The following is a 72,089-nucleotide window of genomic DNA, read 5'->3' as shown; positions in this document are numbered from 1 at the left end:
ATAATTTCAGTGACTTTACTTTCATTATTGAAAAGATATTTAAAATTCCTAACTCATTTTTGGTGTCAAGTTCTTACTGTTGGGTAGCTCCATTAACTTCCAAAAACTAGCTCCCGTTATTCATTGTCGATAATTAAATCAAACTCAAGCCTGCAGTAAGATGCACAATTTAGGATATCTGGAATATTTCTTTAAAGCAGTGAGTAACAGCTGGCTTGGCCTAGTGTATCTAGTAGCTGAAAGGAACAAAAAGTCTGTCTTCTGTTTGCAGCTTGACTATTTGCCTGTAGTTGAACCTTAGGCAATTTATTGCACTATGCAGTGCCTCAATTTCCTTGTCTGCAAAATGGACGTAATTTTAGAAATTCTTTGGAATCCCTAAGCAGAAAGCCTGTATGAGAGAGACACCAATCTCACAAAGTTCTTTGTTGCTTTGCATCTCCCAAATTGCTGTCCTAGCGGAGTTAAATCCCCACTGGAAATTCATGCTACCATTTGGATATTCTTGGAAGGATTAGAAACAGTATTTTTCTTTTCCAGAAGGGAAAATATTACTACTAAAACAAGCAGAAGGTTCTGTCCATATGTCCATCACAACCCTGGAATTTATCTAAGAGTCTATACCTACACTTTTGAACTGCAGAAATGGCTCAACCTTTCTTAAATCTCTAGCTCACTTAAAATTTGAGCTCCAGGCCTTGAATTCCAGCCTTCTAGAATATCTGACAAGTAAGCAAAAGCAGAGGCTTACCTACTCCATGTTGTGCCATGAAGATGCAAAAGGTTGTCAGGAGTCAAATCCCAAACAGGAGTGTTTCCTGGTCAGGCTGTGTGTATGCACGAGCAGTTCCAGAATCCAAACTTCAAATCCCATTATTTCACTGGCTGCCTCAGGCCCAAATGCCCTGATCTTATACACATAATCCACGCTCCTGCCTTCACTTTGCAGACGTCTGCCAGAGTTCGACTGATTTCTTACATCTAATTTTATACCCATTCATGGTTACTTTCTTGTTTGCTTCTTCAAGGCCAAATACAAATCACAAAATGGGCTTTTATGAAGAGATTCTTAAAGATCCTGGTGGCAAACAACAGGTCATTGTTTATTCTCCCACCCTGGCACGTAAATCAGCAGAACTAACCACTTGCTGCCCTTATCAACACCCTGACGTGTCTATTTAGGAACATCAGTATCTTCACCTCACAGCTTATCTATGTGAATACAATACAGAAAATAATGTAAAGCATGGAACAAGAAGTAGGAGCAAATACGCAGTTTATGAAAATTCTGATAAAATTCACCAGAAGTAATTGGTGGCAGGAGACAGAAAAGATGACTGAGCACCATAGCTGAGCAGACTTCTTCCTAGCAAAGAGTGGACTGTCGGGAGTCAGCACAGCACCATGCTCATGTATAGCTATGTAATTGCAGTTAGCACTGCTGTGGAGTCAGGCTTAAACACGACAGGCTGTGTGATGTGCCCACAAGTTTTAGCTTGCTCACAAACAGAAAGTAAATTCTAGAGCTGTATATCTTGCCCTTGCACAGAGACAGCAAAGGGCTCACTTCAGAGGAGGAATTAGGCACAGGCACTTGAAAACAGATCTTTCTTGAGTCAGATTCCAAACTTTGATAAAATTCAATAATTGCCTTGTGAAAGTCCTGCCTTTGATGAGTTTCAGCAATTATTTTGTTACCTGCCTGGCTACACTACGTATTTGCCGATTATATAAAAATAAGAACACTTGAATCATAGATTACTTTAAGCCACATACAAAATTTGTTTGAAGTTTTATTTGTAGCGATGTATGTTATAATAGCAAATATTAGCAATGCACAAGAGTGTATCAAACTCTTCATATTGATATAGCCATTAACTAGAATAATTGGCATTTAGCAGAAATCCTCAGCTTTTCACTAACTCTGCTCTATCTGGAGACTGGAAAGGTATTTCATGTGGTTACCCTTCCCAGACACGTTTATTTCAGATGCAAAAATGCAAACCATCTAATTCCAGGTAAAAAATGAAATTAAAAAGAAACAAAGATTTTCTTTTCCACTTGCCTTTAATGCATATACATGTGTATGTCTATATATTAGAAAACAGGTGCAAAGTAAATATTCAACTGTAGCTTTACTGTAGCTTTTTTAATCTCTCACCATTTGCTTCTTAAATTGGCTTCCTATGCCTGCCTTATGAGTAACAGAAAATAGACTTCCAACTGATGTGAAGTTTAATCCCCTATTAAACGACTGTGTATTTTTTCTGTTGTTTAGAATGTGATTAGTGCTAATGTACTGTATGACAGGGAATGCAAGAAAGAAAATTTTTTTGGCCCTCTTCAATAATACTCTTTATCAAACCAGAGTTACTGTCCCCTAAAATATCAAGAAAGGACTGCAAAAAGGACGTAAAGAAGAGCTGTCTGGAAGATATGTGATTAGAAAAGGGGAATAAGAGTCCAATTGCTTTTGACATCTATAATTTCACATGTCTTGGGCATTTTTACTGTTATTCTTTTTCTGTATCTTCAGGGTTTGTCTACTGGACACTGCTGTATGGATTTTGGTTTATTTTTTAAAAAGTCATTAAAGAATGTACATGAAGGTATTTCCTAAAGTTGCAACGATCGTTTTGCTTTGTTACCTTTATAGCTCAGGTGGATTATACAGTTGCATTCAGTAAAAGAAGCTTTGAGTGAAGGAAAATGTGGAAATAGATATATTAAGAATAAAATATTTTGTAATTACTGCTTCTAGATATATTCAGAATAAAATATCTTGTTATTACTGCTTATACAACTCCTGTTTTACAAGCCATCATTTTTGCATTTCCTTTCAGTGCCAGTGTCCTTCGCAGGTAACCAAATACTGCATGCACAGGAATTTACATACTGAAAGGTGGGCTACTGCGTAGGCTCCAGTCTTGACCATCTAATTTTTCAGCTACTGGAATAAAAAGAACTTTTTCATTCGGGTTACCTGAAATCTAGATTATGTGCACAGACCTAAATGGAGCAGAACAGAGGGAGGAGCGTAGGAGGGTTGCAGGGAATGTATGCCTTTCAACAGTGCCAGGGAGTGCATATATAGTGGTGCAACATGCTCAAACATATGGGCCTACATTTGGATGCATCTGTTTTGGGTGCCCAAGCTGAGAGACCTAGAGAGCTGAAACTTCAGCAGACCTTGGGAACTAGCCTCTGAAAATCTGGCCTTTTTATGCTGTCTCAACTTTTGCTTATAAAAGTAGACACCAATAATCACCAGTCAGGTTTGAAAATACAGACTGGAGAATACTCTCCACTCTGGACTTCGAAAAATAAATGAGTGGAAAATCAGAGGTTAGAGTTCTAGGTTTTCTTTGAATCTGACCCAAAACCCAAAAAGAAATCCTCACTAACTGGAACAGCTGAATCTCAAAGGTTTAACCTGGCTTTGGTTTGTACACTGCAGAGGACTGTCCTTACATGGCAAGGGACGGATCTAGAGGAATCTTTGACGTTTTTCTTTGCTAGTTTTGATTAGCAAAACTTTGCTAGCACCTTTAACAAAATGCTCAGGATGAAAACGTTCTCCCTTGCAAGCCATTGCTTATGTTAATCAAACCAGTGTATAAATCACAATGAAATCAACTAGAATGCAATTCTAGAAAAAGATATTCATGACCCTAAGAGTAGCTGCCTGAATAACTTACTAATACAGACACATACAATAGCTCAAGTAATAGAAAAGTATTCTAGATTTTTCCTCAGTGATGTGTGTTCAATATAAATTCGTTTGTTATGAAAAATAAAATGACAGCTTTAGCTAGATTCAAGATTTCTTTTCCACAGATTCAGTTCTTTGATCAAAAACTACAGTAGATTGAAGTTTTGCTATTGTCAACATATTGTACATACACAGCGTGTTTATTTTTGTGCACTTTTAATGTATTTAACCTTAATGTCTCTTTCTTTAAAGCAGAGAAACTGTGGCTCAGCATCTTGAATTGTCAAAGCAACCTATCGCAGTTTTCTTTTTATAGATGAAAAGAAGTGTCCAGATGATGAATGCTATTCACAAAGTGATTGCTGTGGCAGTCATATCATGTCTCAAAGTACACATGGCTGCGTAAATAGAAACTACTGAAACTTGTACTGACATGTAAAACTTTTTCCGTGGCATATGAACCTTTTTGTCACCTAAGGAGATTCAGCTGGAGCTCTTACTAAAAAGGCAAGTGGTTTTATTTGCCTTGTTTATTGTTTTTTAATGTCACTTTATTGAATGGGCCAAAAGTGAGATACTCCTCTCCCCCATGAGATCCTCAAGTTTAACATTAGAAGAAGTTTTGTGACAGTCTAGTAAACCTTTAATGAGATTTCTTTTTGTGACAGACAGATGTAAATGTATCCCTCTAATCCTATCCTTTCAGGTCTTTGTCTGCAGGTGAATGTTAATAATTAGTAGTTGCGTTCCCCCTCCTCCTTCCTTCATAAAATTGTATTCTTCATAAATTCATCTCTTTTTTTTTTGTTTTCTCAAAGTACCAGCAGCCCTGACAGCCTCCCTTTGTTCTTATGTTTATAAATAATTTATAATGTAGAAATATCTCTTCTTAGTCTTAAAAAATAAACTAATGGTTGAACATAACATACTGCCAGGAGCAGATATACCACTAGCTTTAGAAAGAAAAAAAAAATAAAGAAAAGGAAAAAAAGCTTCATGCTTAACAAAGAGAGAAGGAAGGAACATCACATGGAAATCCATTTATCTGAGAGAATGCTGATTTTTGTTTGCAGATGCTAAATGCATCTGAACTACCCTCATCTTATGCTCTGTTTCTGCTTCTTTTCCAGACTATGCACCTCAATTCACTCCATAAAAATGTAGCTTCTTTTAAATGTTCTGAACACACAAAGGGCTACAGCATGGACTAAGTTATCAGCATAAATGTGTTTACACTGGTGTAGGTGATTCCCTTGAGGAGCATACCAGGTCTTATACTGACACTTCGTTGACGATTGCTGTACATGTTGTAGACATACTGCTAAAGAAAATCACGCATCTAGCCAAGACATTCAGTCTATCGCAAACTGCGTATGGACCAGCTGTTGGTGTTGGGATTCTTTCATAAGAATTCTGAACGTTGTACTGCAGTGGCAGATACTTTGTCACAAACCGTCACACACGCAACCTCAAACTACAAAGAACAAGCACTCAGATTAGAGTTGAAGTACTCTGAGTTCCAACACCTACTGAACGCCAAGGAGTGATCCCGTTTCCAAATGTTTGTATGGCTCTTTATTATTGTTTTATGCAGTCACAGCAGGAGCAGCTTCCACATAAATGACTGGAATTACTGTTAATTAAGGTGAATAAAACTGAATTTGATATTACGCTGTCTAGCCAAGTTCTACAGAGAAATCTTTATTTTGCTGTAGGTTAGCACATGTCAAAGGAGACGGCTTAAAAGTCACTATGCGATATACTGAAAATATATTCAGGTCTTTTTAAATAACAGTCCTAGCATGCAATTTAGATAGGGATCTCGGCATTACCTCACATCAGCTGCTAGGATTTTTAACCAAAGACAAGGTACTATATTATCTCCTGTCTCAGAATGCTCCCTATAGCGGTGACAGTAGTGAGTCCACGGCTTACTACCAAACTGCTACGTGGCAGCATCCCTGTACGCAGGGCAACTCCAACGAAGACTCCATAATTACACACAAGCAAGTAACCTGGGTGCTATTTTGTTTTGCAGGAGGTGAGTGTAGCTCTATTTTAAATTCCCCACCAGGCGCTAATCTGAGTGTCCTCTGCAGGCGACATACAATATTCACCTACTCTTCAAGTATATTATCAGAAGTAACTATGATTGAATCAACAGCACTACGTAATTTAGGGATAGGAAGTGAGTGGAAAAAGAATACCTTACCCAAGGTCCACATGCAGTAGAAGATGGGGAATTTAGGCAGATATGCAATACAGATGCAGGAATAGTTTTGACCTGTGGGGCTCAGCTTTGGATCTAGTAACTTAAAGGAGGGTTGGAGCAAGATTTTAGCTTGATTTTGCAAGAACCAGGCCAGCTGCCCTTTGTAAATTATTCATTCTTGCTTTTGGCTGGTTTCTGACTTTGGAGGGTGGAATGAGTTTTGGCCAGAAAGAATACTCATGCAAAATCTTTTGAAATAACTGGTTAAGGAGCTTTCTGAATAAAAGAAGACGTCACTCCTAGCAGCTCAGAGATGAATCTGCTTGCACAAAAACAGCTTGGCAAGAGTGAGTTTAAATCTCTATCAGGTATCCAAAATCAATCTGAACCCCCTTTTTAGGAGTTTTATCCTTTACCTTTTCTCATCCCTTGCGTTTAACACCACTTAACATGATTCTGAGCTTCTATTAAAATACATTTTGTGATAGTCTGTAAATCTCTGCTGAGATTGCTGCTGCCCTCAGATCTTACAGGATGTGATGCGAGGACTCAATGTTTTTCAGGAACTGTACATTCAGAACAGAATCCTGCTTGAAAATCCCTGAGTGCACACGTTGTAAAGAAAGCAGGAAGACAGACCTAAAATAGAGCATGCATCAAGACCAGAGTTTCATCCAAAGGTAGCACGCTTGTGAGGAGGCATTTGAAAGCTCAGTGCAATCTTTTAAAGGAAACCTTTCAGGTTCCTGAGGGTTGCTCAGGATCAAGACAAAAACTAGTGTCATGGGAAGGGAGGATGAGGTTGAAGGGAATGAAACATTTGATTGGAAAGAAGAGAAAAACAGAGAAGCAGGGAGGAGCATGAGACGGGTATAAAAGCATCTCAGACAACCATTTGACAATGGTACCTTCCATATTTTCAACGCCGTGGCGCTAGCACAGAAGTTAACCCTTAAATGCTTTTGCATTTATCTGAAAGCGATCTTCAGCCTATAGCATCTTCACAGTGAAATCTCTGTCTAATGATGCTGACACATTACTTTTCAGATTTTAACTCATTTTTCACGATTATATAAAACATCATAGTTACAACACTACTTTTTCTTGGTTAAATCATTTGCCTGTTCTGCTCTGTTACACAGCTAAAAACATTTCCAAATGCATTCATAACCTATTCCACCTATTCTGTTCTGTTCCACTCCAAACTTCAGCTTGAATAAATACCCCAAAACCCTAATGCCTGGAAAAGAGATCAGGACCCAAACATGTAGCCTGATCTCATTTTTTTTGTCAGATTATAAAAGGGACTAATCAAAAGTTCAGCTGTAACATGCCTGATTTTTCTTGATTTCAATACCTTGATCAAAAATTTTTCAACTGAGACCCTTTGCTGCCTATAACAATGTATCTTTATAACACAGAAGCTGTCTGGCTCCCTGGTGTTATTAAGAAAATACAGTATACAAAAGCTTTAAGCTTTAAACCACACAGCATGATTATTATGATAGCAGGAGGTGTCAGGTGGAGACAAAGACACACGGATAGAATTGATTTGAGGCGCGTCATCAGAAAATAAGGGTGATGTGATCACAGTACTTATAGCATATGCAGCAGCTATACAATTCTACACGGCAGCTTCCATCATACCCTTCACATGAAAAAAAAAAAAAGAAAAGATTCTGAGTAAATGATGGGTGAATACAGAATAAATTGTAGTGTATGACAAGACACTTTCTTTTTTGTTTAATATATAAATCAGGAGCACTTAAGAATTGATATTAATTAAAATAATGTATTTGCTTTCTTTCGACAGTTATGTCAGCCTCATTAAAAACTGAGTGCTAAATCTTCATTAGATTTTTCAATATTAAAATACTTCCATGAAATATAAATTAACATTTAACTTGTTGCTGGTCATAGCAAGAAAAGGGAGGGGGGAAAATCATTGGGATGAAATCCTGACCCAGTTAAATCAATGAGACTTTTGTTTCTGAATTCAGTGGGGCCAAATAATTCCCTCCCTGTTGGCAACGAGAGGCAATAGCTTTAAATCTGACACAGAAGCAGGTCTCAGGAAGTATTCTGTTTCAGTCTATATTGCTGACTCGCATGATGATGGTTAAAATTTTCAAAGTATCCTTGCCAACATGGGGGAAATCTATGTCCCAACAAGAGTAAAAAAGTTTAGATTCCTGGGTAGCTTAGGCGTTTTAGGAAACCTTACGGTGTGCCTTGAATTTGAACAATTCTACCTCGTGAAAAGACACAGTGGCATTCTCTCTAGTACGATGCGAAATCTACTTTTCGGTACATGAAACCTGCAAAGCAAGCAAGTAGTTCATATGTGAACACTGTAATTTATATCAAACAGCAGACTGTCACTGTTACGCATCTGGAGAGACGTACCCTGTCTGATGAACACCACAGAGCACCGAGCAGTGAGAGAGGGTGTCTCAGAGCTCCATGTCGTGAATCTTCCCAGGTCTCAGCTCACTATGCAGCTTGTGCAAGATTTCCCAGCGGACATGAAGTTTAGGAAGATGGATAGATCAGGAAGGGAGAGAAGCTGAGCAGCGGCAATCCAGTTGAAGGAAACTACCATAATGTGCATATTCAGTCATAGCTGTGATCAGTGACCCCCTTACTTCTGCAATAGCTGTGGTCTTGAATCAGAGCAAACCTACCTGGAACGGCTGCAAAACTAACCGAGAATCCTTTGAAATGGCCTAGCTGCCTTTCAGATGTATTGTGCTAGCTGAAGGAGCTTGTAAGCTGTTTGTGTTTCAAAAAGAAAGGAGATCTTATAATTATGCTTTATCTGACTGTAGCTTGTTTGGAAATGGGAGCAGCTGATGCTCTCCTCCCGGGGCTTCTGCATCGCCAAGCCACAAGGTGGTGGTGTGGTGTCACTTTTTTTTAAACAACAACAAAAAGAGGTTTTGTTTAATGAGCTTGAACTCACAAGCCTGCTCATCTAGTGAACTGTGACTTTTCAAATACCAACCTATTAATGTCAAAGGCAATACTGAAGGGAACAGTTCTGTTTGATTTAAAAAATACAGACAATGTGAAGTCCACTATGCTCTAATATCTATCACCTATGGGGCTCCATTCATGCCTAATGCTTTATTCAAGCTAAGACCTAGTTTTTATATATCAGATTAATACATATCTACAGCTTTGCACCTTTCTATTTTGATTTTTTTATTATCAGGGCTCACCGGGGCCATTTTCATTCCCTTACTATAGCATCTGCAAGCAGGTGGATTAGAGATAACTCTCATTGTGCTTTGTTTTCTCCTGACACTGTCATTAATCATTCCTTAAGCCACACTTCAACTTATAGTAATCAGGACTGGCTGTTCCCGAGCTGCACAAGAATTGCCTTTCACAATGTAATGTGAAATTGGAAGCGAATGGCTGAAGCCAGACGCTTCTTCTGCATTCCCCATCTATCTCATCATTTAGGTATTTATCCATCTCAGGCTTGTACAGGGAGCATCTCTCTCCTTCCCATGAGGACACAGATTGCAACAGAGGATCAGATTTGTTACCCAGGCTTTGGGCTTTGATTGTCCTCTTATAAGTTCGGGATTAAAGTGAAATTTCCCACAGGGCTATGCAGGATTTGCTAGCATTTAACTGTTTAACCTGGCTGTTTGTGAATGAGAATCCTGTGGTCAACTATTCCGTAGAGAATATTATGGTAAGCCAGCTCTGAATGGCAGACATTTCGGTAAATTCCTGTAAAGACTGCTACAGTTGATTCCAATTAAGTTCATACCTGATAACAATTGTTTTCTTGTACATGATGAACGGTAATCTTCTGATAAAAAACAATTGCCTGGTCTCTTGTGAAATACTCATGTCAGCTGCAGAATAAATGCAGACCTTCAAAAAGTTGCAATCGTCTGTTTATGCTTTTAGAATCGCCGTGCATTAATTTGTCTCGAACTAGGTCACATTTCTCACTACGTAGAAGAGCTGTATTTCCTTCTATCTCACCCAATTTTAGTAATAAGTAAGTATAAGCTAGTAATATCTGTAGTAGCATGGCAGTGGAACGGACAAACATTTTAAACAAACCGCACTTGATGTATTAATAAAGACAAATTGATGGTTCTGGAAAGCATGCTGTTAAATATGTAGCCAAAACAGATGTATTTTTCCTGGCATTTGATGTGATTCTTGCACAAAGGAAAGTACCTATAATGTGCTATTCTCTACGAAACTGAAAGCAAGGGGGGAAATTTTCAGTCCACATTATCTATCTTTTAGTCTTAGCTTTAAAGCCATTTAAGGAAAAAGATTTTAAAACAAGTCAAAATCATTTTGTTATCTAGTTTAAAAAGACTGTATGCTCAACCACTGTGTATATATTCTATTTAATGTGGATGTGTTTTTAAAATGCCTAGGAGGATAGTGCTCATTTCATGTGCTTCTCCAAGAGAGACATAACACCCCAGCAACTGAAGTACATAATTTAACAAAACATTTTAGCTTGCAGTGAAATCGGTTCCCTTGGAGGGAATGGACTGAATCATTAAACTCAATTTTAACCCCACTCCCTGAGAAATTTTTACATCTTATTCGAAAGTTTGCTTTTCATTTTCTTCTTTGTTGGCTAAAAATGTGCTGAATTTCCAAAATAAGCTTTCGTGGGATTTAGTTTGGGGGGGGAAAAATAAAAAAGAAAGATTTTTATTTATCCTTTTAAAAATAGGGAAACCCAGAGACCTCGAGGGAAAGGCTCACAGATATTATCAATTACAAATCTATAAATCCTAATGCAGACCGGAATTAATAAATATAAAAGACAAATGTATTCTTTTTTTTGTTCACTGTTCAACTATTCTGCATTACGAACCTGTAGTTATGACATTGATCTTGTGCTAACCAGTGTCTCAGTGGAAAGGAACAGTGTTTGGTTGTATAACGGTACCTGTGAAAACCTCACTGGCTGAGTGCAAATTACTAAATATCTTTACCATCGTTTAGTGTTTCTCTCATAGCATTATATGATTACTGAAAAGGCATAAGCAATCCTTTCTATTTATTTGAAATATCCTCTAGATTCACATGAGTAATTTTCAGCTGTGTATAATGCTCCCAAAGTAACCTCTTCATTTCCATTGTTTTAGTGTGAAATCATTTCCTCGGGAGATAATTAGAGTTGCTCCATTTATTACATTAAATGATTAGCATGCACTTGAAATGATTCAGTATATTTTCCTTTATTGCTGATGACTCTTAAATACGGGCCTACATTTTTAATGGATAAATTAAGATTATCTTGACGTTTTGTGGCTGCCTTAGCAGCAAAACAGGAGAGACTTTCTTTTCCAAATACACACACAGTTGTGTGTTGAAAAATGCATGTTAGCTGAAGGGCTCCTATTCACCTGAATATCCCACCTGGTTCAGCTTAAAGACCAGTAACGATGTTTGAAGGTAAAATGAGGGTTTAAATGTACCAAAACTGCTATTGCTTTTGTTGCGTGTTTACTTAGGAATAGTAACTATTCCTAAGTGTCACGGGCTCAGAATCCCAGCATCTCAGTTGAAGCGTCTATTTTCTCTGAACAACCAGCATCTTCTTCCAAATGTGTATAAAATTATTTCTTACAGTGGCAGACTTGTACTTTTATATGAGGTAATCTAAATGAAGAACAAAAGAGCTTTACTGTATGCTAACTAGTGAGTTATCATCCACTGGTTTATGAAAATAAATTACCCTAGAATTGGTGAAAACATATCACAATTAATACTCCGTATTAAAACTGAGTAAGATTTAATGACAAGCTAGAGTCACAGCTTCAAGACTTTCTTTTAAGAATCAACGAGCCTGTAGACGCAAAGCACATCAGCTGCAGGCCTGAGTTGTGACCAGGTATTTGCGTAACTAACAGCATGACAAGGACTCCCACGACAGACTTCAAGACTGACCTGGAAGTGGTGGATACCGACTGTGAGGGAAGTCAGCAGAATTCAAAGGGCTGCATTTTCCCAAGACCATGCCACGTCATTCCCAAAAGATCACCAAGGAGATATTTAACTGGATTTGAAAGCTTGGTCCATTGGAGTTAAATAACCTACAGCACTCAAACGACATTAGTGGACATGAAACTGATGTCATTATTAAAGGATATGTTCCCTTGCTATGTGATGTGATACATTCACCTATCCCCTATTGCTCAAATTTCACTATGGCCCCAAGACTCCTTATGCATCCAGCCAATTTAAATTCAAGCATTTAGTATCTTAAAAATGTAATTTATTAGAGGTTTTAATGGTAATGATTCTTTTTATTTTCTCAGTGAGCTTTTATTTGACTATTTATTTTTTGAAGACGATACTTATTGGTTATGTGAGCCCAGAGAATGCATCTCATGTTTAGCTGGAAAGCCAGTTTGTTTGTGGTTTCACTGAGGAAATTCATACACCGTCGAAAGAATATGCAAACCGTGACTGTATAGAATATGAAAGAGTAGATATAATGCAAAATTTTAACAAACCCACACAGTATTAACAACACTTTCCTAAGTGTGTAATGCAGTATTACAAAACACTTTCATAAAACTGTATCTTACATCAGAAAATAATACTCTAAATGAAATGCCCATTACTAGAAAGACACGATGTGTATTTTTCGCCTTACTCACTAATAAAACATACAAACCAATTCTTTCTACTGGCCTATTTTCCACCCAAAAAAACCCAATTCAGGATATTTCTGGCATTTAGAACAAATTACTCTAAGTAAAAGACATATTTCTCCATCAGTTCATAAGCATTGGTCACGTTGCATGAACAGGAAGCGGACATGTATTTGGGATAATAGATCTCACCAAATCCAATAAGCATATGCTAATACGCAGTGTTACTGTAATTTCACGTAGTACTGCTGCACGGAAATAGCAATGGCACACGTGGTTTTGTAACACCACTCTATATGTTTGGAAAGAAACATATTTCCTCATTTTGTTTCTTGGCTGATCCCCACTTGAACCAGATTCTTACCTGTATCTAAGCAGCACCCTTGGCTGTAGCGTGGTCATACAGGATACAGGCAGACTTCCTAAATTTAACTTTAAAAATCTAAGACAATACTTAATTTGGTTGTTCCTTGGGCAAAGGCAACAGTGTGGATACCAGCTAGAATTAAGCCCAAACAGAGAACGGACCCATGTTCCTATATGACAATTGAGCACACCCAGCCCCATTCAGCCAAACTCTTACAGCACATGAGTGTGTGCCACCAGTAAAAACAGCCAGACGTAAACAGGGGGTTTGATGAACTGGGACTCAGAGATTGCTTATGCTCTTATTAAAGTCATAAATGTGACACTTCTTTCTACTTCAGTGATACTGGATTAGGACCATCATAACTAGAGATGAAAGCCTGCTCACCTTCCTAACAGCAAGTAATCCCATTTACTAGCCCCGGGACTAGTACATGACGTAGGCACATTTATCCTTAAAAACTTACTCAAGCAATATAAAAGCACACCATTAAATAATAGCACTACTATAGGCATATTATACTAAAAGTGCCATAATGTTGTTTGTATATGACAGGCATTTTCAGTATAAGAATGCTGAAATTCTACACTGATGTCATTAAAGCATAAATGACACACTGCCAGAAGATGGAGATACTAATGTATGGTGGTTAAAACTACACTTCTTCCTAAGTTTTAGAGTATTTTTAATAGCTTCAAAGCATATTTTTAATAGATGAAGTTATTACAATACCAACAGTAGTGGCGTGAAAGGTTACAACGGATGAACACCATCTCTCTCAAACATTTATTCCATTTAAGTAAAAATACCTGATAGAGAGCATTTCTATTATTCACAAGAAATCATGCAATATAATGGTTCCTAGCACTCCTTTTGTAATAGCTTATTTAAATACTTGGGGCTGCAATTCAGACTCCCACTTTGTTCAGACTTCACAGAAATACTTCTTACAATTGATCACATTTTTATTCTTTATTGTATTCTAAATAGCCTCTGATTTTTCAGAACCCAAGACTAAAAATTAGGTTTGCAGAAGTGAAAAGTACAGTCCTGAAAAAAACCCTATACACTTTTCAAAACTGAGGAACAGCAACTACAAAAAATCTATACTATGAATCATTTTGTTTACAGAACTGCTTTAAGGAATTATTCCTGAAGTCTAAATGGAGCTTGATGGGGCTTTTCTAAACCCTGAAAATCTGAAATGACCTGAAGGTATAAAGAACGCTCGACTTTGGATTTCTTTTATTTGTAACATTTTCTTCAGTGCTTCCAGCTCAGACTACAGCAGTTTACACAAAATTAAGAAACCCAGTCTGATAAGGAATTATCAAAATTCTGTTCATCATCTTAAGTTTATTTTCAAAAAAGGAATTTAAATGAGGAAGTAGGAATAGATCTTTATTTATGATGAAGTTTGATATCAATGGTTTATAGATGCTATGTTTCCAACTTTTCTCAAATTGTTTAAGAACTTTTTATGTATTTATTATGAGTCCAGGGTAATCTCCCAGTTGATGTAAAATAGTACAAAGTCAACAGAGCTGTTGACTTACATCAGTTGAGGATAAAGCCCTTTTTGTCGGAATAAAATGGTGATAGCTATTTTCATTTCAGAAGAACTGAACTTTTGTCTAAAGAGCAAACAGAAATGATAAAGTATAAACAAACAAGCAAAAGTATATTTGAATTAAACCCCTGTAAATTTACATTCCACAGACAGTGGAAGATATAACTGGTCTTAAGTTGGATGTGCTATCTTTTCTCCACCACATTTTGCCAAGGTAAAATGGCTACTTAGGTAGAATGAATTACTTATTTAAAAAAAAAAAAAACTAAAATAACTTAAATAAACAGCACTATGCTACGTTGATGAACTATTAATAGATTCAGTACTGAAATAAACCACTGAATTATATAAATTCATATTCAGGGTTTTTTTTACAAAGCTTGTTATTTAGCTGAGTATAAGGTCCTTTGGAGCATTACAATGCGCAAATGAGGGCGTACGCGATTTTTAAAGTATGTGTTAGCTAAATGATAAACAGAAGCAGCCCTCTCAAGGGCATATAAGCTCTCTAATCCCCCAAAATGCCCCATCTCCTAACTTTCAGCTCATTCCGAAATGATTTAATATGATAAATTTCACACGGCAGAAGTACTATCAGACTACAGCATGGGACTCTTAGAGCAGTCAACAGTGCTCTTTTTAATATTGTTCCCATTTGCATTTTAAATAACCAAATGGTTTTCAGGCATTTAATAGAAAAACATTTTTTTAAATGAATACCAAGAGACTTTTGTAAATAGCAGCACAAATTGCTCCTGGGCTATAAACCTGAGTGCCAAGTTTCACTCCAGTATGAATACAGACAAGTGTTAAAAGTCTGAAAAATGGATTCCTTAATGGATATACTGGCAGACCTGTAAGTGTAATAGAGCTAGCATGTGCCACTTTAATAAAGATATCATATTTCATCTCCTAGATTACACATAGCTTTTCTATTCTAAATAAAAAGATTAGAACTAGAAATATTTTCACTGCATATCATATTTAAAAATGTACAAGGGAATGTCATCCAACAATTTGTAAGCATTGAAATTATTTCCTTGAAAACAACAAAAAAGTAATCCCTAAAGATATGGTAAATATACAGTTCCTTTATTGAACAAACAAAAATAGATTATGCATTGTTTTTTCAAAATCAAATACATCTGCTTTGACTGAGGCAAGGAGACACCTCTGGGGGCTTGAATCTTACCACAGTCTCTGTGACTCTCTATATTGTCAGTGCATCAGTAACCTTGTATTTAACCAGATTATTTACAGTCAGACCCTTATAAGATCACACCCATTGCTGCTGGTGTGAGTGAGGGAAGGAGACCTCTAAAATTGAATACAAATGTGATATTTATTGTTACATTTATTAGGCTATAACCGTATATCAAATGTGCTAAATTCACGGAGATAAAATAATACAATCACATCAAGACTGAAAATTTAATACTAAACAGGGACCCACAAGTTCCCTTCCATCCCAGCTTGCTTTGTAGCTCATCTGAACAAACACTCTGCCCTGGAATTCACTGGACATTTCCTGTGTGCTTGTTATTAAATGTAAGGGCTATTTCCTTCTGAAAGTTCTGCTAACTGCATGTAAACCTACTTGTACACCTAATTTGTAAAACAAAGCAGCCGTTATAGGACTTTGCTTGGTTTTGCCAGAAAAAAAAAAAAATATTAAAAGCTCTCCATAGATATGTGAGTTTCACAGTAGGAGGGCAGCAGGTCTAAGCATTGCTATTAATATGAAAATGCAGATTGGTCTTTGGAAGAATTTTGGTGGGGTAAATTAGTTTAGATTTCACCTGACTATATTATCCCCAGTTGCTATGCTAAAAATGCAGCTAGGATGTAATGCATATTGGCAGCGTCAGACTTGAGATCCTGACACTGGTGTGGTCTGGGTGTTCAGGCTTTTCTTTTCACAAGCACTACTTTCAGCATGAGAAAAAGGGTTCAAGAAGTCACTGAATCTATAGATCCATATTAGTAGCAAACAGGACAATGTGTTTGGCAGGTAGAGCACAAGTTCTCTCGATTACACCATATTTCCTTTTGATTGACCAAATAACAGCAAGCTCCAACTAGAGAAACAGCCTTCAGCTTGTGCCTTGCTTTCTTAGACTGAAAAAAATGATCCACTTCAGCATATATGTTTTCTAATATACTTTAACTACTTCTTCCGTATACACCCATATAACATGATTATGTCTCTGTCAAGACCTAAGTGGTGTGGATCGACAGCTATAGTAACCCGCTAGAACAAAACTAACTAAGCTAAATTCACCCCCATGTCACTCATTGATGCCAGTGGATGAAACAGGCCCTTGTGACTGACAAATATAGCAGGCATATTCCACACTCCATTAAAAATAACAAATAAAGATAAAGGTGGATAGGAAAAAAAAGACTTAGCTTGTTTCTGAATGCTTTTCTTACCTTCCCTAAGGAAGATCTTAAAAACATAAAGTTGGATGCAAGAGAAGTATTCATTAATATATTGGAGAGATTTTCAAATGCTCAGGGGAAGGTCTAGTTCTTCCTTCTTTCGAATTGACGTAAATTTGAATGGCTTCCTTCGGTGGCAGTGGAATTACACCAGCTTTACACTCATGTAACAGGCAGCAGAATTTAACACTTGGTGTACAGGATTGAAGTTTATCCTGAATGGGAAAGTAAGGCTGCTGTTCTTTCCAACAGCACAACTCAAATTAATTTACAGCAACTTTTTTTTTTTTTTTTTTAAAAGAGTGGCAGTAGCTGAGTTTTGAGCTTTATGAGTAAATTAACTACTTATATGGGGCAAAATGAAAGACAAGCAACAATAGCACAGAACCAGACGATTCCTCTTAGACAAGAGAGACTGTGGTTGCTTTTTCTGACAGCTGGGACTGCAGAATCTGTAAAATTATTTTGATATAGAATTTAGGGATTTTTCTCCCAATTATCTTTCTTTATAAAGAATACTTTCATAATACTTAAAAGTGGTATCCTTTATTACAACTTTTATTACAGTAAAATCGATGGAAGCCTGAGTGGTGGATGGATTGTTGTGACACTTAAACTATTTGTAAATATTGCTCAGAGCTTTCTTAGCATATTTTAGCAAGGCAACATTTTGGCAAAGTATAATTTATCACACATGATATATGCTGTATGCTTTAAAGACATTTACCCTGGAAAACAGATTTATGAAAAAGAAGCTGTGAGTGTGTCTTGCTTTCCAGTAAAAGCATTTTTTCAGACTCTGGGTTTGGAGAATTACTCTGCGATCACGAAACCCACAGTGGTGGGCAGGAGGCCATTTTTGCATTGCTTTCAGTGCCCAGTACTGAACAGCCAGTGCCTTGGTTGATGAGATTTCTCTTGGTCCTGCAGCTTACCCTTCCTTCTTCTTATGCTTTATACTCAAGCAAGCTCCTCTGACTCCAAGACTGGAGCCACAACACTAGCATGCTTTCATTACCTTCTCATCCCAAATATGAAAAGAATGCATTGTTTTACAGTAATATTAGATTCAGCGAGGGCTTTGTTTAGACTCATTTAAAATTATTCTAAGAGACCATGTAAGAGGAGCTTTAAAAATGTAAGGAAAAACTCAGTGAACAACCTCGCAGTCTGTATCAACTAGCTTGTAAAAAAAAAAGTAAATCCCCCCTCCCTACACTTTCTGAAAAATAAAATGTTCTAGCTGTCAGCCCTAATGCTACTAAACAACAACAACAAAAGTATTTATACTGCCCCTGCTCCCTTTTATAATCATCTCCAATTTATACTTTATGAAAGACGTTTTACACATTTGATGTTTAACAGCATGATTGTAGAGTGAGCTGTACTTAATAGCAAACAGGGAGTTTGACCACTAGCTGATTGATCAGCAAAGTCTTAACTGCTATAGCAAGTAATCCCCAGACATTGATCATAAATCATGAATAATGAAGCCTTTATTTTCTTATTATAGTAATAAAGGATGATTTTGCAAAGTTGACTGCCAAAGTAGGTTGGCCACACTACAGGTAAATCTTACATGTTTCCATTGACCTTACGCTGGTGAGGAAAATACATCATGACACTAGTTCTCAAACCCCATAAACTTTGGGGATTTCCAAAAGTTGATCCAATCTGGATTTCCTTAACTGCTCATTACTTATTCCAAGGAATTAATCTAAATATCTGAATATCTATCTATATATAAAAAAACTATCTGAAGTCCATCAATGTGTAATTTTTGTCTTCTAGTTTCTGAGTTTCAGTTTAGATTTCCTTCAACAAAATTTCTACTATGGTCTATACCATAATTTGGGGGGGGACGTTAATTTTTTGGCTATTTATATCATGGAGATTTTCACCAAAAGGTGGATTGGAACATTTGACCCACTGTTAAAAGGTTTTGTATTCTTGTCTTCTACTTTTGTAAATCTATGCCTTGCTTTTTTTTTTACCAACACTTTGGTTTACAGGGAATAGAATATTTTAGAAATAACAATGTGACTCTGCAGAAATGTTTAGGTTAGTGATTCTCAGGGGAAAAACCAGAAGCATCTAAAATCAGCGTAGAGATCTGAGCGGGTGAAAAGAATTTAGCTTAGCACATTATGATGTTAAATTAAGGCCATGCCTTGCTCTCCCTGAAGTCAATTAAGTTGTAATCTTTCATCATCGTATCATTTTACAATCACAGAACAGTTTGCATTTCTTCCTCCTTAAAAAATAGATCTTGGATCATTATAATTATATCGACACACTGCACAAGGTATTACAAACCTTTTCCAAATAAAACCTTCCACTCTGACAGTGCTCCAGGTTCTGACAGGCACCTCGTTACACACAGCAAATACCACATAAAACCTGTGTGCAGAAGCTTGCATGTGCCTCGTACAACATGTGTGTTAAGTTAGTGACAGTAAGGAAGAGGATAACTGAAGCAACTACTCTACACGGGACCCCTATCCATATCCATTTTGGAGCAGTCAGTCCAGGGTGTCCTGATAGGCTGCTGCACTAGATTTCAAAGTACTGATCAATAAACGTACTATAAATAAATAAACGACATATTTTTATGCTCGCTGAATATTCTAGTCGGTTCCAGCAAATTAGTTACAGTGTGTGAAAACTCCCACCAAGAAAAGATGTTTAAGGTTTTTTTGTTACAGTTTACTAAATCCAGACACGTTTCTCACACTGATGATTTACCAGAACTTGAATTTACCTCTGAATTTTATACATGCAAACCAAAAGGGACAGCAGGATTCTACTTTTAGAATTTTAGCACCATTAAATACCAACTAAAATTACTGTACTTGCAAAAAAGGAGGATAAAACCATAGCAAACTCCTACTCTTAAATATTGCTATAACGTCAGAAAAGTAAATAAACACACTTTAAAATGTGGAAGTGTTTCCAATTAAAAAATAATATTTACACTAGGAATGTAATCACATTTTCTCTCCAGTGAAATAAGGAAACTTGAAGAGAGATCAGATATAGTACAAACATGCTTAAAACCCCACCTACCTCAGATAACACAGATTTCTCTAAAACAAGTTAATATGTTTTCCACATCTTAATATTTGTGATTCTGAGTGAGAAAGCGGTAAGCTAATAAATGAGAAACTCTGAAGATTTTATTTTATAAATTTTATTTTTATTTATGAATTTTACTTTTATTTTGAAATGCATGAAAAGAATGTTATGAATACGGGACGCATATTTTTATAAAGTACAAATGAAAACTGTGTGCTGTCTTAATTTTCAGCTTAAATTTACAGACATACTACATGGCAACAGTATTAAAGCAAAAGGAGGGATACATTTTCCTATTCAATAAAAAGCCATGGAAGTTGCATGGGGTAGAGTCTCTAGGAAATCCACTCCTCCTTTGAAAAAATGTCATTGGTGAGATAGGAGATTGGCACCACAATGAGCAAAATATAGTGAGGGCTGATACGGACTGTCAGCTAGAATTTGGGTTAAGACACTGACTTTTGTCTGCACAGTGTCTACCTTCCAAAGAAGATGGAAGATGCAAAACTGCAAGTTTCCTCTCTCTGGTTAATGTGGTCTATACAAGTGAATAATGTATAAGAAGATGTTCCCTTGATAATGTCACAATTATTCATTGTACAGCCATAAACTCAAATATTCACATTAACAGCTAGGTATTATTTTTCTTCTCTGAAATTAAGTGAGTGGCATCAGTGGTCATAAATGAGAGCATTCATCAAAGGCGTAGGCCATGGCAGAGGATTAAGTGAATGCTGATGAAGTGTCCAGATTCCCATAACTTGGAATGGGCTGCATTCAGCATTCCTTTATTATCCATCTGCCACATAACAAAAAGTCTCATATATTTAATGCAGGTTTGCCCTCGGCCACGTAATAGGATTAGGAATAATTTCTACAAATTTACAAAAACAAATCACATGGGAAGGCTTAGAATTTGCTAATAATTTCTCCATAGCTGGGAGATCAAAGGGATGTAAGAGTCCAGAGCCAGCCAGTAGTTTGACCCTGGTCAAGCTTTTTTAATGAAAGGGTTAATCTTCTCAGAGGTGACCATAGAGGAGCAAATAGTGTGACCAAAGGCAGATTCAGGCCTCCAAAAATAGGAAGAAAATCGTCTGCAAAGTATGACAGCAAGAAAACATTTACAGAATAACAGTACATTTTCTGGCTGGAAAAATAAAATAAAACAGCAAAGCACAATGAATTGTTTTTAAGCAAAGTGTGACTGGCAGGGGGAGGGGGGAGTGCCGTGCTGAGGAGAAGCAGCTTGCAGCATGGACCAGAAACATTACTGTTTCTTTCTGAATAATAGAAAATAGTCTGAATGCCTTCAGTCTAAAAACACTCTCTGTTGTCCTCAGGTGAAAACTGTCTTCTCCAAACACGTGTCAAAACTTTGGTTGGTTGGTTGTTTTTGCCATATGCTTGGCCTTTTTTTTTTTTTCTGCCAGAGGAAATGCACTGCAAACACACGCTGCTTCATAGGTGAGATTTTGAACAAGTTGCCCAGTGAATCTTTTTCAGAACTGTCCTTGGCTTCCTGCAATTCATGGTTAAAAACTTTGGCTTCTTTATACTCTGAAAGCAATTCCATCTCTCAAATCAAATCAAGCAGCCATATAAGAAAAGACGGGGGGAAAAAAAAGGAAAGGAAATGAAGGTATCGGGATGTGTGGGTGCATATGTGTGTATTTTTTGTTTTTTTCTCCCTTAGCAATCACTAAGCCTGTCTAAAAATTTTCACCTTCCTGGACTTCCTTCCCCACTCAGTAAACTGCAAAGGAAGTGAGTTAACATCAGCTAGATGTAGGTGACAGCTATTTCAATTTTGCATCATAAGTGGTTTTAATGACATTTGGAAAGTATAGCACAAAGGAGTGCTAGCTATTTTAATTTAATAGAAATCATGTGATCATTCTCATTTTTGGTATCCTGACCTGTTGTAACAAGTTTGAATACAATGCTCTGTCGCTGTAGTTTTCTTTACCTACTGGGCTACCCATCAAATAGCAGAGCAAATAGACTGATTACAAATAAATTAGTAAATAATTTATTACAGCTGCACAAAAGCCCATGCAGCCCGTCTGAGCCTAAGTGAAGATATTATTTCTTGTGTTTCTCTTCTTGGAAGAGAATTTTAGGCCAAAAGTTTACTTCAGCCTCAAAATTAACTTCACATGAACCTACATGTCCCACCACACTCTTTCATTAAACAAGAAAGGAGGAGTAGTGATGACAGGGAAATAATGAAAAAATAATTCCCAGGAAAAAATGAACCATCTCCAGCCAGAGCATCTATGTTTGAACATGCGGCCTGACATGTGCTCAGCGTACAAGAAAAAAACTGAAAGATGAGCAGCTTTGAAAAGGGTCAGATTGATATCCCTGGGGAAAGAAAACTTATGTACTGTGTTGCTTGCATCTTTCACACACAGAGACTCCTATCAAGATGGCTAGAAATGGAGGAAGCACTTTCAGGTATTATTAGACGGTTCAGCTCTTTCCAGTCCTGTGCCTCAAGGAGATTTCCAAGAAGAATGCCAATGAGTACCTAAAATTAGTATGAGTTCCATGAAAAAGGAACATTCATTTGGCAGTGTAAATTGGACGGACGTCACCAGATTTATTTCACACAGCTTACCAGGAAACCAACAGTTTATAGTAACTTGGTATTGCTACTAGTAAGGACTGAACTTAAATGTGCTGTAGAGAGAAGAGACCTTAAATTCTATTCTCTAATTATCCCCACATTCTCTCTTTATTTTATATAGATGATGGTTCATTCCACCTCTCACATGTTTTGAGTAATTCCATTTAGAGGTCGAAATCCAAACCAGTTTTTTTCTTTCATATACAGAAGTGCAACTCAGCCTTCTGATACAAAATTGTTTTTTAAGACTTACACTTAAGGTGTAAGTATCTTGTATTCCATGTGCATCAGAGACGCAAAAGTTTTAACTAATGACACACAGGTTTAGGGGGTATTTATTCCATCTTTAGACTAAAACCTCTAGCAGTTAAACAAATTTTAGGCATCTGGCTTAGCAGGCTGTTGGCTGGCTATAGTCATACTGTATCGTTACTGAAAAGAGATGGGTTCTTACTCTGAAACTCCCTTGGAAATTATAAGTTGGGTACTCTTAATTGACTCTCCTTTGTTGGCTGAGGTTGTTAGCTACCTAAATGAGGTAGTTGGGTTAACTACCTAAATTTGGCCTGTGTGAGAGGACTCAGATTTTAGACCACCGGTAAGAATTAGATCACTTGTAAGACACCCCCACCTTGCCCCACTTCAGCTTAGCAAGTAGAGATGTTACAACAGTGCTCTTCGCCGATGAAAAGCACAACTGTAAGAATGTCTCTATTCTACACCACAAACATGTTACCTGTGAATATTCTGGTAATCTGGGCCACAAATTTAGTTTTTCTATGGTTTTATAAAAGCAACACAGCAACTAGAAATTGAACAATATTATATTCTTTTGTTGCATTTTCACATCATAGGAAATAGAGTCAGAAGACAAATTTGGATCTGATACAATTTTCAGACCCCTAACACTTGTACGACCATTTTAACATAGAATCACATTTTTAATACCATGCGGTATTAACCTGATAAGCTGTTTGAAGCAGAAATGCAGACATACGACGCATAGCTCAAACCACACTGTTGGGATTCAGCGTCTGATTAAGACCCTGTGTTTCCTAGACATCAGGAGTGTTCAGAGTTCTTGGTTCCCAGCTGCCTCTGGAAAACCAGTTTTGCCTTTCACCGTCTTAAGTAGCTGCTCATTTAATGGTCACTAACGTTGACCTTTATGTGTCACAGTGCCACTCAGTGGGATAAAGAACGAGATGCCTTTTTAGGAAATCATACTGTGTGTTTACAAGCAGCTTCTTGACCTTAACCAAATGAGTTGGTGAGCAGCAGATAGCAATCTATTGTGCGAATTCTACTGTTCTTCATGCCAGACTTTCGAGCGCTATACTGCCCTCAAATGTAAGGTCGTATGTCTGCCCTACACCTAAGGAACAATAGATATTTTCATGGATGTTCAGAAATACATGGTACCCCTGTTACAATCAGGACTGTATTCTGCCCCGCTATGCAGGCCAGACAAACCCAAGGGAGAAAACTGCATTCACATCAGGGGTTCATGTAAAGCAGTGTCAATGGGTGAGACAAATTCCTCCAAACTTTATTTGTTCTGAGGGATCTCTTAAAAGCACAGGCAAATTTTAAGAAGCCCTCTTATGCAATGGGAAGAAATAGATTTGTTAGCTTCCTTCTCATGAGTTCATGTACCACCTGGTAATACTTTCTTCTTGCTCCTTTGAATTGACAAATGGCTTTATCAGCATTTCTTATTAACTGCTTTAAGGAAGCGAAAAGGGTCCCAACACTGTGAGGGAACTAATGGTTGGTCAGTTGAGAAGTCTGTATTTTCATTGCATGTTGGAAATGAACATGAGGGATAATGCCATCTGCCCCAATACAATTTGGTTGCACAGCTAAGTGAATTGGAGATAGGAATACCAAGAAGTGGCCTTCAGCCACCCAAAAGCACAGCAGACCAGTCCTTCTGTACCTCAGTATTTTTTCTTCATGTATCTCCCTGTGAAGACTACTGAGGTATCTACTAAATAACTTTAGAACAAACATCACCGTATGCCACATCACCACCAAAGCCCTAAGACATTTTTACTTAACTCATGGACATCACAGATGCATAGGAAATAAATAAGGGTAAAGAAAATAAATTGGGAAAAAATGTTTAGAAACATCTTTCAAGCTAAACTTAACTTTTAAGCTAAACTTAAAACTGATAGGTAGACAGTTTTGAAACATGTAATTTGCATAATGAGGATGAAAACAAAGACGACCATTTAAACACAATTTCGTCACAATTTTATCACGATGACATTCCCAGAGCCTCAGTACTGCATGCAACAGCAACAGTCTAACAACACAGAAAATCTAGGTGTTACAGAGAACCGTTAATGGGACGAACAAACCTCTCATCTTTAGATTACTAATTCAAATCCAGATTCAAGTTCCTTAGAAGTCATTAAGATCTGGCAGTTGTCTCAGCCTATGGGCTACAGAACAACACTTTACATAACAAAAAAACCCTACCAGAGCTTAGAGAAAAATTGAGTAGTCCCTCTCTTCTCAAGGTATTCTCTGAACAGAGAGATACAGTTACTTCATACTTCAATCATAAGTCAAAACCACACTTCTGAAATTAAAAATAAAGAACAAATAATTTCAAAGATAAAGGTTGTCCAAGACTTACTGTTCAATTATGGACACTTAACTCTAAATCTTAATGAGACTTCCAATACCATCTAATACTATCCATTGGTCTAAGAAATAATACTACGTCTCTCTACAAACTCTGCCTCTCTTATCATCTAAGATAGCTCATACTTCTTTAGGGTACAAGTAGAAATGAAGATGCAAAACTAGCACAAAGCGAACGGGACAAGTAACCAGAGCTAGTAACTAGTAATCAATGACATTACCTTCAGGCCATTTTTGGCAAGGGAGCAGGATTCCCCTCACCCCAATGTTTGTATACCAGTGCTTTTTCATACAGTCACTAACTTTGCAATCATGCCAAATAGCAATAAAATTCATATGGCAGTGTAGGCAGTTTATTGCTCACAAGTCCCTTTTGTTAGCTTTACCCAGTAAAGTTCTGAAAGCATTTTTTCCTGTTGGTAATATTCACATTTTCAACATGTCCAGTTTTGAGTTCTCAATTTAATCCTATTAGTCCAATTTAATTTCAACCCCTTTTTAACAGTTTTCAGACTGAATAATAAAAATTGAGGTATCCAAAGCAGCATTTTGTAACATCTTGGCTCATGGTAGTCAGACAATAAAGAACTACGAAAAAGAAGCTTTTCTCTATTGGAGAAGTTTAACAGTGGAGCTATCATTGTCTAATACTATTGTGAGCTTTACTACTCCTATTTTGTCATGACATTTTACATTTTGCATAAAGTGAAAACTATCCACATCTCACAAATATGGTGCAATATACCACTTCATTAATTGCACGAACTACAGCCCCGTAGTGTTTCACCACACAAGGCTAGCTCTCTGGTCATCTGCTTGAGAAGGCTGAGAGCCACAAAAATCACATCAGATAGAAAAATACAAGCAAGGCATAAAATTCTGCCCATCCAGTAACTCTAGGTCATCTTCCGTAAACTTGGATGCCTTAAATTAAAGTAGCCAGTGGGCATGCCTTAAGTGAATACGGGTAGCTCACACATGAGTCCAGTCTCCATTTTACTGGTTAATGGAGCAACTGTAATATATGCACGTGCCACATTCTAATTCTTAATGAGTCAGTTAAAGCTATTATAAATTCACCCTGTACTGTTTTGGGGTGGTTTTGCCCAGTCCTCCCAGTTACGGAATATGGGGAACAGCAATGCAGGCTGGATTTCCATGCTTTAGCTTGATTCCAAGAGGGAAAGGGTTCACTGGTTTTATCGCTGTGTGGTACAAGAACAGCCATGCCACTTCTAGTGACAAGCTGTTCCTGGAAGTAATATAGAGTTTTTCACGTAGTATCACACCTGATCTAATAAAACTCTTGCAAACTAAGTTGCGTCTGCAATTCTAACACTATCTGCAAGGTAGATAATCCCACTACTGTTAATTAAGAGTTAATAATACTAAAAGCCTCTCAGAGGCTGATTACACTTATGCTGGATAACTGCTAAAATGCCTTAGGAGCGTAAGCCTCACTGATCATTTAGCTCCCTGGTTTTGTAGCAGTTTTTGACTTGTATGTGCGGGCGTATCAAATCAAACCCCCACTGTTATGTCAGAAAAGAAAGCACTAACTGACATCAGCGGAGGCACGAGGAGAGAATATCACAGCAGAGACAAGTGTACTGCTTCTCCTCTTACCTCAAACTTACACTGGCTTCATACCGACTACACTGAAGTTCTTCCAATTGCACACCAATATGAATAATACAATGATCTGGAACCACACAAATGATGCAAATTAGGGGAAAAAAATAACATGGGGAAAAAATCCAATTTGAAGACAACACTAGACGCTGCATTTTTATCTCACGAGTGGCTTAAGTATGGCTGGTCATCTATTTCTTTGATAGCTGTTACTTAGGTCCTCTCCTAGCTGGCAGCTGCACTGCAGCTTTTGCACAGACTCTGAAACCTTTGTGATATTTCAGCCATTCTAGCAAATTCACATTTTCAATAATAAATAATGTACCCCTATAAAGTCACCTGAACACCCTGAGAGAATTATAGCCTTTATTATGTACAATTGGGGGTATATTAATCCTTACATTGAAAGATTTTTTTAGTGACCTGTCGGAAAGTTAGATAAATTATCAGAAATAGCAAAGTAAAATTACACTAAATGTCCTTTAGTAGAACCACTGAAATGCCCTCTGCAAAATATGGGATTGTTTAGTTAGAGGAAGAGAATCCAGGGACAGACATGATCATTTTTTGTGGCATAGCTCTGAGGCTGATTACTTGAGTGAAGTGACCAATCTGGGAACTGTGAACCTCTGGACAGTCATTTTCTTGCTATTACTAGTGGCTGTTTTAACCTACTCACCTATTAATCTACCATGTATTTTCACTTGATTTATGAAACTTTCCTTATAAGTAACATTTGGTAGAACGGTACCTTTACTCATTCAAAACAAGTCCTTTGCCTAAATCCATCCAAACACATGTGAAATGGCTTCCGAGCAACAGAAATAAAAGTGGAGGAGGGGAAGAAGCTTGTTTAACACAAATATTGCAATATAATTGAAATTATATTAAAAAAAAAAATTACTTTTTGTGAACTTGTTTAAAAGGGTCAGAAATGTGTTTGAGCTGTACAAGATTAACCTTTACTCGTTTGGGAAAATGCAGACTTCAACAGCAATCCTCTGCAGTGGTTGCACTTGCTAAAAGTTTAAAACAGTAATTTTTCCCAAGAAAGGTCATCTTGAGCTAAAATGTCAAATAAATTATTTAGATTACTGAATTAGAAAAGTGAGGATCTGACAGGCTGAATTTTTTATGCACATTAGCCACAGTCAGGGTCTCTATATGCTCTTTCTATTAAGTGCACCCCCTCTTCCCTTATTAAAAATCTCTCCATTTATTCCAATATATTCTCCTTAAAATGTATCTTAGCATCTAAATAGCTGGTCCAATTTGCTTCTTACTTGTACAGAACACGAAGCACTTTGTTTGACTGTTGCTGAACATTTTTCCAGTATAAAACTGATGTAAGAAAGAGAATCTTACCACTAGTTTGTAGGGGAAATTAATTGACCAAAAATTCGTCTTTAAAGCCTCCATGTAGCTATGAAATCCTAGATTCTAGCAGAAGAAATATTTTTAAGGAGAAGGAATATTTTGAAAGATGGAAAATTAAAAGAATTGAAATGGAAAGGGAATAACTTTTAAGTTGGCGCTACTCTCACGGTTATGTCCTAGAGTTTTTATAGGGCAAAATATGGCTGTAAGTAATTACTAGAAAATCAAAGAAAGCCATCTTCATATGTAGCTGCTTACACACAGGTTTTGCCCCACAGGTTCACATGTGTATTTCCCATTCTTCCTCACATTCATAAATACTACTGATAATTATTCAAGGCAGCACAAGAGACTCTGTCCAAACATGATGTCATATGATTCAGTCAAACGACAACAGTAGTAAAACTTCCCACTTCATTTTCCAAAACCAATATTTGCTCAGCACTGGAGAGGTCATTCTATAAAACAATTCTACATTGATAATAAGAGCCCCCTAATTTGTCTTCTGCTGTGATTTTTTTCCCCACAGACTATGTGCACTGTGGAGCAAATTAAGTTCTCAGCCTGAGTAGCCAGTCCAAATGCTGGAGGTGCAGGGGATGACAAAAGGGAGATACTTCCAACTTACCAGCAAAAACAGCCTCCCTCCATCCTTTCAACGTCCAACACATAAGGTGCCTAACCTCAGCCCTCACTTTGCTAATATCCAAATACTCCTCAGTAGTATAGTGTCATAGTAGGTTTCCTCATAAGCCTTATAGTGCACGCAGGTAAGGTACGTAACTGTGTGTAAATGTAGAGGCGGTGCAGCTGCATGGGAACCCACGAGGCAATGGGCCTCGGCAGTGATCTACTAAGGGGTCTCACCTTTTTCCTCTCCTAGGACCCAAGCCCACCTTGCATCACTGCATAGTGAAGAACACTAGCAAAGCTCAGCTGCACATCCTGGAAAGAACTGAAAGAACAATGTTCATGCTACCATACATCAGAAGTACCGGTAATACAAGTGTGTGTGTGTGAGTACTTTTGTTATGTACAATCGCACGTAGTCAAATCCCCTTAAATGAGATGACAGCAAGAAGAGCTGCCCTCATGCACTTATTCCTTACACACATTGTTTTTGAGATTTTTGTGTTTCTTTTGCATATAAAACATCTGGCATGTGCATATAAAACATTCCTATCACCCTAACCTGAAACTGACCTGTTTTAACTTTCTGTCTTGCAGTGGCACCAAAAGTACTTAGTCATTTGTGCATCACTGAGAAGGGGGATTTAGTGAGTAAGACAACCATAGACCTTACTCCTTGGTGATTCCTTCTTTGACAGGGTAAATCCCACAGAAAAACAGCATTAAAAGAGCATGGCGATTTGAAGAATAGAGCCCTAACTGTTGAAATTTCTGTTGTCAAGTCAGGTATTATGCTATGATAAAGAAAAAGAAATATTAAAAGAATCGTGGAAAGCTCTCTGGAATAAAGTTTCTTGATGCTGCATTACTGTAAAGGCCATTAGTACTTCTCCCACTCAGGGGTCTTTCATCTTTCCTCCTATGAATTCTTCTTGTTTGGACTTGATCATAATTTATCTTTCTCAGGTCAACAAAGTAGAAGTTGTAATTTGTTATATAGTGTAAAATACTCAAGGGAACTTTTAAGGTCCAAATTAAGGCAGAAACAGTTTCTTTTTGAAAACGTTTGTACACTCTACTCACCTCTGATTGCAGTGTTGATAACGTGAGGTAAGACACGCTGGGGAAAAGTGGGAAGAATACATTGGCTCTTAACTTCAATTTGCGAATTAACAAACAGAAGAAAGTTCTTAAAAAGTTCTTAAAATGGTAGAGCAAGTTGAAAAATTGAATCTTGAAAATATGAGGTAGGCCAGTAAATAACCTTCCCAATGGTTTTCACAAGCAGCTTGGACAGATCTTGACATCATAGTTTTTGATAATCTTTGCTGTGTGAAATACTCGTTATTTGCACAGTTTAATTTCTCAGCTGTTCCATAAGGTAAAATGCTTCAATGGCAAAGTGTTCATCATATAGGATACAAACATTTTTGGACCATGACCGTTAGCGCAATCAAAATAAAGGTACTGTTTTTTCACCGCTTTTTGCTTCTTTTTTTTTTTTTTCTTCATTCATAATATGATTGTGGATATGCTCTGATCTACAATATTTGAGAACATTTCTTTCCTTCCTCCTTTCAGTGATTTATGTGCTTTTTTATGCTAACGTTGTTGGACTAAATTGATTCTGCAAACTTTGAGAGGTCAGCCCTGTGATAGAAATGTGTTTTGCCCTATATTACAGTGCAGTCCAACACTGGCAAAGCAGTTCACTAGTTGTTTTCAGGAGAAGGTTTTTGTCTAAAATGTGTCTCAATTTCATCTACATAACAAGGCTGTTTCCAAAGAGGTTGCATAGACCAAACTGCGACCTGGTTTATTGACTCTTACCAAGATGGTCATTTTTGCTCTAAGAAAAAATCTGCCTAACAGAACTGTCTCGATAAATTGCTTTTATTTTGCTTCAACAATTTAAATTAAATTAGTACCAAAGTTCTGTGTGTCAGTCCTCTGAATTCCTTTTCAAAATAACACTGAAAAGAAAATCCATCCATCCATATATATGTAAATACGCAAAGCCAGCTGTCAAACAGTGACATTATCCACAGGTTTCTGTGGGCTTGCCATAGAAATGAATGGGAAACTCTTCTAATATTGCCAGGCTTGTACGATATTTCTCAAATAGGTGAGAGAAAGCAGCATCGTTCCAGGAAAAAAAGGAAGAGCATTTACCAATTGGAACACAGGCAGATGTCACTGATAGCAGATGGTTTTAAAACTCGGATTTTAAGACAGCGGCTGCTTGACTGTGTTGTATTTAAAAGGGCTACCCTTGACTGGAATATTGGATGAAATGCTTTTGTAAGAGGGCAGCTTTAACTATGAAAAGAGCAAAAAGGACTCTGCAGATACAAAATCAGGTATTACTTCTGTTGCATCCCTTCCAAAGCTTTATTAGATAAAATATCAAAAAGATAGAAAGACTATTTGTGTCAAAGTTTGCAGAAAGAGGAGAGATGTACTTGCTCTGAATATTTTTAGGTGCTAAGTCCATATGGCTCCATGATGCTATCTTAATTTAAGGATATTCTAGGACTGTTTAAAGAAAAAAGATGGGAAGATTAAGGATGAAGTCCTCACTGAAGCCTTTTCCAGTCATATAAAGAAGAGGAAGACAAATGCAAATCCCTCCTGGGATGGAATAATCCCATCCAACAGCACAGGTTGTGGACTGACTGGCAGCACAGCAGGTCTGCAGTCTGGGGGCTCTGGTGGACAACAACCTGGACATGAGACAGGGATGTGCTGTTGAGGTGATACCACCAGCCACCGATAGGTTTTTGTTGGCAAGAATGTAGTCAGTGGGCCAAAGGAAATGATAATTCCCTTCTGCCTGGCACCCCCAAGGCTGCACTTGGAGTGCAGTGTCCTGTTTTGTTCCCTTGAGAGTGAGAAACTGGAGAGAGTCAAGCAGAAAGCCACCAAGATGGGTATGGGACTGGAGTACATGATATATACACACATATACATGATTTGTATAGATATACATAGAAGCTGAGGGAACTTGGTTTGTTCAGCTTGCAGGCGAGAAGGCTGATGGGGTTCTGTTTGCAGTCTTTTGTACCTAAAGAGGGGTTATGGAGAAGAGGAAGCAAAACTTTTCTCAGAGGTATGCATGGAAAAATAAATTGTAACAACTGGAAACAGCAGCAAGAGGAATTCAGACTGGATATCAGGGGAAAAAAAAAAGCAAACCCTCAATGAGAGAAATTAAGCACTGGAACAGGTTGTATAGAGAGGCTCAGCAACCCCCATCCTTGGGGATGTTCAAAACCTGACCGCAAAAGGCCCTGAACAATCTCGTCTAACTTTGAAGTTAGCCCTGCTTTGAGTAGGAGGTTAGACTAGGTGACTTCCAGAAATTCCTTCCAGCCAAGTTTAAAAAGACTAAGAAATATTATCTCTGCTGACCTAATGATTAGAGATATTAGCCTAGTGACTAGAGTAGGCTGGGAGAATTGTAAAAGTTACGATTCATCAAAACCAAAACTGCTTTGCTTAGTCCCAGTATCAAACTGCCTTTCCAGATCAGAAGGACCTACCATTAGAAAAGTCATATTAAAATATTTGGGTCTTCAGTATACCAGGTAATGATTTTAACCTCTAGCTGGCCCTTCTGTCCTTGTCTAATTTTTTCTCCCTTTCCTTTTTTTTTTAGAATAGTCTAAAAAAAATTTCATCAGATCACACAACAGAATTCCTACATACTTGACTTTGACATTTGATTATCATGAACTGTGGTTAATAACCATAATAAATCTTGAACTCAGACAGACAGCTTTGGGTATCTGAAGCAAATCTGCCACATAGCTCCAGCAAGACCCCTTTGGAGAAAAAAAAAATGGGACCAGAGTTTCAGAAGTGGAAATAAGTGTTTAAGCATAACTGCAATAAATTTAACAAGTATTTCAGTGTTGTCCTACAAAACAATGACATTTCAATGAAAAAAACAGTAGTGAATTGGAGCTCCTATTGCAATTCATAACATTTTCTTCAGTTCAACGCTTATACTCTTACTGTATTTTCAAAACGAAATTTCAGATTTTTTTTAAATCTGTACTCAGAAACCTAAATCTTTTTAAGCTCAGCTACATATGTTAGAATTCTTTATGTCATACTCTGTGTGGTCGGATTATCCAAACACCTGTAGATCAGCAAAGAAATTCGATGCCTGTTCAGCTTGTGATGTCAACATTTTAGTGCCTAAAAACGCATGTTATTTAGCCAAAGAAAAAGCATTTTTATGGATATTTGCTTGATGTCCTCATAGGCTACTAACAAAAATCAAAATACATTAAAGTATCTGGCTTTGGCTTCCTAGGATCTGGCACGGTATATCAGTTAACAACTTGTTTTGTGATTTGTATTTTTCAGCAGAGAATGGACCTTATTTTAAGAACATCACAACCATATTTTAATAAAATGCTTACATGTATTGATGCAGACATATTTAACATACGATGCAGACACATGTTCTTCATCTCTAAAAAAATCCCTATAGTCCTTTTGAACTTTGCTCTGGAGATAAGAATTTGGCCTCTGTTTCTGTCTCTGTTTCTCGGTTACAATTATAATCATAATTAAATCACTACCTAGATAGATACCCTGTAAGTGAACATATCCTTACATTTTTCTATTAAATGATTAGTACATTTCTGAACACAGACATGAGTCCCTAATGTCCAGTTAGCTGTATAAACCTCTTATACAGCTTGGCTGGCATATGACTTGAACAATGGATTTTGAATTCTACATAATTCTTTTTTTTTCCAAAGGCTAATTAAAATCAATTCCATGGCATTTCTCTGCTGTTAGAAAAGATGCCATGGGTAGATGGTTCAATCATTAGCAATATGGTGCTGCTGGATTAAAAACAAATTTCTAAATAACATAGCAATGACAGTTAGTCTATGATAATCCATGCAACTGTTAATGTACAAAACCTGTTCTGCCTCTATACCTGAATATTTATTGATGGCATCTGAAAATGGAGATGTCAAAAAGCAGTATTTTTGTTATACTTTAAAACTATGTTCATTCATTTTAGCTATGCAAATTTAATAATTTTCTGAATTTCACAGAGGACCCAGACCTTATAAATATGGGCTTTCATAATTATTATAAATATAAAATATTTCAGAATTTAGTTCTAGAGGTAAAATACTCTCATTCACTCTGGTTACATCTAGAGTCACTCAACCCTTGTTTAGATGTAGCTCCCATGTTTAATCCTTAAGTTTTTTAAGTCAGGCTGACTGATCCAAATTCTACTATTACTTTACCCAATGTAAGCCTAGTCTGAGATCAGCATCAAAACATTCTCGAAAGCTTATAGAGTCCAATTTAAAATTATTGGACCCAATGGAGCTGAAACCCTTTCTTCATTGAAGGTGAACGAGTTTTGTCACTGATACAGCTGAAGTGAGGATTTTACTTCAAGAGTTTGGAGAAACGGTGACGTAAATGACAAGAGAGTAAGAGAGATGATTTTAATACGTATTTTGGAGCGTAGAAGCATGATCAGTAGAAATGAGTATGTGTAATTGAATAAGAGTCAGTGCTGCACAGACATCACAGCCTAAACTCTTTTTCCCTTTGTGTCTTTTTTCACAGTAGGGCTGCTGTTCGCCTAGCCTTTGAGAAGTCATTGTTCTGACTGATTTGGCACAAGAACTTGCACCTGAGTCCCTTACTTCTCAGATTACTTCCCCCCAACCTTTTTTTGCTGGCTATTAAATCCTGTAATATCTGTATTCATGAATAGCATGAAAAAAACAAAGCTTTTCATAAAAATAAAATTAAAAAAAAATTGAAAAAGAAATTATCAAATTATTTAGGTACATGTAATATGTCAGTGATGGCATATCTGAGACAAACCCATGGATTTTACTGTCTTCCTTTCTTAAATGATTACTACCACTCTCTCTCGTCTGATAGACACGGTCCTTACAGACTAGGATCCATTTCATAGTGTGATTTTCTAAATGAATTGTAGGAGACTGTGTCAAATATGTTGCTATAATGACGTCAGATGACAACCACCGCTCTGCCCTCATCCGCTGAGCAAGTTGTTTCATCACAGCCGGCAATCAGGTGGTCAAGCATTGGTAAATCCATGTTGGCTCTTCCCAGTGCCTTTGTTGTCTTTCATGGTCATAGCAACAGCTTCCCTGAGGGCCCATTTCGTAATTTGTTCAGGGACTGACTTGAGGCTGACTGTACTTTCCCAGATCTTCTCTTTGGGAGATGGGTATATATTTACACTTTTGCAGTCATTCAGGATCTTCTGAATCTCCCTGATCTGATCTTCCTGTTCTCCATGACCTTTCAAAGATGAAAGAGAGTGACTTCGCAGTGCTGTCAGCCAACTTTCTCAGACCCTCAGACCCATCCCACCAGGTCCCATAGACTTGCGTATGTCCAATATGTACAGTTAGTTCTTGACTCTCCTCTTCACTCAGTGGTTCACTGTTTGCTTTGTTGATGCTTCTTGGCACCAAGACTTAGGGGCTAACTTTACCCTTGAACACCAAGGCACAGAAAGTGTTTAGTATCTCAGCCTTTTCTGTATCATATTTAATTAACCCGTCAGCTCGTGCTAACTTGGTCAGTAGTGGACCTGCACTTTACTTGTACTTCTGTTTGCTGTTCACATGCCTTTCTTCTTAGTGCTGCCATCTTTTGCCAGTTTGAGCTCCAGCTGAGCTTCTGCTTTCTCCACACCTCCAAGCAATATTTCTATGTTCCTCTCTGGGAGTCTGTCCCAGAGTCACTGCTCAATAGCTTATATTGGTATCCGGAATTGACACCTGTCTTTGATTCCTCATATTTTCATAAATGTTAAGAATGAGTAAAATTCACAGTAACAGTCTCAATGAGCAAAATTCAAAATAGCAACAAATAAGGTATCACTGTGTCACCTGATCTGCTAGTTTCTTTCCTAGGCATTTGCAAAACTGCTTATGAGTTAGTTTGACACTGTCAGTAAAGTTAAAAGGGAATACTTTGTAGTATCATTATAGAGGTGTGTTTCAAAGTTTTGCATCGAAAATTTTACCATCAGTTCATGGTTAATCAAGCTACTACTGCACAAGACTGCATATGCACATAATGAATGCTACAAGGACTGTGTGTGCTTGTGTATAGAAAATGAATATATCTATGTATAGTACAGGCTATAGGCATAACGCAAGGAGAGAATTTTTATATAGGCATCTTTGAAGAGACAGCATGAGAAGAAGCAAATAGAGGCATTTGATGTGGGCTGGCGAGGAACACAGGAAAGTGTGCTCTGTGAAATGTGCACGTGCATGTGGAAAGCATGCATTTGTTAGTGCGTATGCCTGAAGACATTTATAGAGAAGAGTATTTGTACAGTGCGTGCATCTGTTTGAGGGAATTTGGGCATGGAGTTACAAGCCTGTTTATGTATAGATAAAAAGAGAATATTTGGATTTGTGTGGATAAGCTAGGGCAGTGGATATAAGTGAGGTGATATCAATGTTCACAATGTACGGACCTAAAATTTTAATTGGAAGGATGTATCTGTAAGAAGCTTGGATTGGTGGAAAAGTGGGAAAAAAAGTAGAAAGAAGGGAAGGGAAATAAAAATAAAAATAATAAACTACACACTAAGCTATAATAAGCAATTGCCTTCTTAAAAATTTTTACGCTTTCAGTGTATCACTTGGAAAAGCGTCATTATTTTCTCTATTGATATCAGTATTTATGTGCCCAGCAGGACAAAAAACATAGTGGTTATGTTATTTTTCCTGTTGTTTACTTTAAATATTTTTAAACAGTAGCCCCACTTTGCCAAACGGTTTTTTTCCAAAGATTTTCCAGTTCCTAAGAAATATTTCAGGGCTGCAAGAAGGGAGTATATTTTTCTTTTTGTGCATTTCCTTGTAAAAAACTTACTCTGCAATAGACCTGTACTATTAAATAGCTTGCTGCACTGATTATTACTTCTGCTTTGAGTGGCATTTCCCACCCTACCAATCATTATCAAAACAGACTTTGCTGCTAATTTCCTGGAAGATTCAAATGCTCCTATTTCAAGGTCATCTCAAAGGATAGTTTAAAGAGCTTTTTCTGTAAAATATGTATATTTACAAGAGCACGCATAAATGGTCACCAGGGAAGATAAGCTATCAGAGAGTAAAGAGATGTCTTTCCTTATACAGTTCACACACCACTGAAGCAGATAAAATTGGTTTTGTACCCAGCCTATGAATACACTGTTAGGAACTCTGTCCTGAAAATTGATCTATAATACTGAGATAAAATTCAATGCATGTCTTTTCATAAATATCTAACTGTGGCATCAAAATTCTACGCTCTTGCCTGAATAACCATCTACTGTAGTTCCAGCAGGTAGCAGAGTGACTTCGCTCAAAAGACACGGGAACAGGCTGCATCCGTAGGTAATTAGAGCATTAGTTTTAGCACACAAAGATGTGAGTCCAAGTCTACAGTTATTAAAGTCAGACGCATGACTGACTACAAAATCTTAAGATTAAATCTGTGTTTATTTTTAATAACAAAGGCATCCGGTATTCATTAACTTGCCTTTTTTCAAGTCCTTCTATGCAGCTTTGTATTCCTGGTCTTGTCTTCCTTGTCTCTAGTGCGTAATACTGGCACACTACTCCACTTTAGAAACAAGCAGGACTGTAATATTACCGAGGCTCACTTTTGCTCTGCTAGTTCACTCTGTGGCCATGATCTGCCTGCACAAGCTTAACTTCAGTGTCGTATGAAATTTTTATATGAGCATAAGGGTGCATATGGGCTTTAGTGTTCTTAAAATATATGGTCAGCTCAGTAACACGCAAAATCAATTGTGGGCATGAGCAAGCACATAAGGACTATTCACAGCCGGAAAGTGCTCAGAAGCTTATTAACTAGCACACAGTTAGCAGCAATTTTAATGTATTATTGGAAAAAATGAAATCACATAGCAGTGGCTGTCACGTGGCAGCTCCTACAATTTTCCCTTAAAGCTACCATTCACTTCTCTTCACATTACGCTTTACGCAATACATAAACTCCTAACGTAAAAAACAAAAATGTGGGAAACTGGAAAATATATTAGGCTTAATCCACTTGCTGCTAGAGTCAATAGCTAAAAGTCCTGCTGACTTCAACAGGAAATGAATCCAGGCCCTTTATTTCACAAGAAAGCATACTTAGATGTGATCTATGTGATGAAGGCGGTGAAAAATCTCCATTTACATGTACCCTATTATTCTATAAACAGGCAAGGTGCAACACGTTCCTTTAGAAGAAACTCTAACTATTTCACTTTTGCTTTATTTTTTACAGTGTGTTGCAAGAAAAAGAGAAATTAAAATACATTTTAAATTCTATTTTATTTTTAGCTAGTGGACATCTGTTGGCAAAACACAAGTTAAGTGAAAGTGCCTGAGTCTACAGCAAAGAAGATGACGTGCTGTAATGATTTAAAAAAAAAAAAAAAGCCACTTCTTTTCTTCTGCTGGTATAGTTAGTAATTTGCTGGAAAAAATCTATGGAAAACTCACTCAAGGTTTTGTGATAATAACAGACAAAACCAGTTTAGCCGATTCTCGGCTCAAACCACCTGACGGATCATCTTACTGGAAGCCCTGCAGAAGAACAGAGCTTTAAGAACACACACCTAGATGGATGCTTCGGAAGGGCCAATTCAGTCCTCTATGCATCTGAGGGAACCTCTGTGGGTAATGAAAAGGTGGTCCCATAGTCCTCTTATTTATGGTGTACTGGATTTGAGATGGGTGGTATAAAAAGAAATATAATTGCCTTTCTGATGTGTAAAACATTAGAAGCCTGGAGGCATAGAGGAGGAAGCCATATGGATACGCAGCTCCTACTCTTCCTTCAGAGACATGGGGAGTGCCACTACAAAACTCACAAATGCCTAGAATGGCAGAGGAGATGGCTCACACTGGTTCTAGCTTTCCCACTCCTACAGGAATTATAACTCTGCTTATGTTATCTTTTCACCCTCAGTATTTTGTTTCGAGACTTGCAATTAATGAAAGCTAGTGGTTGATATGGAGTCTTATTTATGTAGATTTCAAGGGCAAAGTATTTCAGTAGGAACAAAACACTGTCAAACACACTTTGCATGGGGGTATATTCTGCTTTCTTCAACTTATGGTGAGGAATCATTCCACTTCCTTCGCTACCATATCAATTAAAATTTCTGCCTAAATGCAGCAGAGCTCAAAATATGGCATTTTATTATATCATGCTTAAAAAATAAGTATTTGGAAAGAAGAGTCCGTAATCCTGATGAAAGTGCATGATAGTCATGGAGCTTTTTTCAAAGGGTGATTTGTCTGTTAATAAGACGTGTAAAACACCTATTATGACCATCATCTCATTCTCACTATGAAACATCTCAGTGTCAACTTTCAAAATATCATTCCTTCATTTGACTGATTTTGAAAGATGATTCCTTTACAACACTGATTTCAGCTTCTAAATTACTTGCATGCATTACTATTCCATTTAAAGCTATGCATTAAAGGCCACTCTCTTTTCAAGAGGTCAATTCAAAAGTATGAGAGAATCAGGTTCTTACTTAGCACAGCCATAGAAATATTTGTGTCTCTATGAAAGCAAAAGAGAAATCAATCCTTGAAAGAGTAGGTATTTTTCTCTTTGATCAGTGTTTCAATGGTAGTTGAAATGCTTATTGGGAAAGATATTAAAATTCTAGCTTTTTTAAATCTGAATAATTATATTAATTTTAGTACCTTTTAAAAACACTTGCCTCCTTGTAAGAAGTTGTTTAGACATTTCCATTTGGTGCTTTGTTGAACAGAGGTATTGTAAAACGATTTATGGCTGATTCTTCTTGTGTGTTGCTGATTCACTTCTGCATAGGAAGGAATTTGCACGCAATTGAGCTACAGAAGGGGAAGGCAGAAGAAGAAGAAACCTTAACTCTCTTATCTCATTTAGATATCCACTAACTCTTTTATCTAGATTCACTTACTCAAACCTATGGCCTGTGGTCTTGTTTAATATCAGCCAGTAATGAAGAGCTCTTCAGCTAAATACAGCTATATTCCACTATTAACTGCAGCTCTTGAAGCAGTCATTGTGGAAAGGGGAGTCTAAACCCTTCAATGTCAAGGCATTTAGAGGCACTCTAGCATCAATCAAGGTCTACGTCCAGTAAGTGCCTGCTTACATTTACATGAAATATTCATACAGCATTCAGTTTTGCTTTTCTCTCTCCTAATCATCATCTTTTAGGAAGAAGCTACAATCATCACAGTTAAGGGAGGGCGTTATGGGATGTGCGGTACCTTTCAATGTCAGGCTTCCTGCAGATAGCTAGCTCTGTAATGAGGCAGCACACTGTATAGACTACCAAAGGTCTTCCTCACGCAGTCTAGCCTTGTTATCATGCACTATTCATTTTCAAGTATGTAACTTAAAGCAAATGAAAGTAATTAATTAACCGTAACAGATCTGTCAAAAAGTGATTTCAAATCTTGAAAAATATTTAACATCGCCTTTAAGTGAACAAGGTTCCCCCCCCTCCCCACATGTATTCTCCAAAAACAGCATTCAGGTCTTCTTTTAATTGTAAAAGCACACAGAATCCTTTTAGACTCTGAGTGATTTATTCTTTTCATATTTTTTGATGCTTTTCATATGACTATACAGAGCTTTGAAAATGTAAAGCACTATAGACTGTGAACTATTATTATCTAGTGTTGGCTAGAGACCATCACTAGTCTTTCTTCCCCCTTGTATATAACATCAACAAGTCTGTGTAGTAATTTATCTACTACCCTTGACAGTTCAGAATACATTAACCTCAGTGCTTTTTTTTTTTAAGCAAAATAATAACATTTGAAGGGAGTTACTTAGGAGTTTGGGCCAAACAGAAACATTGCACGTGCCTTCTGAATGAAGTATAAAGAGCATTTCTCATCATCCTATATTTAGCCTTAGAGAAAATTCAGTTACTCCACCACTGGTAGTAGCAGCATCTATAATCTTCTTTATTATCAGACTAAAATATCAGAAATTTAGGTCTTTTAAAAATTACTAACAAATAATGGCTTTTCTTACTGGATTTTGCTGCAGAAGTAACAACAGATCATGACAATACTCATCTTATAAAAGCAGAGTAATATAAAAAGATACCTAGCGCAGCTGATGCAGGAATTAAACATGCAAAATGATATTCAACCATTTCACTTTCGGTGTGTACAATTCTATTTTTAAAAAACTTAGGATTTTAGGCATCATATAGTTTTATATGTATTAAAAATCTAAGGTTCCCGAGAAAATTATGAAGAACAAAGTTTGTACAGTTAGCACATTACCTACTAAAGTATTCATTTTCTTTTCAGTAGCATCTACCTCTTCCCTCCCTTTAAACATTCACACAGCAAAGTAACAGCATTTGCATTATACTCTCACGTTGAGCCTGCTGGCATCATCAGTTTTGATTTTTCTCGAAGGAATCCGGGTTCTCTAATAAATTACTATGCTGAAATTGAAGCTGATTGCCTAAAAATTGAACATAAATGGCAAAGTACTGAAACCTAGGAAGACATCAAAAAATGTCAATGTATTTGTTATTTTAAAAAGCTCAACATATTTGTTTACTTTTTTTACCCAGCAACGTGCGCTCGCAGCCCAGAAGGCCAGCTATATCCTGGGCTGCATCAAAAGAAGCGTGACCAGCAGGTCGAGGGAGGTGATTCTGCCCCTCTACTCCGCTCTTGTGAGACCCCATCTGGAGTATACTGCGTTCAGCTCTAGGGCCATGCACATAAGAAGGACATGGATCTGTTGGAGCAGGTCCAGAGGAGGGCCACAAAAATGATCAGAGGGCTGGAGCTCCTCTCCTATGAAGAAAGCCTGAGAGAGTTGGGGTTGTTCAGCCTGGAGAAGAGAAGGCTCCAGGGAGACCTTATAGCAGCCTTCCAGTACCTGAAGGGGGCCTACAAGAAAGCTGGAGAGGGACTTTTTACAAGGGCATGTAGTGATAGGACAAGGAGTAATGGCTTTAAACTGAAAAAGGGTAGATTTAGATTGGATATAAGGAAGAAATTCTTCACTATGGGGGTGGTGAGGCACTGGAACAGTTGCCCAGAGAAGTTGTGGAGGCCCCATCCCTGGAAGTGTTCAAGGCCAGGCTGGACAGGGCTTTGAGCAACCTAGTCTAGTGGAAGGTGTCCCTGCCCATGGCAGGGGTTGGAACTAAATGATCTTTTAAGGTCCCTTCCAACCCAAACCATTCTATGATTCTATGAAAACAGCTAAAATTGAAGCCATCTTCTTTTATTATATTCCCTAAGTAATAATAAAAATAGAAAACCATGATCACATTGTGCACATGGGAAAAGGAAAAGGCAGTTCTGAGTATCTGTTCATCTAAAGATTAGAGCATAGGTAATAAAAAACAATCTGAAACAATTTGGGCCAATAATCTTCAGACACCTCAAATAAAGACAGTCATAGTTAAAAACAAAGAATACAACTGTACCATTGTTGAACATGAAAATGCTTACTACACAAACCCACAAAACATTCTTGTTCATTCTTCTGCATCTCTACTTGGGAGAACCCATATTATAAGAACAAACTAGCCCTTGAAAAACAGGTGTTCTTTCCTTTTTACCCAATTTTGAGTGAAATATACTTCAATTTTTTGTTCATTTTAAAAAAAGAGAAAAGACAGAACCTAGTGACATGAAGCTGTATAGGCAAGATACATTCAAAGCTAATTTGTAACGGTGAGTAAGGATTGCACAGTATCTGACTCAGAACAGGAACAGAAAAATCTTCCCCGAGGAGGCCTCACTGAGTTTAAAGTAGTAATTCATGGAAGGCTTATGGAAGATATTGTGCAGCAGTAGAAGCAGACCTGCTTTATAATACACTTTCCTAACTTCTTACAATGTTTCTGGCTTAGGATCACATGCTGTGGGCTGCAGAGCTCCTTCTGGGAGTCGTTGAGAGCCCTTGATTACTACCAAATTTAGTGAAATCAAAGGTACTTGTCACATTGCCAGTTTCAAGGTGCTAATTTAGGAAGCATTTTTTTTCTTGTATTTTCTTATCAGCATTGCAATTTATTAGTTATGATAGTAATCTAAACTGTATTCTTATATGTACACCATTGCAATAAAATCTTGTCATTAAACGCTGCATTTTGTGCTTTCTAATTCTGCCTTATGTCGATTGTATTTCCAAATTTTCAAGACCTTGTTAGATAAGATCATAAAAAATATGTCTATGTTGAGTGGTATAAATAGAACATAGACAAATGAAAATTATCCAGAGGCTATTTGGGATTCAAACATCTTTTAAACAGAATTTAGTGTTAAATTGCAATTTCTAGTAAACTTTAAAAAAAACCAAACAAAACCTTGAATTTAATATAAGCTTCTTACAAACCCAGTCGTATTCATCTCTAGTGCCACCCATCTTGAATAAATCAAATCCTCAGGATGGAAATGTAGTATTTCTTTAAGTCTGACTCATAAAGCGGCATAATCTATTATTCACCTCCTCACATGTAAGCTAGGGTAGATGTTCAAAGTTGACTTCTGTTTTTTGGTCTGATATTATCTATTGAATTCATATTTGAACATTTCAAATGACTAATACAAAATAGACCTCTGCTGCTTTTTGGGTTTTTTTTGGGTTCTTTGAGGCGATTTCAGAATGGCATGCAATCAGTTGTGGTTTGGCTCATATTTCAAGCTATGCTGAAACCTACTGAAATTTGAAGAGTTTGAATCAGTTGTAACCCATCATACCTGTGGGATATCTTTAATCCCACAAGTTGTGGGAACTTACGTATACTGTTAGCTTTTGATCTTACTACAATGATTCTGAACATAACTGGCAAAAGCAATGCTAGTCAGACATAAAAGAATTGACTCTCCCTTGTTCTGCTTCCTAAAGCTTTCTCAGAGCACTGAATAACATTAGGCTTTGCTTTGTGTGCATGTGCAATACAATGATTTCCACTGCAGACTTCCACCAGATTCAGAATACAGAAAGTCTACCAAACACAGAATCCTTTTGAACAATTACCTCTACAACAAACATGGTTTTTGAAAATGTAAATATTATTTATTAGCAATATTCTCTCTGTGCTGTATTTACTCTTAATGTTATGCACGAGCACAGTACACACAGCTGAAACATACATATATTTTATCAAATGTTTTTACTTTACATGCGTGCATCCCAGATATTTCTTTTAATAACCTTGCATGTTTTGTACTGTCATTACTTGTGTGAAAAATATTCAAGACCCAGCTTTGTGCTTTGTATTATTTGCAGATGCCATGAACATCCTTTAGAAGGCTAACTATCTGACTTCATCAATGACTCTCTGTCTATGTGATGTTGCAGGTGTCAATGACATATGAGCACAAGGCTGCAAGTCCGGCTTGATAGATATGTGCAGCCTATGTATTATCAAAAATGGATTACAGAAATTCAAATGTGTTTTTAATGTCACTTCAAATTCATTTTTAACTTTTTTTTTACTTGCAGTATAATCCGGTATGATCCACATTACTGTATTTTAAAATGATGGATAGGTTACCATCCAAATTATTTGTAAGACATAAATGACCATTGTATGTCTCTTTGAAGTCAGAGCATGTATTCTGTATGACTCAATCATTAAATCATCTTACAAATGTCTAACAAAGCACCTGCATTTAACCATACTTCCTATATTTACATTTTTGGCCTCTTTCTAAGATCAGGCATAAATCCATCAGGCCACTTTAGAACTTCAGAACTTCGTTCTTTTACATATCTACTGCTCATTATCCAGAAGTTATTCTGTCCCCTGTGTTAAATTACTTTATGCTGCAGCTTAAACGAACATGTCTTGCTTTCATCTAGCATTTCAAATAGGGCAAAGACTGCTGTACAATTTCCAAACACAACTGTGCTAACAGAGATGAATTACTACAGTTTATATAATTTATATTAGGAATTCATAGACCTAGCAAAAGGGATTAGTACATTTTATTTCAGGGTAGGAGATGATCCTGTCATTAATGGTCGATACTTTCATCATCTTTTAAACCTGAGGAATTTCCTGGGTGACAAGACTGTAAGGACATATCAGGGATTCACAGCTGTGAGCTTTATCTGGCCGTGTACTGCTTTACTCTCAGTATGTGGACTACGTTCCATCAAAACTGGATTAGACTGTCAATCATGTCCTGCAATGTATATTGTATTATGATTTTTTGAAAATGTCACTGAGATCAGAGTAATTTCTTGGCTAATTGCATCTTGTCTCTTCTTAATACTGTGCATTTAATGGTTTCATTACCTTACATGACAATCACAGAGTCTAGTCCAGCATTAGGGGCAGTTTTACTTTTCTTTCAAAAAAAAAAGGAAAAAAGAGAAAATCTAAGGAATCCTCAATCCTTTTAATAACATGGAAAAAATATTTAAGACACTTCTATATTTGATTAAACGAAATAAAAATGTGTTTGTGGTGTGCATATTGTTCCCTATGGTCTGAGATATACATACTAGCAGAGATTGTTTCTCTAATCCCAAAAGCACACCTTATGCTTAGCACAGTATTTTCTTCTCTTCTCCTGTTATGGAAATAGATTAAAGAAAATATTAACCTTTAAGAAACTGTCACTCATTACTCACACAGCTTTCATTTTATGTATGCTTGTCTCAAGGGAAACTCTCCGAAACACAAAAATATTTGTGTTTCAATATTACCCATTTAGGCATGAGAGATTCATTTAGATGAATGTTATAGTATGTTTCCCGATGTTTCATTAAATGATAGTTTGCCAACAGCAAAAGGTTCTACTGATATGCGTCAAAAGTAGCAAAATTGTTGGAGTGTTTACAAAAGTACTGAAGTCAAACTTGTTTTGGTTGAAAATAAGGATCCTCTCAGAACCCAAACAATTACGGGGAAATGTATCAGCTATTAATACCGTTATGATCAGAATCCTATGACTATAAAAAATAGTGAGAGGTCTAATTTAGGTGTTATTCTTTAAGCTGTTATAGTAACTACTTAAAGTAGGAAGAAAATGCTGCCTAATCAGAACAGCGGCATGAAGTCCCAAGCGGTGTAGGTGAAGATGGTGGGTCAGGACAGGACTGACAAAAAACGAACTTTCAATCACTGTACTACATTACCTCTGCCACATCGAAATACAAGCTGTTACTCATCACTGTAGTCTATTACATAATTATATGCCTAAAGCTGAACATGCACACCCTCTCCTGGAGGTTTTTTTTTTGTTCCTTTAAGCAAGGGAGGGGTTGTCTCCATTTTTGACGTCCAACTTGCCTCTAAAGACCCTCACACTCCACCAGGCGAGGCAAAGCATCAGCACTTCTATCATTCTGCAGTCCTTCCTTTTCTACTCTATCAACTAATTGCAAGCTACAGGGTAGAGAATACAAGGAAAAGATAGGCATATATTGCCAAGGATTCCTGGTAGGGGTGCTCGTGATGAAGGACACTCTTGTTTTTGGATCTGACAGCAGCTGGAATATCTAGTTCAAATTTGCTGTGGCAGGTAGAAAGAGTGCGAATGTTAAAATATCCAAGGCGTTTGTAAATACTCTAACTTGCTAGCCCTTTGCATCTGGTTTGAGTGGATTGCTCCTATCACTAGCATAAATATAAGCTGACATCTTTTTAAACGTGCTTCCACTGATGATTTACTTCTGAATGCCTTTTATTTAAACATTACAACACATTTTATTGATATTCTTGCAAAACCGGAAAAATGATTAAACACTGCATAAAACTACAGTGTATTTCATTGGAGAAAACTGATTGATCTTACCAGCAGATGCACATATGCATCCACGAATCGCTTAACTCCTGGTAAGTTTCAAAATTAACAAAAAGATCATTAGTCTCTCACAAAGAGACTACTTATACTGTTCGGAAACAGCGCTGACAATTCTGGTGAGATGGGGAGGGGAGGGAGAAGGAGAAAGCATGACAAAACCAGGATTTCCTTAAGCTAACAATGAAACGTAGTCCTGGCACCTTGTTTTTAATTCCATTTTCTATTACTGTAATATTTGGTCTCCATATATTCCTAAGAACAAATCGAGTTAGTGATGTTATTAAGATAGGCAAGTCATTGCTTAAAAACATATGTACATTAAGATATTACGTCTAAGCACACTAGCCAAGCCTAGCAGCATGAATGAATTTAACAAGCAATGGACGTGTAAGGGAAGCTGGCCTTTCTTCTACAAAAGAGAAGGGGTGTGGAGAGGAAGAAAAGGAGTTTTACATTCCCAATAGTTGCTAAAATAGCTGATTTACATGCTATCTAAAACATATGGAGAGAGAAACAATTAGTTTCTACCAAATAAAATGAATCCCTGCGTATGATTTTTGTCACATATATCCAGCAAACAGTATGCTTTGCTAAAAATCTGTTAGTAGGAAAACAAGAAGGAGAAATTCTCATAAGAATTTTTTGATACTCCCTTTTCTTTGAAAGCACATGTCAGAAAAATGTTTCTTAGGTTAGCACTTTTGTCTGCAAGGCACACATACAATAATGTTCTGTGAATCTGGTTCACAGCACGGGCTCTGTGATGTCCTGTTGGTCACTAACAACTCAGCTGAATATAAAACAAACAAATTAAACTTTGTTTTAAAAAGCACGACTTATTCATAGTAGAATATACTAATCTTTTGTTTACCATGTTTTAACTGGTGGTGACAGTAAGTGTGACCTTTCTTGACATGGATGTAAGAGGGCCACTACTGCCAAAGAGACAGGACACTGCCATCCTGGTTGACCTGGAATATCTTGGGGGTTCCTGTTATCCACTTGGATATGATTAAGTCTACTTTCCACTACAGGGCCTAAATTAAAGTCTGGTAGCACTATGACCACACCAGCAGAGGTAAGTGTATTTGCTGTGAAGTAAAATAGCCCTTTGACAAGATTCTACATCTGTGAAAACGGCTCTTGACTTGGAAATCACACTCTATCCATAAAAAAAAACAATGTCACATTTCAGAAGTAGCTTCTTCTGTCTACTGTGGTAAATTCATCCAAATAAGCAGATATATTGCAAGAACTGAAGTAAATAAAAATATCCCAGAGGATGAATTAAGGTCCTCTGTATGATGAGTATACTTCTTTACAGATTTCTGAGACCACCTGAGAAAGAACGATACAGATGGGTTCACTTCAAAGCTTGGTAATATTGTTAAAAAATCCTTTGATCACAATTTACTCAAGTGGCCATCCTTGGACGAACTGGGAAAGTCAAGTAAGAATAGGTGGAAGAAAGGACACTAAAACACCTATTCTTTCACCTGCAGCTAGTTGAATCATCAAGGAATTTGGGGACAGATGGGTGAGGAGATGTTGAGAATTACAGCAATATTTTCACCTATAATACTTCAAGCCGCTTAACATATTTTCACAATCAGTGAAGATCTTTACTAATATATTTAGAATTTATGGTTAGTTTGATAATGATGTGGGATAAGAATACTCCCAGTCCTCCCCAAAAAGCAATAAATGACATGACTAACAGCATTCCTGTTCAATGGACTATCCCCTATCTATGGACAAGCTAAACCTTTTATTGTCTTTCCTTGTGCCACACTAATTATGTAGACAAAAATAACAATAATCTGTTCAGCACCAGTCACTTAACTAGTGAAGAAAAATCACTATGATCTATAATGTGGAAGAGATTTCAGTGAAGATCTTTAGTAAGCCTCAAAACTGAGGACCTGGATTTTGGGTCAATGAGTTTTCATAAATTTCACATAAAGTTTAATCTACATTGATCTTAGGTCTCTTCACACTCTTGTGGTTGCAAGTACTTGAATAACTTCTGTTTTATTGAAATACAGAAATTTAAGTGGAAGCTCAATAAAATGATGGGAAGCTAGAAAATGCAGTCTCCTTTGAAATTAAACATAGAAAACCCTCTAGGCTCCCTTTTTCTCTAATGCTCATCCCAAATTCTAGAAAGCTATGGATTTGACATCATCATCGGTCAAAGGCTTGGATTAATAATTCCTTTTTTTCCTTATGTCTACTAAGATCAGCCAGTTGTTTTGATGATAGTTGATGATATTCAAGATGGGCTTGAAGAAGATAAGTGGCGGCTTCTACTCCCTCTCTTTTTCAGCGCGGGGGTAAAAGAATCCTATACTAACTCCACGCTATCAAAACATTTTCCCTCTACTTTCCAGGGCTAAAACTACCACCAGTACACTCATTATATAAGGACTACTTGTTGCTTGAAGGGCAGAATCCACCCATTCTTTTTCTTACAGGACCAGAAGCAAAACTGGAAATACCTCTCTTCTTTTTAGAATAGGAAAAGCCATGAGTCAAACATGAAAAGATAATGTAAAGTTGACCTTCAAATACCACCAAAATTGAAGCCACACAGATATTGGTCCAGTCCAAATTAAAGCAATCTAAAAGCTGTTCTGTGTTACACTGGCTACAATAGTCTGGACGCACTCTTCTGTTGCCTGGTCTGCCTGGCAGAAGGTCATCTTGGCTATGCTGCTTATAGTGGCATTCAGACAAAGGGGTAACACAAGAGCTCAGAGTTAACTCTGGTTAAATATACCGTCAGCCCAAAAGTGATGTTGGGGTGATGCTAAGCCAACTTTTGAGAAGGTTTATGCTGTCTGAGCAGTGCAAACTTGCTTCTAAGTACTACAGCATCTTGACTATATGGAGGGATCTCCAAATCCCTTTCAGACTCTTAACTGATGAAAGGACCAGGACAGATAGGAATACAGTGTAGGAGTAACTACAGTCCAAAGGAGACACACTAAAGAAGGGCTAGCTGGCTAGCCTCTCCTCCCTGCACAGGAATACACTATTAGAAAGGGAGAAAATTAAGATTTCTCCTCATTTCAGGTATTGGAAAAAATATTTCACATTATTTGACTAGGTAATGTCCAATGCTCCTTCAATGCACCACCATAGTGCATACATGTGATTTTGAAAGAAATATTTGTAGGCGGTTGATAGATTAATCAATAATTTAGATAAAATTAGCTTAATTAATAAGAATTCATCAAAATATTGCTGTCTAGCAAAAACCACATTTTTATTTGCTTTTTAAAGATACAGCCTACTCTCTATTTTTTTTTTTAATGTAAGTACAAAGATTAATGTCTTCTCCCTCCAGATACCTCTAAAAATTTCACTCCCTTTGACTGAAGCTGATAGAACACACACCTAGCAACCTCCAGGGCACTATTGAAAGCACATTCCTTTTGTCTTTTCTTGATTATTTGACTGACTTTTCAAATACATTTACACTATGTACTGTACAGGTTTTAAATTGTGTGTCTCTGTATCCGAAGAGGAAGCAGTGTCTACATATTCCATTCCAACTCTGTGCTTCAGTGTGTTTCTCAGCCACCTTTGTCTGTTTCCTCCAGCAGATCTCTGCTTCTCTGCAAATCCATTTGGACTGCAAGCATCCCTGTCCATTCTTGCCTTACCTTAGCATACTGCCACTTTTCAATTGGGCTTATCTGTAATTTGATTTTAAAAGTTCTGCATACCAGTGGGCTATAATGGTATCTGTACTGCACTGCATCATATTATAAAACAGTACAAACATGAACAATAATTTAACTAAATTATTTGTTAGGGGCTCTGAACAGTTTCTTCATTCTCATGCTAGGATTACACTGGGTACAGGAGATCCTGAGCTGTTTTTGGTGTTACTGGGAAACAAAATGTGAACCACAATGAAGACATCCCGTTATGTAGTTTTAGTGATTCCCATAGAAAAACTTGAATCAACACAAATTTGCTTACAATTCACTTGAAATATTTACAAACATGGATGTCCAAGTTCTATGTTGCTGGCAGATGTGAAACCAATGTGTTTTATACAAATTAACATTTGCATGGATTTGCATCCTAAATAAGACTCACTATCTCAAATAAGGCCTTCAAACCGTAACTCCAGCATAGTATGAAAAACATTTGGATAGAAAAGGTAAATCAAAAGAATTACTGCTAAAAAACACATTTGGAAAGTACCAGTTAAAAATCCTGCATAGCCTCTGTTCCAAAATCCTGCAAGCAGTCTGTTCAGGTCTGGAGCTCCAACACTATGACTGAAATTAGCAGGAAAAAAGTTACAAGTGGCTAACTGATTATGCATGGCTGGATATTTTTATTTTGTGATGTTTTCAGTTTAACCAGTTTCAGTTTTTATAGTTGGTCAGTCCTCTGGGGAAAAAAAAAGATTTGAGAGTTTGATGTGATTCCTTTTGGAGTCACACAGACTTTAATTAAAGTACCCTGCTTTAATTCACTGGCCAGTCTGGATATTTGCAAACATGTTTATTAGGAGGAAATACTTTATAATATTCTAAAACAACTTCACAGTATTTCACATACATAATAATTCATGCTAAAATGTGCTAAACATCGGGGGTTATAAACATGATTGCTAATATACAGCACTTGCCCAAATATGCATAAATAATGTTATGTCCTCATAAATCATAACCACGTGAATTTAGTAAATTTGCTTGCAGAACTGCCCATTGGCTGGCCCTAAAGCATTTCCTGTATCTCAGATGGACTCAAGTGGCAAAATACAGAGATGAAATGTGATAGAATTCCTTCTCCTCCATCCACATGACACACACACAATCATCAGATTTTGGGATTTAGATTTAGTGAATTAAGAATGTGAATCACATTTATGCAATTCTGATTTGGATGCAGATACTGCTTATACTCTAAAATGCTTAGAATCCGATTTTGCTTTGTCTTGCCTGTAGAAAATCTCTTCATTTGCCATTCTAGTAGTAACATTTAGCTTTTATTTATTCAGTCCAAGATGTGACTTTTCTTGCTGCTAAGCAGCTGGATTTTGTTTTCCCAGTGAAGAGCTAGCCTGTTTAGATGAGAGCACAGACTTAGAAAATAGAAGAGATTCTCCTTGCAGCAGTGATTCTGTGGCACTGCCCAGTGGCAGTACCATGGTGTCACAATAATTTATCATACGCAGAACAGGGCAGTATGAATCTGACTTGTTAAAGTGCTTCAGTGGCCTTATTTCACAGACAGAATGTGGGACAGGGTGCAACAACTGCAAAGGGCCCTTACAAACCCCTGGTTACACAATTCACCAAACACGTTTCCTGAAGTTCCTGAATGAAGATAGACAGAAAAATGGGGTTCTGACTACAACATCTCTCCAGTGGGGACTGGGCAAATTCCTTCCTCTTCTTGAGGCGTATTTGAGCTTGTCTCCCTCAAACCTCTATTTGTACACTTTCTTATCTAAAATGAGAAATGGAGCACTGATTCAAGGCTCAATCATTTATCTAAATAGCATGAACCAAAATTTACATTTTAATTAAATATTAATTGTCCTCAAGCAAACAATATTAAAATATAATATTATTTTGTTCTTCTATGTCCAGCTGAAGGGTTGTTCCATTATTTATTGGTTGTGATTGTTTTTTTGTTTTTCTTTTTTTGTTTTTGTGAACCTGCTGCTCCATTGTGGAATATTCATAATGTAATTCTCATGTTGGTCTTCCCAGAAAATACAATACTCATTTATTATATGCCAAAGTACAATTTTATACAAGAAATACGTATTCCCTTTTTTTTTAACACTCTGCAATCCTAAAGCTTTAAGATCTTAGGATCCTGAAGTGTTGCAAAAGCATCAAGAGTTAGGATGTGACATTGGGAATTACTACACTGCCTTTACATAAAGTGCCTTACAGTAGTGCCTATAGGCCTGGGACCAGTTGTGCTTAGGTACAGTAAAAACATTGAATAGTCTGTGACTTGAAGAGTTTATGGTTTAACACTGTAGACTGACTCTAAACAATCAGCTGCGGCTCCCTAATAGACATGACCAATGCAAGGCCCAGAGGAGCAGTGATAGCCATAAGATTTATGGCAGTACAGGGAAAACTATCTTTCCATACAGCTGAAAAGCACACCTCCTTTGTAAATGCACCCATCATCCCACAGTCTGAGGGAGTGATGACACCATTTTACACATCTTGCTATTCTTCAAGTAGTCTGAGGAACAAATGCACTGCCATGAAGTATAAATGCCTTTGCATACTGCTCCCATTCCCCACCCCAGGGCCAGGGGGCGGGGAGGGTTTCTTCCCACCAACGCTGTCTCTGGGGAAGAACCATAATAGATCTACAATCTAGATTTTATGACTCTAACCCCAGGCAGCATTGAATGGCCAGAAATTATACAATCGCAAAGTATATTTTATATCTGTAGAAAAGAAGATAATTTCATTTCCCAGGAAAGTGTGAGGGACCAGTGCTTGACTCTCCATAGCAGGTAAGCACAGCTATAGCTTTTCCACGACAGCTGGAAAAGCTGCAGTGGGCAATGTAGAACTGGTTGAATGCCCTCCTTAGGATTTATTTTCTTTTATTTTTATCCTTGTTGTAATTAAATGTAATAAAACAAAATTCTGCTTTTGCATTGCTAAGCCTCAGAAAAGGGGGAGGAAATATGTGAATGATTTCTCATCCATGCCAAACACATCCTCCCTTTAAAGCATAAAAAAGGAGAAAAAAGACACTATTTTTGAAACAGCCTTATAGCACCATAAAGAACAGCTTTGCTCATCATGTGTAGAGAAGACAGTGGTGCTGGATGACGATTACCTTTATAACAGACCTGATAACCACTGCATATGTGCTACGGCTGTGTTATGCCTCCCTCTGACTGTGTGCACAGATGAGGAGAGAAAGAAAAGCACACGTTTATTATGCCATAGGATGAAGTTTTCTTTAACTTTACTCAGGTGAAGTCATCCTGTTGATATCAACAGCACAAACTAGATGAGTAATGTTCAGCATGTGCACTAGCGTTTGAGAATTACAGCCTTCATTTGTGATTCAAAGCCCAACCCTGCTGCCACTGAATCAATAAGAGTTTTTCCATTAGCCACAGTGGTGTAGGACTTGGCCTCTACTCCTGATTTCTGAACACACTTTACTGACATTAAAAAGCACTTTGTTTTGTAGCACAGACACGGTGAAAAGAAGGGACAACATTGTTCCCTAGCTTTTGGATGTGTTTATAGTTTTACTGTAGGCAAGAGTTGTCTAAATGGGTTATCACGCCTAAATGAATTAGATTTCTAGGAAAATGCTACATGTAAGATTTATATATTGTCTGACAGAAACGTATAGTAAAAAACAGCATTTAATTGCCATACCTCTAGAGCCAATTAGAACTCATTAAAGAGTTCATAGCAGGAGCATGTGTTTTAAAAATGGCCACTTCGGTCTCTGAAGGTATCATAAAATGTACTTTCATCATGCGTACGACATCTACAAATTCTGATTGGCATTTCCTCCTTCCCTGAAAAGAGAGTCTGGCTCAGTTTGCAGCAAATATGACAATAGGCTGTGCAAATGTACATCTGAAACACAGCCCTTTCGGGGTTAAGCATTCAAGCTTATATGAGAGATCATCAGTTTCGGGTCAAAGTGCTGTTCTTAAATGATCAGTGCAGAACAGAAAAAAAAGGCATTGAAGTGACCTTGCTGAGGGTCTAAAACTGTGCTAAAGCCTTCTCTGCATGATTAAGTGAGCAGAATCTTAGATTAGCTAAAAGCAGTGCAGAAACATAATGAGTTCACTTATTTTGGAGCATTTAATAACAGTTATAGACAGTTATGTGATCAGGCGGAGTTATGACTTATTCATTCTTTCATTGCTATTAAAATTACTGCATTTGAGGTTTTTAAAGTCATTGAAATAAAAAAGTCTGATTTATGTTAGGAGAATTTAGCTTGCCCTTTGGTCTCTCCGTTTTTAAATGATATAATTAGACTTTTTAAAGACCATTCTAAAAGCATTATTAGCATTTTCTATAGCTGAAAGTAAATGCATGTTTTGTGGGTAGTTTAATTTTAAAAAGGATAATAATAATACTTGATTCAGACAGCAATAGATTGTTACAAAAAGAAGTATTGCATAAAATTGTCTTAAAGGTGACTCTGTGCACTTGTATGTATGTATACACACTGAGATACACACACATAAACACATGCATAAATGTGAGCACACACACATTTACTGTACATATGAACAGGAGTTCCACATACACAGAAAAATAAAGCTATTCCCTTCACCCATTTGGGAAATGAAGGTAAGAAGAAGAGCAAGTTCCATAGGACATATTAACTCATGACCTTTAACATATTACCTCACAAATTACAAAGCCATCCATCAGTCTCAAGGGAGAAAAAGTGCTTTGATCAAAATAAAGGGACTTGCAGGTGTTTTGAATTAATAGTAAGCAATAATCATTAAAGATCACTGGGATGAGTATGTTAGTGTCATGAATGTATGCACATTTTAACATACACTCAATTCATAAGTCTTAGCATACACATTACTTTCAAATTATATTTGTATATTAATTATTAATCACTACAACCATGCCCAGTGTTTTCAGTAGTAAGAATATACGTTTTATATATCTGATTTTAAGCTTATGCACAACATTCGCAATACACAGACACAGAGCTGAATCCTTTCAGACAGACTCTATGTATCTTGCTGCAAAGACCAAACAGGTAAACCAAAACACTTTCCTTTCACATTTAAATAACAGGTTTTTCCTACATTGTTTTGGCTTAAAAAATAAAATTTCCCATAAGATTAAGAAATTCTGCTTTTAGTTGGGTCCCAAGGGAACATATCTTTGCTTACAAAAATCACGCTTACAACAGCTTCCTTAACTGAAAGCTTTTTTTATATTTGTGCCTTGTATGTTTATTCAGTAGACAGTTTGGGTTGCTCATTTTGCTGCTCATAATGCAGTGTGCTTTTCTATTAAAACATTATTAAAACTAAATCATAAAGAAGCTTATTTAATAGTCATTTCATGCACATGACTGATGCGAATACATAAATTATCAGACTAATATCTGATTAAAACTTGATTAACATGCTAATAAATTATGCTAGAAATGTTGTTTTTTTTTAATTTCCCCACTTTTACTTAAACTTCCTAATTGACACTTCAATTATTTTGTTCTCTGAAATTTTGCCTTCCTTATGAATAACAGCTGAGATAAATTATTTCTTTGCCTGAACTTGATATGAAAAATGATCAATTATAATTATTAAAGCTTCCTAGTAATCTGTTAATTATTATGAAAAAAGTCACCTCATTTTTGTTTGTTAAATGGAGACTATTATATTTATTATTGACAAAAGACTGTAAGGTGTTTTGGAAGCCTGTCCCCACTATCAGTACACGGTGCGGACACAGCACAGAGGGCTGCAAGCTGGAACATCCTCACGCTTTGCTCAGGGTGACACTAACTTTGGTCCGTCAGCCTCACTGCTTAGGGAGATGATAGAGTAGTCTGTATCAGCCTCACGTGCTGCTACCGCCTGTATGGAAAAATACATCCATGAATCTTGTAATACAGACTCCTGCCCACTAGAGACTGATCTCAGCCCAATAAAGCATGTAACTCGGGACCCTCACAGTTTAGACTTGAACTATGGTCAGAAAGGTGAGAGGCCAAGGCTTCATCCACTAAGCCATTTACCCTTTTCCTTTGTAAGGAAGATTGATTTTAAAAAAGCTATTAACCTTCAGCGATTTATCTCATCAGATCATCTTCATTTTGTTCTGCCTATAATAAGGCTGTATTATATAGTTTAATTCTTCACTTGATTCAGCTAGACTATCTAAAAAGAAATACATGGGGGAAAAAAAAAAGGGGAGAGAGAAAAATTATCAACAACTTTGCAATGAAAATATTATCAGGAAAACAAAAGAAAGTGCAAATGTTATCACATGTCTTAGAAACACAACAATGAGAGACGTGTGTGTATACAGATATCCTGGTTGGACAAAAACTTTCAATATTTCTCAATATTTCATAATGAAGGGATGATACGCCATCCTTACAATAAGCCTTACCTAAGCTATTCAAGAGACAAAAGGAGAGTATTCATTTCTTGAGCCGACTCACAGTAGCATCAAGACAACTCATATTCATTCATTTGTATATGTTCAAATAGAGATGCTCCCTCAGCAGAAAAGAGCAGTTCCAAAGAAATCTGGTCTTGAAATTTAATGTTCTGCTCGTTTTCAGGGAAATGCCTCAAAGAAGTACACAAAACTGTGGACTGTTTTGGCAACAGTGTATATAACACTAATTTTCTTTGAGATGAAGCAAGTAGGGGTTGCTTGCTAGGAACTAAATTATTTCTGGTTTAATGATTGATTTGGGGAAGGAAAAAAAAATCCTGTTTTATGAATAATGTGTTTGCATTAATGACTTTAATTCATCTGGCTGAACTTTGTGGCAGGTACCAATTTAAATTTTGCTGGAATATGTAATGATAAAAATAGTTCTAAGCATTTCAGGTGGAATTGGATAGTGAGTTCACTCATATTAAAGGTTCAAAATTATTCAGAAACTTAGGTCCTGCTGACTTTCAATAAGACTTTGATTTTTAAGTCCCTTAAGTTCATCTGTAGAAACACGCCTTTCTTTTTGTGTGTTTATAAAATGGAGAGCATGGACCAAATCCTCAAAATAAAAAAATCTTTCTGTTATCTTTAATGGATCAGAACAAAATTTTTTTATTCCTTTTTCAAGCAGCTCTGAATGACTTCAATAGCTGTTTTGCCAGACTGAGGACTGCAGGATAAGTCCAGAAGTGATCTAAAAACAGCAGGTCATACCTCCTGATTGCTTTTTCTCCTTCTTCACAAACACATTCATAAGTATACGCATCTTACAGCATCTGCTCTTTTTCTTCTGGTACTTGGATATTTAGATGGTAAACTGAAGTGAATGCTTACAACACCTCAGTATTTGATCAAACCATGTAACAACTGAAGTCTGTCTTAGTTTTGCCCGTGCTTATTTAATACTCCTGAGCTAAAAGCTCTTTTATTTCAAGATCATATGAGTAAGCTGGCATTTGGGCAGTTGAATAAAACTTGAAAAGGATGATATTAAAAGTCACTACGAGACCCCTACTAAGATACTCAGAGAGTCAATAAATTGCTCCTTGGCAGATCCCTAGCAAGTGATTCTTTGTCAACAGAAGACAGGGTACAGGTAAGCAAAGTCTGGAAGCAAAACACAGGGAAAAAGTCTGCTGTAAAATAGTTAGACTTTTTTCCTTTACAAATGAAACCGATGATAAAGTAACTCTTCAGGAACTGGTTATAAATCCTCTTCATACATATTTAACAGTATACAGTGAATAGGATTAGTAATATCTTTTGTCTAATTTGTCAATCCAGTTCTTAGTTCCCCACAGTGCTTCAGTCAAATACAAAGAGAGTCTCAGTTACTTTTCCATAGATTAAGTAGCTCTTGAATTGATATTTGCTGTATGGTTTGGGACTTTGACTGGTAAACACTGTGACTGACGCTGAAGGCCAAAAAAAGGCAGCAATAAGGAATTAAAGCAATAGACTTCTGGTTGACTTGAAGGGCAAATCCTCTCTTCCCGTTTTGCTATAAAAGCAGAGTCGTTCTCTTAAAAGAAAAGATACCTGAAGGTATTAGTATAACAATTGATGATTGTTTTAATTTCTTCTTTCTTTTCATTGGCCTAATTTATTTTGATGTGTAAAGCTGAATTTTGCGGCATTTCAAAACAGGAAAATACAAAGGCCTATGGTCAGCCTAGCTGTGCCCTTCTGAGCCTCCTTTAAAAGTCAATCCAGGGGCATGAACTGTGGAATTAACTGACAGTATGTTTTATCAGAAGCCTCTTCTCCCATGCAGCTGGAGAAGATTGCCACAATGATGGTGCTGCCCTCTAGCCTGCCCAGTTCATTTTGGAGCAGGAATTTCAAGTATATTCTTCAGAACCAGCAGATAACTTGTTTTCAGCTGCAGTGACACAAACACATAGACAGGTATATTAACTAGTACATAGTCCATCACCAGTCTGGGTGGACCGGCAGAGCTCATATGGATATTCCTACCTGGACCTCTGCAACTGCAAGCCCTTCCTTTTTGTGATTATTCTATTGATGAGCCACTGTGTAAGCAGATATGTCTATTTGCCTTATACTGATGATAACAGAGGTGCATGAATAACTAACAGAATAACGTGAAACTTATTGGAAGAAAGAAAAAAACACATTTTTAAAAATTTTTGGACTGTAACATAATACTAAAGTCATTGTTCCAGACATATCAGTAGCAATTATTTTTTCCCAATACCATTTTAGTTCCTTCTTTTGTCTTAGCATAAGAATATATCTGCAAAAAGAAGGAAAGATTACAAATATAAGCACTGTTTTGAGACTTCATAATATTTAACTACCTAGCCGTTCAAGATAACTACCTATGTTCACTGGCCTGCCCTCCAGTGGTTCTGATTTCAGTTAACTGATTCAACCCGGGAACTGTTAAAGTTAGTTGTCACTAGATTTGACTCGCTACACTATTTTTGGGATTCACATTCACATTGGGATAGTCAAACACTCACATTCATTGTTAGCAAGTGATTATTGGACTATTTGTGGAAGCTTGTGAACATCTATGAATGTAGGAAAATACCTATTGTATGGCTACCTGTGTCCTTTTCATTGACTTGGAAAAATTTTTTTAGAGAAGGACTTCTTGCACATCCTTCTGGTCTGAGATCCAAGACCATGGCAGCAGCTGTATGTCAAGGGAATGCTCAGTGAGAATAGAGAAAAAAGTATGAACTAGATACATATTTCTTGTGTTAATGCTACAGGTCATAAAACTTGGAAAGCTACAACAGAAGCAAAAAGAAAAAAAAAAGCGAAAAAAGTACACTCAGCTTTTTCTAATTTATTTCCTAACTTTACATATTTGGCCTCATTCAACTGCCATTAAAGGCAATAAAGACTCACAAGAAATTCAATTATATCGATCATCGAAAATCTAGCCCTTTAGAAGCCTATTCTGTTCAGCATATTTATTCCAAGGAGTCATACTTCAAACTGTTAATATAACATGACCGTGTTCATGTTTAAAAATACCCTTACCTGTTCTTAACACAGGTGTAATATAGAGACAGGTGCAAATATCTCTACCTGAAGAGGAAAGACAAAGCTTGCTTTACCCATTCTGATGGAACAATGTTTGCAGTTCAGGATTATGGATATGGTTGTACTTATGTTCTGCCTTAGAACATTGCACACACATCTCCCAGTTTAGTAATGGTTTTCCCATGCAGTCTTGTACTTAGATTAAATCTCTTCAAACAGATGCAGCTCGTTCTGTCTTAAGCTACTGCATGGCAGCACGCTGCAGAGAGATGGGGGCTGGCAGGTTTGCGTACATACTAGTAACATATCCAAACATGCATGTAACACATACCATCTACCCAAAGCGGCGCAGGTCTGATCCTGAACTCACAAATCCAATTTAGTCAACTCTAGTGAGCTCACCAGCCTGAACGTAGTGCCAGGCTAACGCAGCGCCAGGCTAATGCAGCCAGGCTCTACCTGGAATTGAACTGGCGCATCCTCACAGCATTGCACTGTTCAGAGCGGGATTACTCGCCATGGTGGTGGGTAACGATGTGCCACGCTCCATTTCTGAGTGCAGCCATTTCCTCATCATGTGACGCCATCGTCTTCATGTGAGGACAGTGCTGCTGCCACTGAGTAGATACATAGGGAAGAAAGCTACACGTGGGCAGTCATCTGGCAGCGTAAGCAATCCTGAACACTGAACAAAAGAAATGAGCCAAACAGCCATTTGGTATTTGAACAAAGGATTGCTTGTTATCTGGGTGGTTTTGGACACTGAATACTAAATTGTCCCTAAAATATTTTAATGAGTCAAATCTGGTGCCAAGCAACTTTAAGAGTTAATAGCCAAAAGTCAGTTACCTAAACCCTTATGTATGTAAGTTTTACCCATGTTTTATTTATGGAAATCCTGATTACATTGAGCAAATCCTTATTTTTATGCAAAAAACCCCAGGCACGTGGTAGCATGCATGTAAAACGATCTATGCCTGAATGTTTGACTCAAAAAAACTGGCTAAAGGATAAAGTAAGAGAAAAGATTTGGCAAAATTTTGAAGTCATATGCAGCAGGTAAACTCCCAAAGAGCAACAAAAACTCCTCACAATAGAAACCAAGGAAAAGGTAGCATTAAAACTACTTAACCTGCAGCAATATTGTCAGGGATGTCACCCACAAGTACTGATTAGGCTGTGACAAACAAGGTTGTCTTTACATTCACATTCTGCTATCGACAATGTCTATTCGCTTTAACTGTGGAGAGGCAGACACCCTTCCTCATGACAGGACTATAATACTTCTCTTAATTTAACATACCTGAAGACAAATCTTCATGCTAACACTAACCTTTGGTACCTTTAAAGCAACTACACCTTCACTGACTATAAATAAGTAGGAAAAAGGCCTATTAGCAATCGTATTTATTACAAGGCAAAACAAAACAAGCACAAAGTTAAAAACCAAACACATTATAAATAGCAACACCATTCTCAACTCTAACTCTGGGAGCTAACAGTGGGGACAGAAAACCTTCAGGATACTTCCACAGGAGACAGAGAAATAAGCTCGTTGCCCAGCAGGTACTTAATGGTGACTTGACTCTGTAGCTGCTTTCCTGTTCTCCAATCTCCCAATTTTATGGGGTGCAAAAGCAGCCTGAAAGTCTTCATTTTGTCTTTCTAACATATTTTTTCTCCTTGCCTCTTACCAGCAAAAAAATCCAATCTAGCTTCTTGATTTTGTGAAAGCACTTTAACTGAGCCTAAGAGATGTGATAGTTCCACCAAAGCATGGTAAGATTTACCAAATGATCAATAAATACTTACATATCTACACAGTGTTTGCAACAATGTACTGCTTTTTCAGTCTGAATTTAAACCTCTTTTCCGAGCTCTAAAGATGGACCATGTAACCGAGGATCCAGGCAAACCTCTCTTTCAATCCTTTTTAGTATGACAAATCCTTTAAAGAATGAGTTCCTTCTTGAATCAGCAGGGATTCACAGATACTTCTCTCTCTTCCCAGGCTTCAATCTTTCCAACCTAACCTATGCTTTTCACCCATTTTCTGTGTTTGAAATAAATCTTCAGCAGCTCTAGTCTGGTGAAGGAAGAGGGGAAAGGAAAAGCCTAGGAAAGAATAACTCTTAATTTCTTATCTGACTGATTTTGCAATTAGTCCAAACCAGTTGTAAGACTTCTGAAGAAACGAGCACTAATTCCTTTCACAGGCCAGCAACAAGGCCTGCTGATTCCGTTATATCATTAAGGTAGCATGCAAAAGGACAGATATGGGTGAAGCAGGAAAATTCATGTGTAATCCACAGAAACACTCAGGAATAAGAGCTCAAACAACTGCAAAATCGACTATTACTTTCTAAGTGCCCTCTGGCATTCTCCGTGTTACTCTCTCCAGAAAGCAACAGAGTTCTTCTGTCCTTCAGAGTTCCTGATGATCTAGGAACACTTCTAGGCTTCTTCAATACAGCACACGCTACATCACTCTTCTTCTTACTCATGAAATATACTGAGCACAATAAAAGTGACTTACTTAATGGATTTCTAAGTGTGCGAATATAGAACAAGTGATATTTGGTTTGCACTCTAATTCCCTAAAAAAATCTGATTCCATTCAGAATGTTTACAAAACATCTCCTGTGGGCAAAGTTTGGTAATTATTTAAATATCTTGGGACATATCTTCATGACTCTACACTGCAAGTGAACAAGACTCATGAGATCGCTTTGAGCAACCTAGTCAGATGTCCCAGTGCACCACTACACAGTGCCAATAGCCCAGCTCCCAAAAACAAAATGGCAGCTTTAATGTAGCACTGCTCTCAGGCTGTCCATCACTGTACTACTCCAGGTGCAAAACTGTGCTCAAATGCCTATATTTCTTTAAGTTCTGGAGCTGACACGGTGTGCGGGAATTTAGGGGTCTCTGGATAATGCCTCACTGAGTTGAGCAGTTGTTCTCCGGATGACTGCAAACAAATTAGACTTGAAGTGTACAAGGGAGCAGGGAAAATGGATAGAAGACAAGACAGGAGTGAAAGTCCTCAAAGCAGAAAAATAGAGGAAAGAGAAAAATGGGAAATGTGAACCTAAGGAGAGGAGAAAGAAGGAAGAGAACAAAGGTGACCTCAGCAGTATCCGGATATGTCAGCTTTATTTCAACGGGGAAAATTGTAGCACACGGGGCATGATTCTCCCTGTTTCTGTTCCACTGGAGGACCCACATATAAGAACTCTTCGTCTTCTGTGGTTGCCCTTCCTCTCTCTTCCCTTCTCTTTCTCCTCTTTTTTAATTGTAAGCTTTTTGGGCCAGAATCTGGATATTAAAAGTGACTTGCAGAATACTTGGAACCCCACCATGATGTATCTATATGAGATCAGGACTAAAATAAACAAATGAAATAAATAAAAAAATCCAACGCTTATCTTTGGATAAAAATGTTCTAAAACAACCATAAGTGACATTTTACTGTATCCAACAAGTGACGGGTTGACCCCACACATTTAGTTATGTGCTTTTTTCAAATTTCAATTACTTGATAACGTAAAAGAATAAAGTTCGCTTATCACTAGGATATATTTAATGTTAGACGTTCATACTGAGACAGTTTAAGTAGAATTTTAAAGGCCAATAAACTCTTAGCTTCCTGCATGTATCACAATTACAAAAAACTTCTGTGCTACACAATTTTGTGAAGATTTATTGAAGAAATAGCTCAAGACTGTGTAACAATCCTTAAAATGTCTCACATAATACACGTGGGGCTAGCATTGCCTCATACGGTATTTCCTGCCCCTTGCACACCAAGGACAGAACAGCACAGAAGGGAAGCAGAGGTGGGACGTGAGGACTGGTTAACAAGTCCAGACAGTGCTTCTGCCACTCAACAACAAAAAAGGACAGTCCGATCAGGGAGCCTGGCATTCCCCAAGCTCACCGGCTGGTCCGAGTTGCTCTTTGTCTGGAGAATAAGACATGCCCTCCTTCCTGATAACCATAGTTATCAAAGTCTTTGCATGCCCAGATATTAATTTTAGCCCAATATTGGTGAATTACTGGATTTGCTATCATAACAACCCAGATAATTGTACTACTGATCTGTATTTGTTACTGTACTGTTATTTAGAGATAAACTGTTTATCCCTAAAGCTGGTCTGGTGTCTGTTACCATATCCCAAATTTATAAAAATTCAGCAGGGTCACCTTAAGCCCTTACAGTACAATACATATGGTGCTATATATAGGCTGTGATTTTGGCCCATTTATTTATGGTCCTATATTCTTGCTTTGAAAGGTCAGTGTATGGTCAGTAGTGTCAGTGGTCACTGGGAAAAAACTGCAGGGAAAAAACTGCACATGTTTCTGTGCACAGAGCTGTTCCCACCTCAAATGTGTAAACGCTACTGATGCATTAATTTGTCTATGCATACATGATGAGGGAGTCGTTATCATTTCCACTTGTGAAAGAATGAATCAGTTTAGCAGCACACAGATGAAGCCAGTACTGTATACACGCAAAAACCCCACCCTTACACTCCTGCTTTTGTCACGTATTAATACACTCTGTCCCTGTATATGAACAAACAAACTGTTGAAGTCTAAACCAGATCATGATCAGCAGCTTTGAAAGTGGAATAGAATATATTTTTTCTCCTCAGTGAACAACTTGGATCCTCTTCACTGAAACTTCATATTGCTTTGGTATTTTATTTGGGTAACAGTAACCTTAATGTATTTTATATGAGTTCATAACCTGAAGGTTAATTACCATTCACCAGAAATGGGAACAGTGTTGTTCAGATAGTTCTATAACTCTCTCTATAGCAATAACCTGAAGAATCACTACATGAAAATGGTATTGCAAATGCAAATGGTGTTGTCTTTCTCCAATCTCCAGGATAATACTTAACCTGCTTTCAAAAAAATTGTAATATTTTATTGGGGAAATGTGATTTATATTAATGGAAACTGGATGTAAAATTTGGAGATAATTTGAAGGTGCCTATTAGTATTTTTGCATCACCTGTAAATGCATTCAGATATATTCATTACGCTCGGAGGAGTCCAGCTCTCCATCACAAAGTTAATTTGAATGTTAAAAAAGTAATAGCAGAAATTAATTTAGGCCCTGACACTTAAGATTGTGTCTCAGAATACAGTTCTAAGTCACTGAGGCTACACCTATACTAGTAATCCCACCAGAGATGGACATGAGCTTGAGTACACACCCATGCTCCTTTTCATGGTTTCAGCCCATGTCAATTTACATTCTCCCACCAATGCCTAGACACAGCCAAGGAGATATGAAAGACCAGGACTGTTCCCCATGGGTAATAAAAATTAGAATACCGTGTTGTGTCCCTCACCTCAGGGCTGAAAAATGGTCCCAGGTTGGGATTCCACCCAGGGGCCACCTACCCAGTTTTCATTGCAGAGAAGCAACGTAAAGTGTTATGTCCAGACGAATACACAAAACCTGAAACAAATTTAAAATGTGATATTACACTAACATGGTTAAATTTTCATAAATTTTTGAGTCATGTTCTGCATCAACTTCCTAATGACCAAACAGCTTCCTAAACTGAAGCTGCTGCCTGGTGTTACACCATCTGCCGCTACTAAGAGGAGTCTGATACTGTCACGTTTGTAACTCCACTTCAAGCAGTCCTAGAGTGCTGTTAGATTGTCCCTCTTCACCAACAAACTCGGCTCCCTTTACCACTCCTAAAAGGACATGTTCTCTAGGCCTCTGACCATCTTGGTAGTGGTCTCCTGACTCACTACAGTTTCTCAGTGCAGAGTCACTGTGGAGGTTATCCAGATTCACTAGACAAAGACAGGTTTACCCAATTTATTGCTGGCATCAGTCCCGCTTTGAGTGAGAGTTTTAACCAAATGACTTCTCAACAACCCTTCCATGACCATATGGCTCACAGTAGATCCAATAATTTACCAATGCAAGCCAAAATTACCTTCTAGCTTTTTAGACAAAGCAAGTCAATTATGTAGGTTATAGTAAGAAAACCAGATGTCCACTGTGTGTATAGACCGCATAATCATTTGGGTACAGAGCAGCAAGGGTTTCTGTCTTTAGCGCTGGTACAAAAATGTATTGGAGAGCAACTGCAAGCTGATTTAGTTGATACTTGAGTATTATCAAACCTCTGAAACTTCTGCATCTTTTTAACAACAATTAATGTATTTATTAATGAAAAGCCAAGCATGTGCCTTGTATCTCTTCAAAACACTGCTTTTAATTTAATCTGAAGTGTTCAGAGAATTGAACCAAATAAAGCTGTTTTTACTGATTTTAAGAGCATGAAAATATCATCCACATTTCTCTCATATTAGTTTAAGCAATTGTACGTTGCATTATGCAAAAGCATAATGGGTCTTCCTTACTGGGAGACAAAAAAAGACACAAATTCTCCCTGTAACTGTTCTTGCTGATGAAACTTTGATCACGAAAATGCTATTCAAAGTGCACAAAAAAGAAACAAAACTTACTAATACTTTCAGTAACCTGATGAATAGTAAATACCAATATGTACTAAATTCTTCTGAAAATTGCTTATACTTAACTAATAAACCATATTCTTATAGAAGCAACCCTCGCATATCTAGAGTTCAGGCTATGCCAGTATATCTTTATATTTATATATTGTACATATACTTTTATGTATTGTACATACAATAAAGTATATTCTAAATATTATATTAGATATTATACTATGATAAATAACTATTTATAGAAGCGCACTACTCAAGTGGAAATCTCTTCTAGGTTAAAATCTTAAGAAATTGCACTTGACCCCATAAAGGATTTTCATTCTGTATAAAATGTTTACAGATTTACAATAAAATATACATGTAAGTAAAACTTCATTTGTTGTTTAGGAATATTTCTTCTGTAAGCTTTTAAATAAATAAATAAATACTTGGTTGTAAGCCAAAGATCCAGCTACAACAGTGGAGGGAGCAACAGAAATATTTACGTAGCTGAGTCAGTAAAACATATTTGAAAAATTGCACAGGTGTAAAAGAACAAATTTGTTTATTATACAGACCTTTCTGTTATAGAGCAGCAACCATTGCTCTTCAAAAAAAATGCACACCCAAATTTTTCATGTGTAACACTTACAATAAAAAAGTCTTTATATAAAACCCATAGAGCAGGTTCTGATCTGAGAAGTCAAGATAAAGTCACCCTGGAGCTAAATATTCGCAAGTTAGGGTGTGAGAGAACTTTTGCTTCATAGGCAAAAATTTGTGATTTCACTGCTATCTCGTCCTACTCGTCTCATTTTCTTGTTTGTTTACATCTTGTTTGTTCATCTTAGATCATAAGTTAGCATGTTAGAAGCTGGGGTTTTTTTTTTTTTTGCTTTTTTTATCTGCAGGTTCAGTAGCTTGCAAAAAGGGTTTTCTCATTCCTGATTTAGACCTGTAAGTGCTATTTTAGTACCACAAAAATTGTCATATTTAACTGTATTGTGTCAACATCCCACAGAGTAATAATAGGGGACTGAAGGGGTGAAACAGAAGACAGAAAGCTTCTGAGCAGGGAGTCCCTAACAGGTGAGAAAAGTCAGAAATTTTGAAGAAGGACAGAAAATGTGAGGAAGTTACATAGTGGAGATGCAGAAATGGCAAGTCAGAAGGTATCTAAGCAAGATCATTTGGAGACAAGAGTAAGGAGGAGCACAATGGCTGGCTTGGATTAAAACATAACTACAGTAAAAGATGTTTTTTCTCAGTGCCTGACAGGAAGGAAAGATGGGTTCTACGACCAGAGAGAAGCGGAGACGCTGATGAGCAGTCATGATCTGATCCTTTTTTAACTTTAAAGGTCTATGAAAAAGCACGAAGACATGGAAAAAACAACGGACAACTTGTTGCTTTTCTTTTGAAGTTCTGGCAAGATCACTTGCTTTGAGATAGATGTAGACTGCCCTCAAAACCACACCTTTTCACAAACAGATTTTCTGCTTTTTCACATTACCTCATTAAAAATATATGGCCATTAGACAAATCACAAATATACTAAACATGAAATAGCGATGAATAACACATTGAAGTCCTCCTTTTCTTGGCCAGAAGAAAGATGAAAGATGAACTTTCCTGAAAAAAAAAGAAATCTATAATGAAATAAAACCTAAGTAATGTTTAGGTGCCTTAATTTCAAAGTAGGTACGAGTGTCACCCTTTAATAATATAGAACAAGATCTTTGAAATCACTAAGACTCCTTTTAGAGGAGCATACTGTGACCCTTTCTTCATAATGTGACCAGGTCCTTGTGTAAGTAATCTTAATGAAGTCAAAGGAACTAAAAATTAATTTAACTTTTTATCAGTATCTTTAGAGGTTTTGGGGACCCATGGTACAGCACCACAGCTTTATGTAGAAAAAGAAACGAGAGAACATATCACACGCTGTAAATTCTTACTGAATACTAAAGCATACATTTGTTTAATTTGGAATGAAAATATTACATAAAGGTTGATGAATGCTTATTCAATCCAAGTGCAGAAACATGGTATGTGACTGCATGAATAGTGACAATTTCAAATAAATACCCTTTCACAATACTAAACTATTTAGAGAAAACACCCTAATTAAAAAAAAAAAGTCATAATGCATTATTGGTTCTGATTTATTTGCTAATTTGCAGAGATGCTGTATTTCTAATTTCTTACATTTCTTTTCTAGTGCCCAAAGATACAAATATCTTGCTTCACACACTGCACTTCTTTTTTTTTCTTGATATATATGCAAAGCTCAAGGACCATCCAATAACGAGCATCCTTTGATGGCCTTTATCAAGGGTAATAAAGGTCATGAAAGGCTGTCCTTTACACAGACTGCATCTGAATTTTTTCTAGAATATTAAGGCACATATCTATAGGAGCTGTCATTCAACCTTGAGGTGCAGTTAAAATAGAAAGATGATGAGAGGTACTTAATAGCTACTTATTTTACTAAACTGGTCTGTTTAAAACAGAGCATTGAGTTTCAGTGCAATTAAGGGTCATGTGGCGAAGTGGTATCTCTTAAACTCCATCAGTGGAAGATAATGTCAGACTAGTCACAGTGAACACAAGTTTTACTTTAATTTCTCATAGCACAGAGATCTTCTGGTTATAGACTTAGGATACAAGGACTCCACAAAAAAAAAAAAAAGAATTTCATCTTTCAAGCCTAGCAGCCAATAATCTCACCCTTAGGAATCACTGCTTACAGAGATTCAAAGGTTTTGTAAATAACGTTGGTATGTGTATCACTTGGAAACTTGCAAAAATACACTGAAAAAACTTATCAAATTATATAAACCCCACTTGACCAGCTAAAACTCCTAAGCATATGCAAGTAATACTATCCTTTGCATCCAGTGAGGTTATAATAAGAACATCTGGAAGTGCCACATGATTAAACAAATCAGAAAAAAAAAGTATTTATTTACTTTTTTAACTAAAATGCAGTCACCATTCATAACTGTCAAGAGTCAGTTGCTTCCTGAATAGCACTTGTCATGGTCTGTACAGTGCTTTAGAAACGGGACAGATTTGATGTGAACTAATAGATCTGCAAACCCACTGTTCAACACAGTGTAGTCCAGACACACATTTAGCAGTTAAGCTCAAGATGCATTATATCCCCAAAGGATGTGTGGTGCTTACACTGAAATCTGCTTGTGACTGCACAGCTGGGAAGCTTTCACCTTCACCTACAGGACTGTATCTTTTTATTCATAACCTATGATTGTTTTGCCCTCAAATCTCAAATACTGCATACAGACCAGACTGGTTCCTTACAGATCAGAGCCCAGCTTCCTGCTCTATACAGCCTAAAGCTGGCTTCAAAACTCGGAAGATCTGAAGATGAGATTTACTTATTAACAAGCTATCAGTGGAGACCAGAATAATTTTACCAGGGGTCTTAGAACAACACTCAGTAAATTTCAACCTCCCCATGCCTGAAGCTGCATTATTTACCATCCTGACCATGGTCTTAAGATCAAAACTCAGTGAAACATGAGTTGCACAGTGATACCCAAATGACCCTCTTTTTGAGCATATCAGCAGGTAAGGATCGCTCAGAAGAGGGTTTTCACTTCCACTGTCTTATCAGCAAGGACTTATCTAACAGATCACTTGAGCACCTTCCCTGTCATCAGCAAAAAGACCAGCACCTTTATGCCACACAACTAAATGATGCAAACATTTGTCCAAGTCAGGAAGCATTGCTGTTAGCTCTTACCTCCGTACAACGCTTTCACTAAAGGCAGGACAGTGAATGCTATTTGTATTGTTGAAGATGACCCATTTTGCCTTGCAACTTGCCAGCATTACAAACCTCTCAGCTTCCTATACTATGATCATGTTCTTCAGCTGGACATGAAGTAGATATTTGTTTACTTTATGATTTGTTTTACAGTCAAATTTTCATTCAGTTGATTAATAGCTGGTGCAGTCTGACCCCAGGAGCCAGAAATGCCTGAGTTCTCCTCTTGACCTTGAAACACTTACTGTAAATACATCCATTTCTCTGTATTTTTATCTCCTTCGAAGGAGTGTTGTGAAGAGTAATTACAATTTGTAAAGTACCTTACAAATGTGAACATAGAAAGAAAACAACCTAGTGAATGAGACATGGGAATAGGGACTAACTTGGGACGAAGATATTCAGTCACCTATCAGAGCCATAAACTTTACCTTAAAGAGAAAACAGAACTAGTTAAAAGTGGATAAAAGAGATAATTAACAGATTAAATAGATTTAATTCAACAGATGTATTTAATGGATGCAATCACAAATTAAGGAATAGACACATGTCCACAAATTGGTGCTTGTAATTCCCAGAGACAAAGCCTCTGAGCTCCTGCTTCTTATCTGTCTCAATGTTGGCTTTAAACGGTCAAGCAGCATTTTTTCAGCAGGAGGATTGCTTTTCACTAAACATGCTGAATTAGTCATTTCGTATTAATCTTGACTCTCTCCTTCCTGCAATTTTTTAGCTAATAAAGACTGCAGTGGCTCTCACCATCCACTCACCCACCCACCCATTCATCCATCTTTCCAAGCAGTATATTTTCTCCAACAGTAGAGAAACCCTATCCCTGATCCCAAGGGAAGCACAGCTGAGGTGTGGGCAGGGCTAGCAAGCGTGCAGCTATTTTCCTCTTACTATGTCCAGAAAAAGCACAAAGAAGATATTCTTATTCACCCACCAAAGAAGACTCTTTTCATTAACCTTTCTATAAACTTCTCTAAATCCGCAGAATAGCTGAATGTCCTCACTCATCCCTTTAAATGATCAGTTGTATTATCTAATCTTTATAACATACTTTCTTAGGTTGTTCAGTGACTGTTTAGTGAGCGCGCTGCATTTTAGCGGCACGTTTGGTGGTTTCTGCTCTAAGCTTAAGAACTTCAAAGAAACAAGGATGCAAGCAGGACTGATGTGTATATGACTAAGTCATGATCCCCCAAAGCCCCGCTCAGCTAATGAAAGAGTCCACAGTATCACATACGTGGTTAGGATCCTAAAACCAGGACCTGGGTGCCAGATTCACATATGCACATTTAGGCAGTTTTGAATCATAATATTTTTATTCATGCAAGCCCAGCTCAGATCCAGAAATTACTGCTTCTCTGACCAAGCTCCCCAAAGGATTTTATTCCGTAAGTTTTCTCACAGTTTGACTTAGCCTGACTTGCTTTTACACATCTAATTCTCTTAATATATGCACAATAAAGAAGGCAGCAACACCTCATTTTTAAGATCTTGGTGGCTGGAGGCTGGGAAGTAGAAGACCTAGATTTCATTCCCTCTTTTCATGGAGAATGGGATGAATGCTTTTCCCTGGGAAGAGACCTGGATTCTGTTCGCTCTCGAAGGACTCATGTCTTTGACATGAAATACTAATTAGATGGAATACATTTACTGATTTGAAATCGGTAAAAGTATGGGAACTGCAGGCACTTAGTACCCCTTCAAATAAAATGGCAGAAGATTTTCAGAAATTCTCTCTAATTTTTCATGTCCGGTTT

The sequence above is a fragment of the Calonectris borealis genome, chromosome 5 (assembly GCF_964195595.1).
Source record: "Calonectris borealis chromosome 5, bCalBor7.hap1.2, whole genome shotgun sequence".
Classification (NCBI taxonomy): Eukaryota; Metazoa; Chordata; class Aves; order Procellariiformes; family Procellariidae; genus Calonectris; species Calonectris borealis.
Note: the sequence above shows the minus strand (reverse complement) of the source record.